Source organism: Gracilinanus agilis, chromosome 2 (genome assembly GCF_016433145.1).
Source record: "Gracilinanus agilis isolate LMUSP501 chromosome 2, AgileGrace, whole genome shotgun sequence".
Lineage (NCBI taxonomy): Eukaryota > Metazoa > Chordata > Mammalia > Didelphimorphia > Didelphidae > Gracilinanus > Gracilinanus agilis.
Window position 1 is genome coordinate 578,296,216 of NC_058131.1, and position 72,089 is coordinate 578,368,304.

Below are 72,089 nucleotides of genomic sequence, written 5' to 3' on the forward strand. Positions count from 1 at the left end.
TTCACAACTCCACCAACAGAGTATTAGTGTGCCTGTCTTGAACAAGGTAGTTCTAGTCATTCAATATACATTTATTAAGTGCTTATGATTACCAGGTACTGTGCTAAATGTCGAAGATTTGAAAAGAAGCTAAATGAAGTTTCTGGCCTCAAGGAGTTTACAATCTAATGGGAGGAACAATGTGCAAACAAATATATATCAATATCGATATTAATATCAATATAGATATAGATATAAATATAGATGTATAAAGCAGGATATAGTATGTATCATCCATGATTCTGTGAGGGGTTTAAGCTGCATCACAGAAGGGCAGTTGGAGACCTGGGGGCCACTATGAAATTCTGTGATGCAGCTTGAACCCCTCAGAATCATGGATGATACAAGTATAACTAATATGTAATTAACAGGTGTTAGAACTAAGTGGGGTAGAGAAGACTTCCAGTAAAGATGAGATTTTAATTGGTACTTAAAGAAAGCAGGAAGAGAAGAAGAGAGATAACATTTCAGGCTGGGGAACAGCCAAAGGAAATGCCTAAAGCCGAGAGATGTGCCTTATTCATGGCACATCCAGGAGACAAGTGTATGTGTCGGGGAGTAAGATGTAAGAAGACTGGAAAGGTAGGAGGGAGGTAGACTACAATGGACTTTGCATGTCAAACAGAATATTTTGTATTTGCTCCTGGAGGCAATAGGAAGCCATTAGACTTTGCTGAACAGGGGATGACATGATCAGACCTGACCTTTAGGAAAATCACCTTAGTGGCTGAATGGAGGATGGATTGGAGAGAGGAGAGATTTGAGACAGGCAGACCAACTATCTAACTATTGCATTAATCCAGGAATGAGGTGATGATGGTCTATATTAGAAGGGTGCAGTATCAGAGGAAAGAAGGGAAAATTTGAGAGGTGTTACAAAGGAGAAATTGACAAATCTTAGCAACAGACTGGATATGGGACAAGAGATAATGAAGAAAACCGGATGACTTCTAGTTTATAAGCCTTAGGGGCTGGCACAATGGTTTCCCTCTATAGTATGGGAAAGTTTTAAGGAGAAAGACAACGAGTTCTATTTGGGACATATTAGAATATCCATGAGACATCCAGTTTGAAATATCTAAAAGGCAGATGGAGATGTAAGATTGGAGGTCATCAAAGATTTTGGAGTAGGCAAGATAGATTTAAAAAACAACTGCATAGAGATGGTAATTAAGTACATGGGAGCTGATAAGAGGAAGTTGTATAGGAACAAAAGAGAAGACACTCTAGACCAGTGAGCTTGGTGTGTCAAAATTCACCAAAAAACCGAGCATAAGTCGGGTGGTGTGTCACTTACTGATTGATTGGTCATCAAGAATTGACTGTATAATCAGCACAATGTTGGATACAGTTTTGGAAGAGTAAGGATGTCTTGCCTTTAAGGAACTTATAATCATTTACTCTCTCAGAACTTTCAGCCAAATCATTAAGCAAAATTTGTGGTTTCCTGTAGTCCCCACTTATATTTGTTTTATATTCGATGCTCTATAAGCACTGATCACCCCATGTACTCATCCATACTGTCCTGTGGATTCCCAGAGATCTCTACTGGGTAATCAATTTGAGCTGAAAAAGAGCCCCCAGTGCTGACTCCCCTCCTTCAGTCTTATCCACATTTAACCTATTTGCATCTAGTTGGACAAGTGGAATAGTTTAGAAAGTGTGATATAATGTGAAGAACATTTAATTTAATATTTTAGGTCCCAAGTTTAGTTTCTGAATCTGCCAGCTGCTTTGTGATATTAAGCAAGATATCTCTCAAGTTCTCTGGATGAAGATGACCCTGATCATAGTTCCCCATACAGTTGACTTCTGGTACAAGGAAACTATTCAATGGAAGAATAATAATATTATTATTTATCCCAATTGTCTGTAATAGTGATTCTGTTCAAGTTGGAAAGATATGTGTCCAAACAAACCACAAAATCATATTTGCAAATGCAATGACCCAAGACAATTCTGAGGGATCTATGGTAAAGACACTACCCACATTCAGAGGAAGAACAGCAGGAGAGGAAACACAGAAGAAAATCAACTGCTTGAATACATGGGTTGATGAGGACATGATTGGGGATCGAAAGTACCACACCAATGCAACTATCAACAATTTGGAAATAGGTCTTGATTAATGACACATGTTAAAACCAGTGGAAATGCATATCAGCCAGGGGAGGGGAGAGGTCGGGGGTGAAGGGGAAAGTAAGAACATAAATCATGTAACCATGTTAACTTTTCTAAAATATAAATATTAATAAATGTTTAAAAATTTTTTAAAAATCATATTTGCAAGTCATCATTTGGTGTGGTCTTTGAGGACAGGAGCCATTTAGAGAGAGAGAGAGAGAGAGAGAGAGAGAGAGAGAGAGAGAGAGAGATTTGTATCTACCATAGTACCTTGCACTATGCTAAGTATGTACTAGTTATTTAAAATTATATTGAACATACATAGTCCTTTAAGGTTTGCAAAGCACTTTATCTATATGATTTTACTTGGTCTTCACAGACACTCTGGAAAGTAGGTTGTTCTTATTCCAATTTTTATAGGAAACTGAGACAGATATTGGTTATATCATTTGCTCAGGGTCACCCAACTATGAAGTGCTAGAGGCTAGATTCAAATTTTGTTTTTCCTGAATATATGACCAGCATTCTATCTACTGAGCCATCTAGCTGCCTCCTCATAAATATTGGTCGTCTAAATTACTAATATTGGAAAATTATATAGAATTCATATAAATCAGCTTATTGGCAGAAATGTCTAACCAGGTCCCATGACGAATGACTATGGCTTCACCAAAGTAGTAAAATCCTGCTAAGTCTCTGTCCTTCAGCAATTCAGCAGTCATTGACAGGCTGTGACTGCTTTAATGTGAATTATTCTGCTTTTCCTACTGCCAATATCCCTTCAGGAGACAGCTCCAGCTGTTGTAGACCTGCCCTCATCTTCTCAGACAGGATCAAACTAACATTTCCTAATTCAGTTATAACCAGAATGGGCAAATCCACCTAGACACAGTTATGGACAAACCAGTTAACTTATTTTAACAAACATTTATTTCATTCCCTCCTCTGTGTAAGGCATGGCGATAGACTCCAGGAAAGCAATGATAAGAAAAAAGAGAAAGCAGTTTGAGGCCTCATATGCTACTGGATTAACTAACGGAGGGGTAAGAGAAGGGGTCATATAAGCAGTTTTCTAAATAGTGTTCCTTTCCTAGGCATCAGGACTCAGAGAAGATGCTCTTATTCCCAGAAACATTTAGGCACAGTGTAAATCTCAAAAAACATCTTTGCATTTATCCACTCAAACAGTCAACAGCATTGACCTTGTGCCTGCTCTCTATAGAACATTGTGCTAAGCGTTTACCTTGAGGAGCCTGCCAGCTGCTTTCAGCACTCAGAGAGAAGGAATGAAAAATCTCTTATTAAATACTGTGCTAGCACCAGATTGTGTAGCAGGAGTCTAGAGACACAAATACAAAAGTTAAAAAGTCTCTGTCCACAAGGATCTTACATTCTAATTGAAGGAAGCACACAAGTGGGGAAGTAGTAGCTGAAAGACACTAGAGCATAGTATATGGGACCACAGAGGAGTAGACTGGCACATTTCTTCCAGGAACAAGGGAAAAGTTGATTGAGGGGGAATGGGATGAAAAAGTAGGCCACTCAGTAGCAAGGTAGTTGAAGAGCCTGCCAAGATAATGGTAGGGAGTAAGGAATAAAATGAACTGCATTTGGGGCCTTCCTGAAATAGTGGTCCAAAAGAGGCCATCAGAAATCAAGACAGAAAGGCGCCAGGGCAGAAGTTGTAAAGATCGAAGGAGTAAAATCTCCTGGGATTGGTCTCAGATCCAGGGAGTGATGCTGTTGAGCAAGAAGTAAGGATACAAGAAGCTCTGTATGAGAACTTATACAAGAGAAGCATATAAAGGAACCCATATGATTTATTATGGTTATATTGGACTATATGCAAGAGCTAAGAGGATGCTAAAATGATGAGAAGCAGAGAGAGCCTTCTAGAGGAAGCAAGCCATCAATAATGATTAATATACTATATTCATGAATACAACTTTGAGAAGTTGTATTGCATAATAGGAAGAGCATTGGATTGGGAGCCAAAAGACTTGAGTTTCAATCCTGGTTCTACCACTTAATTCATTTGTATGTCACTGGGCAAATTGCTTAACCTACCTTAGTCTATTCCATCATGAAATGAGAAAGTTGTGCTTACTGACGTCTGAGGTCCCCATCCAGATTGAAGTCAGTAACTCTATGAAACCAATCTATGAAATAAATACATGGAAGCTTTTTCTTTTCCATGCCCACTGAATGGCCTCCTCCTTACCTAAAGACACACACACACATACTGTGGGATCCATATTGCTGAGAGGGGTTCAAGCTGTAGCACAGAAATCCATAGTGCCCCCCCAGAACCCTAAGAGAGGGGGCAGTTAGAGGCAGTTGGAGTCCTGGTATAAAAAGGCAGGTCACCCTGCTTGCAGGGTTTGGGGTCTTGGATCCTAGTCCTGGTCCTGATCCTGTTCCTGACTCTTTGCTCTTGAACCTGAGCAGAGGGGCAATCTGTGTGGCTCTGAATTGAGCCATTTAGTCTCTGACAACCAAAGCTGTTTTACTTTTGTTAGACCTTCAACAATATCACAGTCTACCTTAGTTTAGCTATCTAGGCTTAGGAAGAAGAATATTTTGAGCATTAAAGTGGTAATCAGCCATTCAAGATACTTTTCCCCCTTGGCGGGGAGGGGCTGCTTTTGACATAGCTGTTTATATAGTCTTCCCTTACCTATCAATCCTAAGCCATTTTCCCCCTTTCCCATTCCCAGATATCATTAAACCCTTATCAACTAGGAACAGTGTCTGGATACAGATATTTTGGGGAAATACTCACAACCTCCATAAGCCAAGTTCCTCCTACTTGTGGCTCTGAAATTGATCCTAACCTCTGAGCCAGAGAATTGTTTCTAAGACTTCAAGCTTCACTTATTCTATCCTGTGGGGAAATAATTCAGAGAAAGATATCATAAGGAGTTTAGCCTTTCCCCACTTACCATCTTGGCCCAGAAGTTATCAAGCCAGATTGTCCACCATTACCAAACCGTTAACTGACTTCCAACTGCTTCCAACAGTGGGAGGGGGGAGTTGAAGGAACATTTCCACAAGCTCCAGCCCCTCACATTCAGTCAAGCCTGCCTGACACATACACACACACACAGATCATACCCTGAAACTATTATTTTGAACCCAGATTCAAGTACGAGCCCCAATTTTAGATTTAACTGTTACCTTTCCATCTATCTTCCTCTTCACCTTGCCTTAAAGCAATGAATTGACTTCCATATTAGTTTGGTTGGCTCAATGCATATTTTATTCCTCATCCTCTGGCTTTCTTCATAAAGTAGGAAAACTTGAGATTTCCTCAGAAGAGGGTTCCATGCCTGCCTCCCAATAAACCTGGATCATAAAGTATATATTTAACCAGGAGACATTTCAATATCATCTTTCTTGTTATTGTTTGTTTGTTTTTTTAAGCTTGAAGATTTCACATCAGGATCTTGATTTACTTACCATCTGCTTGGAAGTCTGTCATTGACAGGGATGATTTCTTACTCCCTCCCATTTGCTGGAGTTTGGCAGGGATCTAGTGAACTGAGTTGTGACCTTGAAAGCAAGGAGTACACAGTAACTCACAAGTGTCAATTAACCTCTTTAATTGGTTTAATTGACTGTCCCTAAATTAATCCAGCAGTCAGCAAATCCTGTAGATTTTTCAAGACTTTTTTGAAACCTACATTTCGAAAGGAATGGCCTCAGGTAGAGAATGCTAAGAAATATCTTCTTTACTGGTCTGTTCTTTAAGAATATTCCTTTGACCTGCAGTTCCTCTACTCTTGTTTCATTATGGATCAGAGAACACCTTCTTCTGGGATAGCTACAACTATCACCTATAGTCACCCAGGACCTTCCATATCCAAGCAATAAATCTTTAAAAGGCCAAAAGGTAGCTAGACACTATCTTCAGAATAAAATCTATTTCTATATCCTTATCTGGTGATTTATCTGATTTAACTGGGTTGTTTGGATTACAAGCCGATATTTTCTTTCATCTTCCCTTCCCATTGCTTGATTATTCCATCCTACATTGCTGAAGTACTGTTTCTTAGACTTTTAATCTTACTCCTAACCACAGCTAATCACTCTGATTCCTCTCTTAATTTTCTGATTTCCAGATTTTCAATTTATTTCTGACTGCCAAACCCTATAAACCCAATGTCTCTCAGTTTGCTGCCCCTAAATCTTAATATCTGGACTGTTTTCTTCACATGTTGGTGCTTGCCTAATTAGTTCTGTCCCATTGATGTTTATGCCCAAGTATAACATTGCTTCTGACGGATACTACTTGTTTGACTATGGGCAAGTCAATTATTTTCAGTATCTCAGGCAATTGTATTTCCTAGGCAAGTCACTTAACCCTGTTTGCCTCAGTTTCCTTATCTGTAAAATGAGCTGAAGAAGGAAATATCAAACCACTCCAGTATTTTTACCAAGAAAATCCCAAAAAGGATCACAAAAAGTCAGACATGACTGAAAAATGACTATACAATACTTTTAGAGAATTTGATTACCTATGCTTATAGAGGGAGTTGCCTCCCCAGGAGTTCCCTATGCTAATGAAACCTTAGATCTAGTCCAAGTACAAAATCCAGGAAGAAGACTATAGGGTCTTTCTTAGTTATGGGTGTGCTAGAAGGGAAGACAATGAGGGGAGGGACTTTTTGAAAAGTCAGAAGAAAAGGAAATTGAATGTTTTAGCTGGAAATAATATGATCCCATAAAGCAAGGAAATGAAAGAAAAGGACTCCTATTCTAAGTAAGCAGGTACCCCCTTGGCATGTTATTTAACCTCCCTGAGTCTTCTCTCTCCTTTTAATAGCACCGGAAATGTTTCAAGGTACTTTGCCAAAGATGTTCAATAACTTAAAAATAGTCTGCATGCCAAGCTAATGCTTGAAAGCTTGGAGACTGGGGGCTGGCAGGGAACAGAGAGTTAGGGGTGGGGAGTAGGGAGTGGGGTGGAGAGAAGAGAAGGGAGGTTGGACACTTTGGCTTGGATTTAAAGAACGGAAGCCTGCCTGGTATTTCTGAGCAGGAAGCCACAGAAGGATAATGCTAAATGGCCACCCAGGGTGACATGTTTGGAGACTGCTGAGACAATCGGGACAGCATCAGATGGTCTCAGCTGGTGTCTGGGCGTGTGAGGGACAGACAGATCACAGAGATCCCAGCATTCCCACCAAGATTCTGGAGGTCTTGGCCAATTCTGGGGTTGGGGTGGAGGAATTTGTCCCAGAACTAAGAAAAGGGCTATCCAACTAGCAGTGGGATTAAAGCAGAACTGGCCAGCTGTGTATAGTGCCAGGGACAATCTTCTCCACACTCATTACTAGCTCTCTCTCTCTATGACTTCAGATTTCAAGCAGGTCATTATGGTTCCTCCCTGTAAGACAAACTCTCAATCTGACTGTACTGTTCCTGAGAAGAATAAAAGAGTTATGTGCACATACACTTTTAAAGCTACGTGAATCTTTCTACCACCCCTGGATGTCAGTAGTTTGGGGACATTATAGATAGGTGTCACTACCATTTTGTTTTGTTGTCCTGCTACAGAATGCAACAAAGAAGGATTTTCATGCTACATACCGGTATCTAAATCGTAGTGAGTGAAGTAGTCATGGGCATGTGGCAGAAGGATGTTGGTCCTTGAAGCTGAACTCCTTCAAATTAGAATCCTAGAATCATAGAATTGTACAATTTGTCTAACTCAAACCCCCTTTAAAGAATGAGAAACCGAAGCCAAAAGAGAGGAAATAATTGACCCAAGGTCAAAATGGTAAATGGGAAGTTGTAAGAAAAAGAATGCTCCTGATGGTAAGGGCTTTAGCATCTCCAAGTGGCTTCAATTAACCAGGCATTCAGAAGCAGCTTAAGTTGGGCCTTAGCAGTAGTATGGCAAAAACCATAGGCTAAGTACTAGGATCTGTGTTCTAGTCCCAGTTCTAACACTAGTCATTGACGTTTACTTAGATAAATCATTCAGCCTAGCCTCTCTTGGTCCTTGTATCCTCATTTGTCAAATTAAGATCATGACCATCCTTCCTGTCTCACCAAGTTATTGAAAGGTTAAAAGGAGATAATATGAAAATACTGCTTAAATAAAATAAGATTGTTACTGTTATTATTATTAATGTAGAGAATAATATTAATAACCACTGCTTTATGCAGTAAGATAATATAAGGGTTCTGTCATGCCATTTAATGCAGATACTCTTTCTGGCAATACAGATATCCATTCACAAACAGGAAGTCAGAGCACTTTAAAAATCAGGAAGTTTATAGGTCGGAAAGAAAAATGGTTGGGATTTTGTTCTTATCTTCTTGTCACTGTGAAAAGCATACCTGGCAATGTTTCCCAGTCATCTTCAAATTGACTTATTACAAACTTCTAAGACAAAGGACCTTAATTTGGGGTCCATGAACTTGCTATTTCTAAAAATATTTCGATTATAAAATTCAATATGATTCGTTTCCTTTGTAATCAACACATTTTATTTTTTGTGTTCAAAGACATTATTCTGATAAGATGTTCATTAGGTTTCACCAGACAACCAAGGGAGTCTATGATATGGCACACAAAAAAGTTAACAACCTGTATGTGAAGTCTCTCTGTCTTTTAGTTAATTCCAAATAATATTATAGTGATCTGAAAGAATTAATGACATTGCCTTGTCTCACAATAATTTGCCTTTTGAAAAGTGATAACCAAATTTGATACATTAGTAAAGTACTTAACTTAAATGGGATGTCCAGTCCCCATAGCTCTAAAACAAAATGGTGGCCAGTAAAAGTTTTTAAATTGGCATAACATTTCTATTTTTAAAAAGAAACATTTCAGTGAGAAGAACAGTACAGCACAGTCTTGTTATATAGATTACCTGAGTTTAAACCCTGTTTTTAGAACATGTTAACTGTATGACCAGCAAATTCTCAATGCAACCCTCCAGGACTTAGTTGCCAATCAGCATTGGGGGAGGTAGGTTTCACGCTGGAAGTTCTCTAAAACAATGAAATTATTGTTCTGTTCACACTCCTCCAAAATAAGAAACAATGCCTTATAGTTTTTTAAAGGCTGAGTCTCCTATCTTACAAAGAATTTGGAACATTTTACCCAAAAATATGAGATAAAAGGAAGCTTTCATCTTCAAATCAAGAAACCTGTTTTTTGAGTCTTGCCTCCAATATGTTATATCATCACTGTCAAAGCACTAAGCTTAAATTTTTGTATTTGTAAATTAGCAATGACAAGAAGCTAGAAATACTCGAATAATTGAGTTATTCAGCTCCCAGGGTTATTGTGAAAGAATTTTGTAAACTTTAAGGGATCATAGAGGTATGAGAAATTATTATAGTCATTGTTGTTATTATTGTTATTAATGACTTTTACTCATATTATATTCCTTTACCTTATTTACAAAAGGATGCATGCTCCTAGAATGGGAACTTAGAGGTTCAAGAATATGCTATTGGAATTTCATTGAAGTTTTGATTAGTTTGGGAAAAAGAAAGAGGTAGGTAGTAATTTCTCAATGTTAGCAAATCTCAAAGGTTAAAATGTCAAATTTGATAATGTAATCAGTAAAATTTTCAAGATTATGCAACCAATATATGAATGTATTAATTATTTTCAATAGATCTACCTTTATTTGCCAAATTAACTTTATTTAAGAGTTAGCATTAAATTGTTTTTAGGATTATACTGAGTGCAGCCTGTAGTCTACAAAGCATTTATGTAAAAAGAAGTAATCAATAGAAAATTTTTCTCAACTGTGTTTTTAGAGGCTCTGAACACCTGTCCAAACTGTGAAAAATCTGATGAGCTCAGATTGACCATATTATCAATTTCCAAGCACAAAAATGCACCATAAAAAACCTTTATGTCTGTAAAGGAATTTTTATCAGTTCATCATACTCAGTATGCAAGAAGATATCTTTCACTACTACAGAAATTAAGATTTGAGTACTTTTTAAAAAGTCAATATTTATAAAAATTATTTTATTTATTTAATTAAAGATTTGCCAATTATTTATAAACCAAAAAATTGTGGTCTAAATTATCTTTTTCCCTCCCAATATTTCTCTCCTCTTTGAGAAAGTAATTAATTAGATTTCCACATTAGCCATGTTCCAGAAGACAAAAACAAAATAAAACAATAATAATAATAAAGTGAAAAATATGTTTCAGTTTGCTATCAGAGTTTATCAGTTCTTTCTGCAGATGGATAATATTTTTCATCATGCATCCTTTAAAATATTGGACCATTGTCTGGATGAGAGTAGCTAATCTTTCATAGTTGATCATCATCAAATTATTGCTGTTACTGTGCATAATGCTTTAATGGTTCTTCTCACTTCACTTTGCAACAGTTCCTATAAATCTCAGGTTTTTTGAAAGCATCCTGCTCATCATTTCTGTAACACAATATCATGTTTTGCAAATCAATTGGCCATTCCCCAATTGATAGACATCTCTTTGATTGCTAATTCTTTGCCATCTCAAAAAAACTTTTATAAATATTTTGTACAAATAGGTTCTTGTCTTAGAGGGTCAATGTTAATAATTGCCATCATGTACCTTAGGCTGCCACACCTCTGTTTTGAATACATTGTGTTCTGCTGGGAATGAAGAGTTGTCTTTGACCTTCGCTTTCCAACAGGATCCAGGATTATTATAGAAAGACACCATTTCAAATGAATATTCCATTTTGATTGTTCAGGTGTTTTTGAACAAAAGAGGGAAGAAACTAGCCAAGATGAAGTAGTAGAGTCTAGATTTACTTATTTCCTTCCCCTCCACACAACTTCACAAAGACCTAGAAAAGTACCAGTAGAAAGTAGAAAAGTCACATCAATTCATTTTTCTAGCCAAGTTCAACAGAGAGAATGATAGAGGTGTTTCAGAGTGAGAAGTGTCCAGCTAAACCCTATTTCTCTTCCTATTCCTTGCCCAAAACATAATCTCAAGCCTATGACTGCTCTGTGCCCTGATTAGTCACTCAGAGGAACCATTGCAAACCTTATTCTGGCACAGGTACCTTTTTATTCTGTACTGGATCCATGACTGAGCTCTGAAGTATGAGTGATGAAGCTACTAGCTGGCTCCTCATGATCATTATTCCTCCCTTGAACCACTTGATAATATGCTTCTGTGAGATTATGTATCATTCCTCAAAGAAATCCATGGGATCTTCTGTCTCTTCAAGTGTTGTTTGCCTTGGAATATTTGTTTGGAGTACTTATTTAGAAGAATCAGCAGAATTTATGACCCATAAGCAGAATTAATTGGCTAAATAGAAAAATTGGAATCCATGGTAAGGAGTCATTCCACAGAAATAAAAAAGAGAACAACCGATTGTGAATACCAATATAGAAAAGAAAAAGGCAATCTGGAAGAAGAGATGCAAAAAGAAATTATTAAAATAACAAATTATATACCAGCAAGATAGTGATCTCAAAGACAGAATGTGTAGAGACAGATGAAGAATCATGCATAGATCTCACAGAAGAATACAGTAAGTCTGAAAACCTGAACACCATAATGTATGAAATAAAATTAGAAAACTTCCCAGAATTTAAGGATATCAAGGAGGGAAAAAGTTATCTTTAAAAAAATAAAAATTTCTACTAGAAAAAAAAATCCTTCATATAGACTGAAAAATACAACAGAGCAATTAAATTTAACAATATTAGTTACAAATATAAATTTTGCAAGAGACCAGGAGAAATAATACACAGATAATAAAAATGAGGGGGGCAGCTGGGTAGCTCAGTGGATTGAGAGTCAGGCCTAGAGACAGGAGGTCCTAGGTTCAAATCTGGCCTCAGCCACTTCCCAGCTGTGTGACCCTGGGCAAGTCACTTGACCCCCATTGCCCACCCTTACCACTCTTCCACCTATAGGACAATACACTGAAGTTAAGGGTTTAAAAAAAAAAGAAAGAAAAAGAAAAATGAGGAAAACTATAAAAAGATTGATACCAATGGAGCGAAAACAACAATAGCAACACAATAACAACAGAAGGATTTCTTTCTAAAAGTTTCAAAGGAAATAAAGATGATAACAGAATTTAAATAGAGATACAGAAAAAAATATGAAACTATGAACTAAACTTCATTACACCCCAACTAAAAATAAATCAGTGTTTTGTTGTTTTGTTTGAGAATAATCTACAGAATGGATAAGTAATGAAAGGGAAGAAGGTTGCAGGAAGAAAGAGAGGAATATGTGAAGAACTCTAATCAATTCAATAATAAACAGTGAAGGGAAAAGTAACACTTCAGGAGGAGGAGAGGCTTCAGGAGAATGGGTGAGATGACAAAGAGATTGAAACAACAGAAAATAAAGAGGGAAGATCTCAATTTAGAGGTGGGAGGGGGTCCCATTGAAAATACGACTATGAATGAATAGATTCTGTAGTGGGAAATGAGCACCACATAGGAGAATTCTTTCAAAGTTATAAACAAATTACTACCAATATCCCAGAAATTATTCTCAAAACTGGAAAGAGAAAATAAACCTATTACTCTCCTTTTATGATACAAGTATAATCCTAATGCCTAAATTAGAGAAGTAGAATAGAAAAAACTATAGATTAATAAGTATATATTGATTTTAAAATTTTAAATAAATTCATCTAATATAAATCTACAGGAATCCTGCCTGAATATAATGGAAATTAGACCTCCTAGAAGCAGCTGACATCCAGAAGAGTATAAGAACATGCACTCAGAAAAGAAATTTCACATCAAATGGGAAATAAAATGATCATGGGTAGAACAAGGAGTAGAAATGAACTCTACAGTGAGACATTGAAAAATTTCTAACATAAACAACATTTCTATCTTCTATAGAAATTGGTATTTATAGCAGTCAGACACAACAGAAACAAAAGGTCAAGGGTTAATAACATGAAACACAAAACAGGTACTTTGGAAGCTTTACTTTTATGAAAAACACAGACAAAAGAAAGAATGAATAAAACAAGGGGAACACGAATCAAAGGATAAAAGTTTATAATATACTGAGAAGGAAGAGAATTAATAAGGTAATTGAAGAAAATGAGATTTTTTTGAAGAAAAAAGTACAGAGAGGAGCTAAGTCAGCTGGACTCTTTCAATCTTTCTCAACATTCACCTCCAAATCAAATTTTAGAGCAGAAGAGGCAACAAAAAGTTAGGGTGAGACATTTTTTCCAATCTAAGAAAACTCAGGAGGTCAGCAGGAGAAGTTTGTGACCCCCTTGTGGAAGCTTATCCACTGCCCACATAGGTGGCTTTAGAAACAGGGACTGCAGCAACAACAGCATAAATAACTTTGGGAACTCTCAGCTCAGAGATAGCAAGGGGGTGGACAATTGAGCAGAGAAACTTTACAAGGGTCTCTTTTCTGTCACTGAGAACAGGTGACACTGATTGGAAACTCTATTGCCCATATACATTCCTTGGTTGCAGTTTCATGGTGGAGAGGAACACTGAGGATTGAACAAAAAGAGAGCAAGGGGCCTGGTCTCTGTTTCAATGCAAAAAGAACACTAGTGCTTATGACTGTAGGAGAACAGAGGTTCTTCCTTAGTAAAGAGCAGAGCACAGACCAAGAGAAAAGTAATGATATGTCTCCCAGGATGACACCCTGGGGAAGCACCAAAAGATTACAGAGTCCCAGAGTCCTAGCTCTGAAAACAGAAGCACAAAAAACCCTGAAGTTTGGAATGGTGCCTCTCCACACCTAGGTGAACAGAGTCCAACTTTAACATAAAGTTCAAAGTCAAGAAATATGCAGGGAAAATGAGTAAGCAAACAAACAAAAAGGAAATCTGACCATTAAAAAAGCTACTTTGGTGGCAGGGAAGACCAAGATATAAATTCAAAAGAAGGCAGTAATGTGAAAACAGTTACAAACAAAGCCTCAAAGCCCAACAAGAATTCCTGGAAAAGTTAAAGAAAGAAATGAGTCATAGAAGAAAATGGAAAAAGGAATGAGTGATGCAAGAAAATTATGAGAAGATTAACAACTTGGTAAAAGAAGTAGCTAGGCAATACAATGCATAGAATGCCAGGACTGAAGTCAAGAAAACTCATTTCCCTAAGTTCAAATCTGACATCAAAGAAAGAGCCTAGACATCATATTTTAAGAAATTATTAAGGAAAAATGGCCCAATATCTTAGATCCAGAAGGTAAAATGCAAATTGAAAGAATCCACTGATAACCTCCTAAAAGCAATCTCCAAATAAAAACTCTCATAAATTATAAAGCCAAATTTCAGAACTCCCAAATTAAAGAGAAAATACTGCAAGTAGACAGAGAGAAATAAATCAAATATTGTAGAACCACAGTCATGATCATGCAAGATTTAGGCGCTTTCATTTTAGAGGAGTAGAGCAATTGAAACAGGATATTCCAGAAGGCAAAGAACTAGGACTTTAACCAAGAATAACCTATCCAGTAAAACATAGTATAACTCTTCAGAAGGAAAAAATTATATATAACAAAATAAAGGAAAGCATTCCTGATGAAAAGACCAGAGCTGAATAGAAATTGTAGCATTCAGACACAACACTCAAAGGAAGAATAAAAAGGTAAACATTAAAGAAAAATAATAAAGCTCTCAATAAAGCTAAAATATTTATATTTCCATATTTGAAAATGATACATGAAACTTTTAAGAACTTTACAATTATGGGAGCATTTAAAAGGAGTTTGTATAGACAGATAGCATGTATGTGAATCCATTAAGTTGGAATGATATTTGAAAAAATGAAGGGATGAAAAAAGAAGGATGCATTTGAAGAAGGGGGAAAAGGAGATATAAGATGGAGAAATTGTTCTCACCTAAAGAAGCATGCAAGAAAGAGCTTTTATAATGGTGAAGAAAATGGGTTGGAAGGGGGAATGTGGCAGACAAAACTTGAACCTAACTCTGGATTTTGTTCAAAGAGGAAAGAATATATAGACTATATCTATATACATTATTTATTTATATATACACATTCAGTTGTATATAGAAATATAACTTACCCAATAAAAACAGAGGAATATGGGGATTAAACAAAAGGGAGTGAAGTGGAAATGATAAAGAGGAAAGAAGATTAAGGGAGATGGTGATTAGAAGAAAAATGGATTTTTGAGAAGGAGCAGGGTAAAAAGAGAGAGAGAAGAAAGAAGAAAATCAGATGGAAGGAAATACACATTTAGTAATCATAACTATGAATATGAATGGGATGAACTCACCACCTGTAAAGCAGATAGCAGAAAGAATTAGACAACTGAATCCAACAATATTACATCCAGAAGTATTATTCACAAGAGAAACACAAAACAGAAGGTTAGGGTTAAAAAAGGGTTAGAGCAAAGCTAATATGCTTCAACAAACTATATAAAAGGCAGGATAACAATCACAACCTCAGACAAAGCAAAAGCAAAAAATAACCTAATTAAAAGGAATAATCAGGGAAATGGCAGTTTGCTAAAAAAGGTACCACAGATGAAATAGTATCAAAATTTTTTCTGCAAGTTTCTCTGATAAAAGCCTCATTGCTCAAATATATTCAGAATATACTACTTACGGTATGGTTCAGATGGCCGCAGAGTAGAAACAGGGCTCTTTACTATCCTCACCAAACCAAATACAGCATACCTCCAAAGGACAAAAAAAAACCAAATCCAGATGAAAGAAGGGACTCCACAATAGGGAGCAGTATTGAAGGTATGTGGGGTTTGGGCACTTCCATACTATAAGGGGAGGAAATAGCTCCCATCAAAACGTGAGCTGATCAACCCTCCCCCAACCCACCCACAGAATCAGAGTCAGAGGCTGCTCACCAGAGTTAGAGCAAGCAGGGACACAAAATCTAGCCCCTAGGCAGCTAACTGGGACCACTAGGAGCTTCCCATGAGAGCAGCAAGACTTGAGACCCCAGGAGGCTGGAGAGCTCAGACCTTGGGCACAGGAGTGGGGCTGAGAGAGGCAACAGACAGTGGAAGCAACTCAGTGCTCTGAAACTCAGGAGAAAACCCCAGGTGGAGGAGCAAGCAAATTGGAGGGCCAATTTCTGGGCTCTGAGCAGCTGACTAGGAACATGGGGGCTTGACTCTGAAAACAGCTAGCCCAGAGACCCCAGGAAGCTGGGGAGCTCAGACCTTAGGTGCAGGAGTAAGGCTGAGAAGGGCCATAGATAGCAGAGGCCTAGCAAACAGTGGAAGCTAGGAGACTCTTAAAGTAGCCTCAGGCAAAAACTGATCCTTAGCTCCATACAAAAATAGTCTGCCTACCTTACTCAGACTTCTGCTTGAGAAATCATAATGATGTCAAACAAGGCCCAAGAAATAATCACCAAAAAGACCAAGAAAAAAGCTCTAACACTTGATAACTTCTGCACAGAAAAAAAACAGAAAACAGAGGAGGACAAACAATTAAAGACAATCAAACTTTCCCCAAAAAATGAAAATTGATCACAAGCACTTGAAGAGTTCAAATCTGAGATCATGAGAAAGAGGGAAGAGATTTGGCAAGAAAATTACAGTTTAAAAGGCAGAATTTCACAATTGGAAATTGAGGTTCAGAAGTCAAATGAAAAGATAAGCAAATTGAAGACCAGAAATGACCAGCTAGAAGCCATGAAGAGCCAGATAGACCAGATTGAAAAGTAAAACCAAAAGATTATAGCCAAAATCCCATCTTTAAAGGCTAGAGTTGGGCAAGTAAAAGCCAATGATCTCACAAGGCAGCAGTAATTAATAAAGCAAAGTCAAAAGGCTGACAAAATAGAAGGAAACATGAAACATCTCAATGAGAAGATAATAGATCAAGAAAATAGGTCTAGCAGAGACAACTTGAGAATTATTGGTCTTCCAGAAAAATCAGAGACAAATAGAAATCTAGATATCAAGAAAGAAAATTCTTATCTTTAAATTGCCTTCTTCAAGGGCTTCAATAAGATCAAATTATTGTATTCCTATATGGAGAAATATTATGTGTAATTCTAAAAAATTGTACTCACTATTATAGTAATTAGAAGAATTAGTCTTACAGAGAGGTTGGAATACTAGTCTAAGATGATATGGGGGGACTTCCAGGTTAAGATGGCAGCAGAGTAAAAAGCAGCTGCTTAATTTCTCCTAACCCACACATATAGGACTCCTCAAGAGGACATAAAAACAAATCCAGACAAACAAAAGGACCCCAATAACAGGTTCAGCAAAGAAGGTACATGGGATCAGGGCATTTCCATGCTATAAGGGGGTGAAATAGCTCTCACTAAAACGAGAGCTGAGCAACCCCCCCACACACACACACCACATACAGGGTAAAAGCCAGCTCACAAGAGCTAGAGCAAGTTTAGGGCATCCATTAAGTCCTTGGCAGCTAACTGGGACCACCAGGACCTGCTCCTGAGAGCAGCAAGACTTAAGACCCCAAGAGGCTAAAGAACATAGGGACTTTGAACACAGACCTTGAGCACAGGCATGGACACAGTGTGGACCTTGGGTGAGGACTCAATGCAGAGGAGTGCATGACTGTGGAAGCAGTGCCCTGAGACTGTTAAAGGAGTTTTGGGCAGAGGAACAAGCAAGGGGACCACCAGGAGGCTTGACCCTGAGAACAACTAGACCTGAGATCTCAGGAGCCTAAAGAGTGCAGACAGACCCTGGGTATGAGGATAAACCTGAGAGGGCACGTGGCTCACAATGGCAAGCCATCCACAAGAACCCCAAAAGAGAAAGATCAAAAAGAAGAAAACTTTAACACTTGACAACTTTTACACAGAGAAAATCCAAACAGAGCAAACAGCAGAGGAGAACAAACAATCATATCCAAACTTTCCCAAAATAATGAAAACTGGTCACAAGCTATTGAAGAGTTAAAATCTGAGATGATGAGAAAGAAGGAAGAGATTTGGTGAGAGAAGTGGGAAATAGCTCAAAAGGAAATTAACAGGTTAGAAGACAGAAACTCCCAATTGGAGAAAGATGCCCCAAAATCAAACGAAATGGTGAGCAAATTAGAAACCAAAATCAGGCAAGAAAATAACAGTTTAAAAGGCAGCATTTCACAACTGGAAAGTGAGGCAAGTAAATTGAAGACCAGAAATGACCAGATTGAAAAGGAAGACCAGTCTCTAAAGACTAGAATTGAGCAATTAGTTAATGATCTCTCAAGACAGCAAGAACAAACTAAACAAAATGAAAAGACTGATAAAATAGAAGGAAACATGAAATATCTCAATGAGAAATTGACAGATCAAGAAAACAGGTCTAGAAGAGACAATTTGAGAATTGTTGGTTTCCCTGAAAAAGCAGAAATTAATAGAAATTTGGACTCCATAGTAAAATAAATTATTCAGCAAAACTGCACTGAAGTTCTACAACAAGAGGGCAATATAGACATTGAAAGGATCCATAGATCACCCTCTACACCCAGAAAAGACAAGCCCTAGAAATATAATAGCCAAATTCAAGATCTTCCAAGTAAAAGAAAAAATCTTACGAGAAGCCAGAAAGAGACAATTCAGATATCAAGGAGCACCAATCTGGATCACACAGATCTAGCAGCATCCATGCTAAAAGACCGCAAGGCTTGGAATATGATATTCAGAAAGGCAAAGGCAAGAGAACTGGGTCTACAACCAAGGATCACCTACCCATCAAAACTGAATATATACTTCCAGGGGAAAGTATGCGCATTTAAGAAGATAGAAGATTTCCAAGTATTTGCAAAGAAAAGACCAGGACTAAATTGAAAGTTCGATATCCAACCACAAAAATCAAGAGAAACATGAAAAGGTAAATAAGAAACAGAGGGGAAAGAAAGAAAACTCTTATTTTTTAAATTTGCCTCTTTAAGGGCTTCAATATGATCTAATTATTTGTATTCCTATGTGGAGAAATGTTATGTGTAATTCTCTGTAGTGAACTATATTCACTATTATACTATTCACTATTATAGTAATTAGAAGAATTATTCATAGGGAGAGGTTGGAATACTAAATGGTCTAAGATGATATGGGCAGTGGGAAAGACGGGGGTGAATAGTAGAGTACATCAAGAGAAACTTGAATGAATAAGAAAAATAGGATATTCTATTACACACAAACAGGGCATGGGAAGGGGAAGAGATGTATACTATTATAAGAAGGAGAAGATGAGAACATTAAGAGGTAATATTTAAACCTTACCCTCAGTGTAATTAACCCTAAGAGGGAAGAGTAGCTATATCCATTGGGATATAAAACTGTATCTAACCCTACTGAGAAAGTCAGAAGGGATAAACCAAGGGGAGCAGAGGAGTGGGGAGGTCAAAAAAGGGAGAAGAAAAGAAGGGGGAGGGAGGTAATTCATTAGGACTTAAAAATAAAAAGAGGGGAGTAATAAGGGAGGGGGCAGAAATGGAAGTAAATCAAGGGAGGGGACAAGGGTTACTGGCTTAAAGCAAACCACTGGTTTAAAAGGAAATAGTGTAAGAAGAAGGGATAGAACTAGGAGAGGATACCAAAATGTTGGTGAATACATAACTGATAATTATAACTCTGAATGTGAATGGGATGAACTCTCCCAAAAAATGGAAGCAAATAGCAGAGTGGATTAGAAACCAAAATCCTAGCATATGTTGTCTACAAGAAACACATATGAGGCAGATAGACATACACAGGTTTAAAGTAAAGGGCTTGAGCAAAATCTTTTGGGCTTCAAATGAGGAAAAGAAGGCAGGAGTGGTGATCATGATTTATGAGAAAGCCAAAGTAAAAATAAATATGATTAAAAAAGACAGGGAAGGTAATTACATCCTGATAAAAGGCAGTATAGACAATGAGGAAATAACAGTGCTCAAAATGTATGCACCAAATGGCATAGCATTCAAATTCCTAAAGGCGAAACTGGCAGAGCTCAAGAAGGAAATAGATAGTAAAACCATACGAGTGGGAGATCTAAATATCCCTCTTTTAGATCTAGATAAATCAAAGCAAAAAATAAATAAGAAAGAGATAAGAGAGATGAATGAAATCCTAGAAAAATTAGATTTAATAGATATGTGGAGAAAAATAAATAGGGACAAAAAATAATATACCTTCTTTTCAGCCACACATGGTACATTCACAAAAATTGACCATGTACTAGGGCAGGGGTCAGCAACCTTTTTGGCCATGAGAGCCATAAACGCCACATTTTTTAAAATGTAATTTTGTGAGAGTCGTACAGTGCTCACAGTGAACACTCCTGTAACAGTGCATGCTCCTATAACAGCACCTGAAAAAAGTGGACTTTATGGCTCCTGCAGAAAGAGCCATAAGTTGCCAACCCCTGTACTAGGGCATAGAAACATGGCAAACAAATGCAAAAAAGCAGAAATAATAAATGTAACCTTTTCAGATCATAATCCAATGAAAATAGTTATTATCAAGGGCACATGGACAGGCAAATCCAAAACTAATTGGAAATTAAATGATATGATTCTCCAAAATCAGATAGTTGAAGAACAATCACAGAAACAATAATTTCATTGAAGACAATGACATTGATGAGACATCCTATCAAAATCTGTGGGATGCAGCTAAAGCAGTACTCAGGGGGAAATTTATATCATTGAGTGCATATAACATCAAATTAGAGAGGGCAAAGATCAATGAACTGGGCATGTAAATCAAAAAACTAGAAAGGGAATAAATTAAAGATCTCCAGCGAAAAACTAAATTAGAGGTTATAAAAATCAAAGCAGAAATCAATATAATTGAAAGTAAAAGAACTATTGAATTAATAAATAAGACTAGAAGCTGGTACTTTGAAAATATAAATAAGATTGACAAAGTACTGCTCAGTCTAATTTAAAAAAGGAAAGAAGAAAACCAAATCATCAGTAACAAGGATGAAAAGGGAGACCTCACCTCTAATGAAGAGGAAATCAAGGCAATCATTAAAAACTATTTTGCCCATGCCTGCCTTTTGATCCAGCCATACCATTATTGGGTTTGTACCCCAAAGAGATAATAAATAAACAGACTTGTACGAAAATATTTATAGCTGTGCTTTTTGTGGTGGCAAAAAACTGGAAAAGGAGGGTATGGGGAATGACTTAACAAATTATGGTATATGCTGGTAATGGAATACTATTGTGCTAAAAGGAATAATAAACTGGAGGAGTTCCAGGTGAACTGGAAAGACCTCCAGGAACTGATGCAGAGTGAAAGGAGGAGAGCCAGAAGAACACTGTACACAGAGACTGATATACTATGGTAAAATCGAATACAATGGACTTCTGTGCCAGCAGCAATGCTATGACCCAGGACAATTCTGAGGGATTTATGGTAAAGAACGCTGCCCACATTCAGAGGAAGGACTGCAGGAGAGGAAACATATAAGAAAAACAACTGCTTGAATGCATGGGTCGGGGTGGACATGTTTGGGAATGTAGACTCAAAACTACCACACCAATGCAACTATCAACAATTTGGAAATAGGTCTTGATCAAGGACATATGACAAAACCAGTGGAAATGTGCCTTGGCCATGGGTGGGGGGATTTTGGTGGGTGAAGGGGAAAGTAGGAGCATGAATCATTTAACCATGTTAAAAATTAAAAATAATAAAAAATATTTTGCCCAACTATATGGCAATAAATATAGCAATCTAGGTGATATGAATATTTACAAAAATATAAATTGCCTAGATTAACAGCAGAAGAAAAAGAATATGTAAATAATCCCATCTCAGAGAAAGAAATTGAACAAGCCATCAAAGAACTTCCTAAGAAAAAAATCCCCAGGACCAGATGGATTCACAAGTGAACTCTATCAAACCTTCAAAGAACAATTAATTCCAATACTATACAAACTATTTGACATAATAAGCAGAGAAGGAGTCCTACCAAATTCCTTTTATGACATAAATATTGTTCTGATCTCAAAGCCAGGTAGATAAAAAACAGAGACAGGAAAATATAGACCAATCTCCCTAGTGAACATAGATGCAATAATCTTAAACAGAATACTATCAAAAAGACCCCAGCAAGTGATCACGAGGGTTATTTATTATGATCAGGTGGGATTTATACCAGGAATGCAAGGATGGTTCAACATTAAGAAAACCATTCACATAATTGACCATATCAACAAGCAAACCAACAAAAACCACATGATTATCTCAATAGATGCTGAAAACGCCATTGACAAAATAAAACACCCATTCCTACTGAAAACATGTGGGAGGCCAATAAGAGAAACAGAGTCTTAAATAGATGAAAATCTGAGACTCCTCTTTTGACTACTTTTGTGATCTTTGTGATTTCTTGTTGAGAGGTGTTGTAGCCTTATTGAAGAGCTTTAGCTTCCTAGCAGGCCAGCATTTAAAAGGTTAACACTCTCCACCTTTGGGCAGGTATGCAGCTGCCTGGTATATCCAAGGCCAAAACCTTAGCAGGGACAATTTAACCCTGAGAAAAATATTCCCCAACTTGGCTTTCTGATAAGAACCTAGTCAAAATTCAGCCCTGGCCTTTGTTCTGAAGCCAATGAGACCTTTTGTGTTTTAATATGACATAATTTATAACTTCTGCACATCTGCAAAATTTCGGGGGTGGTTGTGGTTCTTTGTGTGAAATGTGTCTTGAACTATATATAATAAACTCCATGCTCCTGGAGCCAGAGCTGGAAGCATGAGCTAAAAATGTTCGGTATCCATTATTTCCTTATCAACTAAACTGTCCTTATCAGATTATTAGAGATGATAAAGAGATCTTAAGGAAAAACACTAAAAAGTTTAGGAATAGAAGGGCTTTCCTAAAAATAATAAATGGTACATATCTAAAACCATCAACAAAAATCATCTGCAATGGGGATAAATTAGAAGCTTTCCCAATAAGATCAGGAATGAAACAAGGATGCCCATTGTCACCTCTATTATTTAACATTGTACTGGATACCCTAACAATAGCAAGTAGAGAAGAAAAAGAAATTGAAGGTATTAAAATAGGCAATAAGGAAACCAAGTTATCACTCTTTGCAGATGATATGATGGTCTACTTAAAAATTCCTAGAGAATCAACTAAAAAGTTAGTGGAAATAATCGACAACTTTAGCAAAGTTGCAGAATAAATAAATGCACATAAAACATCAGCATTTCTATATATTTCCAACACACTAGAGCAGCAAGAAGTAGAAAGAGAAACACCATTTAAAATCACCCTAGACAATATAAAATACTTAGGAATCTATCTACCAAAACAAACACAGGAATTATATGAACACAACTACAAAACTTTCCACACAATTAAAACTTGATCCAAATAATTGGAAAAACACGGATTGCTCATGGGTAGGACAAGCTAACATAATACAAATGACCATCCTACCCAAATTAATTTGCCTATTTAGTGCTATATCTATCAAACTACCAAAAACTTTTTTACTGAATTAGAAAAAAACTATAACAAAGTTCATTTGGAATAACAAAAGATCAAGAATATCAAGGGAAATAATGGAAAAAAATGTGAAGGAAGGTGGCCTAGCAGTACCAGATATTAAACTATACTATAAAGCCATGGTCATCAAAACATTATGGTACTGGCTAAGAGACAGAATGGAGGATCAGTGGTCCTCACTTACTTGAGGTAAGTGACTTCAACAAGAAAGTGTATGATAAACCCAAAGAGCCAAGCTTTTGGGACAAAAACCCACTATTTGACAAAAACTGCTGGGAAAATTGGAAAACAATATGGGAAAGATTGAGCCTAGATCAACATCTCATGCCCTATACCAAGATAAACTCAGAATGGGTGAATGACTTGAATATAAAGAAGGAACTATAAGTAATGAATAATTTTGATTACATTAAATTAAAAAGGTTTTGTACAAAGAAAACCAATGCTACCAAAATTAGAAGGGAAGCAACAAACTGGGAAAAAATCTTTGCAACAAAAAACTCAGACAAAGGTCTAATTACTCAAATATACAAGGAGCTAAATCAATTGTACAAAAAACCAAGGCATCCCCCAGTCAATAAATGGGCAAGGGACATGAAGAAGCAATTTTCAGATAAAGAAATCAAAACTACCAATAAATGCATTAAAAAGTGTTCTAAATCTCTAATAATTAGAGAAATGCAAAACAAAATAACTCTGAGGTATCAACTCACACCTAGCAGATTGGCTAAAATGACAAAAGGGGAGAGTAATGAATGTTGGAGGGGATGTGGCAAAATTGGAACATTAATGCATTGCTGGTGGAGTTATGAACTGATCCAAACATTCTGGATGGCAATTTGAAACTATAATCAAAGGGCTTTAGAAGACTATCTGCCTTTTGATCCAGCCATAACACTGCTTGGATTATACCCCAAAGAGATAATAAGGGAAAAGACTTATACAAAAATATTTATAGCCTCTCTCTTTGTGGTGGCAAAAAATTGGAAAATGAGAGAATGTCCTTCAATTGGGGAATGGCTGAACAAATTGTGGTATCTGTTGGTGATAAAATACTATTGTTCTAAAAGGTATAAAAAAACTGGAGGAATTCCATGTGAACTGGAATGACTTCCTAGGAATTGATGCAGAGGGAAAGGACCAGATCCAGGAGAACATTGTACACAGAGACTGATACACTGTGGTACAATTGAACATAACGGACTTCTCTACTAGCAGCAATACAAGGATCCAGAGCGTGGCTGAGGGACTTATGAGGAAGAAAACTAGCCACATTCAAAGGAAGAACTGTGGAAGGAGAAAAACAGAAGAAAAACAAATGTTTGAGCACATGAGCTGATGGGGATATTTATTGGGAATGTAGACACTAAACAATAACTGTAGTCCAACTATCAATAATATAGAATTAGATCTTGATCAATGATACATGTAAAACCCAGTGGAATTGTGCGTCAGCTAAGAGGATTAGGGGGGCTTTGGTGGAGAGGGAAAGAACATGAAATATTTAACTATGGGAAAATATTCAAATGAAAAATGAAAAAAAAATCAAATACATTCTGAATATAGAACTGAGTCAATTTTAGAAAAATAAAAGCCATTTCTCTAATTGACAAATGATCAAAGGATATAAATAAGGAGTTTTCAGAAAACTCTGAAATGCCACTGACACCTATGAGAAATGAGAGATGCTAAAGGGAATAAGGGGAAAGTAAATACACTAATGAATTGTGGTTGGATTAGTGAACCAGTCCAACCATTCTGGAGAACAATTTGGAACTAGGCCTAAAGAACTATAAAACTGTACATGCTGTTTGACCCAGCAATACCACTACTAGGTTGTATCCTAAAGAAATAAAAGAAGGGAAAGATGTAAAGAAAAATATATTTAAAAAATTTGTAGTCAAGAACCTCAAGGGGATTTTTTTAAGTAAGAAGGAAGGAGAATTACCAGATTATCATAGTACATGTAAACATTCTCAACAAAGAAGTAATTAACAAAAATTACTTAGCAATGGTAAGAAGTAAAGAGATTAATCAGTGGAATATACATATATTTTGACTCAATACCACTACTAGGCTTATTTCCTAAAATATCAAAGAAAATAGAAATGAATGCAACTATATGAAAATATTTATAGTGTGTTTTTATGGCAAAGAACTAGAAGGAGTACACATCAATTGGGTAAAAACTGAAAAATATGGCATGTGAGCATAATTAAATACTATTTTATTGTTTATAAAAGATGAAAGGAGTGCTTTAGTAGCTAGCATTTATATAGTACTTTAAAGTTTGAAAAATATTTTACATATATTATCTCATTTTATCTTCACAACAACCTGGGGAGGAAGGTTGTAATCATTATTATTTTACATATGAAGAAAGTAAGGCACATTGAATTTAAGAAGCATGCCCATGGTCACATAGCTAGGAAGTGTTTGAAACTAGATTTGAACTCAGATCTTCCTAACTCCAGGCTCAGCTATCCACTCTGCCTCATAGCTGCCAGAGAAAACTGAGAAGACTTATATGAACTTATGCAAAATGAATCAGAAGAATTACACAACAACATCAATATTTTAAAGACAAGAAAGTTTGAAAGACTTGACTCTGATCAGCATGATAACCAATAATAATTTGAAAGTAATAATGAGAAAGCATACTTGACAAGGCATGGAGGAGCTGGAGGTATAAGGGAGTAAAAAATGGAGTTTTGTTAATTGAAAAATAAAATTAAACATTTTAAGGCATTAAATTATCAAATAAAGGGAAGCTTAAAGTTTATGGGAGCTCCAAAAGAATAGTCTGTAAGTAAAAGGAGTCTTTCTGAACTCCAAAGTTGTTTTCCACTTTATATTAATAGTATAATGAAGATATTTTAGTTAACAACTACTGTAACCCCTAGAAATCGGCCAGCAGAGTGAATTGTGCAAAGGAGCAAATCACGTGTCTCTTATTCTTGACCTGAGAACTATGCACCAAAGGTGTATTGTTCTTGGATGGAAAAAGAAGTTGGCATTAAAAATTAAAATTTTGGGCATCTGTTAAAAATCTCTTTGTATTATTTTTTTCTGAATATACAAATCTTGGTCTTTAATGAACAAAGTAATGACAAATACATTCTAATGAAACTCAATGAAAGTAATCTTGCATACTAAATGAAGAAGATTGAGGTACTGATAACTCTAGCAATTTGAAAATGTCTGATTTCCAGATCTGGTTGATTTATCTGCCAAAGGTGAATGGTTATATGTCTGAAATGCTGTTTTGTCTACCCTTCTCATGCCAAGGACCTGGATGTAGGATTTATTCCAATGTAGCACCTGGGACAGCTCCCATAGAAGTGGAGAAGATAAATAGCTAGCTGAGACAAGGGCCAGACACTTGCTTATTATATGCCCCTAGCCAAGTTACTTTACCTCTCTAAGTTCCCTCACATAGAAAAAAGTGTGTGTGTGTGTGTGTGTGTGTGTGTGTGTGTGTAGTGGGGGTGTAACAAGAGCACTGACTTCACAAGATTGTTGAAAGGATCAATGAAATCAGGAGAGAAAATATATGTAAAGCATTTTATATACCTTAAAGTGCTCTGCCAATGTTAACTATTGTGATTATAATTATTATATTTGATTCCAATTTCTCAGATGCACTCATCCTTAGCCCTGCCATACTAGCCAAGCTGAGCTGATAAATATACCTCAGGACCAGTGAAGATTGGAAACATTTTCTCCTTCCTCACTTCAGGATGATGAGCCACTGGTCCAGTTTGGAACTCTTTCCTCTGGGTAAATATAATAAATAAAAGTGCTTGGATAGGTGCATTACGGAGACATACTATCAGTTAATCCCTTTCTTCTATCTCCTGTTCACTTCAAAGAAATAAGATGCTGTCCAATCAAGAACCAGGAAACTATAAATTCGTTTATGTTTGGGTGCATCTATGATCTCATAGATATGGCTATTTCCTTGATCAGTGCAGCTAACAAACTATTCTTACCTTCTCGTCCTGTCCAACTTTTGTCTGTATCCTCTTTTTGAATCCCTTCTTGGCCCTCTTTTCAGTTTTCTTTTATATAGTGTCTTCTCCATAAAAATTGATATCTTTAAGGATAGGGATTATTTCTTTTTGTGTGCATTTCATTCTGAGTGCTTAGCTCAATGTTTGCCAGATAGTGAGTGATCAACAAATGATTCTTGTTTTGTCTTTCCTTGCTGTTTTTTTTTACATTTTTTTAAACCCTTAACTTCTGTGTATTGGCTCCTAGGTAGAAGAGTGGTAAGGGTGAGCAATGGGGATCAAGTGACTTGCCCAGGGTCACACAGCTGGGAAGTGTCTGAGTTCAGATTTGAACCTAGGACCTCCTGACTCTCAATCCACTGAGCTACCCAGCTGCCCCCTTTCCTTACTGTTTAATACTGACATTCACATTTATTTTAGCTTGATTTCATCTATATAAAAAGGTTTAGCACAAAATATTATTTTCCTAGACCTTATTTATCCCTGTGGAACAGCTCTATTCCCAAGTAATTATATGAGAATATCATAAAATTATAGATCTAGAGCTAGAATGGACTTTTGGGGCTTACATTGTTCAACTCTCTCATTTTGCAGGTGTGGAAATCAAATCAGTGAGGAGTGAGATATTTTATCCAATATCACAAAGATATTAAGCATCAGGTTTTGTTTGGTTCCTACTTTAGAAGGGAGGAGGAACATAAACTCTTTACCTCAAATGTACTGTGCCTAAGTTTGCTCCTCCATTGATCCTATCAGTGGAGTCAACATGATTGTTTGAATACCTGCTAAGGGTAGTCAAATATCAGCCTTTCATGAACAATAGGAAGTGGTATGTATCTAGTATGTGACAGAGAGCTTCCTGGCAACCACTACTTAATTAAAAGTGTTTCAATGTGTATAAATGATACTGCAAAAAGGAACTTAAAAATTTTTGTTAGTAATTATGATGGTCTGAGCAAGAAAGTAAAGACAGGAATACCAAAAGTATTTTCACCAGTGCTTTGTATTGCAGGTAGGGAGTTGAACAGGAAAAAAGACAATTTTTAGAAGTGAACAGTTGGTTAAGAAGATGATGTCTGAAAATAGATTTGAATTTCTGGACCATTACTTAAAATAGAGGAATGAGGTATTCTTGGCAAGGGATTTAGTAAATCTAACAAGGGCTAGTAAAATATATTCATCAAAGGCATGCAAATCTGATCAAGAGGATTTTCATTTAAAAAATGAAGGAAAAAACCATCATTTATCTCTCTACACACATATAGATATATAGACATCTATCTATCTAGATATCTATAGGGTGAGACTTTATGTATATATATATATATGTATATGTATATATAGAGAGAGAGATATATACACACATAAATGTATGTCTGTATGTATATATGTGTGTGTGTGGAGTAGATTAGTAATCCTCAATAGATGACATACAAGAAGATAAAATCTCATGGATTCATCTTTCAATGTACAAATATACAAAGTATGAATAATAAGATTAGGTGGAGATTTGGATTCAAGTAGATGTGGACAGCTTCATGGCTATCACTGAGACATGGTAAAATTCTTATCTCCAAAATATGGTTGTGGAAGCGTATACCTTATTCAAAAGGAACAAATTAGATTAAGGTGGCAGGAAAATACCCCTGTAAATTAAGAATTCATGTGAAGTGCCCACCAGACTGGCTAAAATCACAAAAAAATTACAAAAGAAATATAGAGTGACAAATGTTGGGGTGGATATGGAAAAATGGGGGAAAATGTACTGTTAGTGGAGCTGCAAATTGATTCAGTCATTTTGGAGAGAAATTTGAAATTACATCCAGGGAGTTATAAAACTGTGTACATCTTTAGACCCAGCAGTACCATTGCTGGGTGTATTTTCCAAAGAGATCACAGAAAGAGGAAAACCTATATGTTCCAAAATATTTATAGCATCTCCCTTTGTGGTGGCAAAGAACAGGAACCTGAGGGGATGTCCATCATTTGGGGAAGGGCAGAACAAATTGTGATATATAAATGTGATAGAATACTATTGAGTCATAAGAAACAATGAACAGATTGATTTTTAAAAGCCTGCAAAGAGATAATGAACAATGAAATTAGTGGAACCAGGAGAACAATATGTACAGTCACAAAACTAATGCTGGAAGAATACATTTTGAATGTTACCTCCAAAATGTAAATATCATTTAAGATGCAGGGAGGGTAGGGAAGGGCTGGGACACTTGTGAATGGGATTTATTATGTAGATATGAAGAAAAGTAAGTTAAAATATAGGAGATTTATCATTTCATTTGTGTACTATCTTCTTTTTCTTTGTATGTGGAAATGCTTGTTTGGTTTGGTTTTTTAAACATTTGGAATAATTTTAAAAATTGAAAAAAAGAATTCATGTGAGGAAATCTATGAACCAGAAAGGGAAAAATATTTATTTAACTGAGGAGAAATAAAGGGAGAAACAAAAATGGTTTTGAGTGGGAGTTTATTATAAACCACTTGATCAGAAAGAAGAATGCATGATCAGTTGACCATGAATTATCATGTTGAATCGTCACAAATCCGTCACTTCAGAAACCATGGTCACTATGTGTCCCAGCTTTCAAGACATCTGGAGCTCTCTCTGATAAATTCTCAATTTGGCTTATTGGTAATTTTAAGTTTTCAGGACTTGAAGGAAGTGAAAACCCATTTGGTTATTTTTAATTGGATTCTGACCAATGTGGAGGAATTATTGGTTGCCAGATTGGAAATTATGGAAACACTGGGAAGGAGAAACATTAATAATAGGAAATCAAGAAAGCTTTATAAATGTCCTCTATTTTTGGACCAAGGTTTTCAAAGATCTAACAGAAAGGGATATATCGCATCCCCTGTCATAAGTTTGTACTAAGGAAATTATTACAAGAGGGATTCCATGTTCTCAAGAGTGAAATACTGTCTGAACACACACACACACACACACACACACACACATATACACACATATACACATATACCTCCACTGAGTCATAAAAATGTGATAGTTACTCAGAGACCAATGTAGCTTTTTAAAAAGTCATCAATGGCATCATGGTGTGATGTCTTGCTCATGAATTAGATTTAAATGAGGCAGAGTTATACAAAGTCATCATCTTTGATCAATGAATCAATGGCAATACTGATTTTATTAATGTTTCCAGAGCATGAGGTGGAAAGTAGGCTGCGTGTATGTATATATGTAGGTGAATCAGCGCTTCAGTCAAGAAGTTGGAGAGCATGTTGGACAATAGAATCAGCATGCATAAAAATCTCAGCAAATTAATTGAACCCAACTTTAATAAAACATCAGAAATAAACAAAAATATGCATGAGTACAAGATAAAAAGTACATCTTTAGACAGTTCCCAGATTATATGTAAAAGCTCTGAAGAGTTTAGTAGACTATAAATTGAATATAAGTTAACAGTGTGACATGATAGCCAAAAAAAGCTAATGTGATTTTAGTCTATAAAAAGCTAAAATTATAATTGATGCACAGTGTCCAGAACAAGGAAGAAGATAATCCCTCTGTATTCTGTTCTGGTCCCATTACATCTGGAGTAATGTGTTCAGTTCTGGGTACCACATTTTAGGAAAGACCTTGGGGAACTGGATCAAAGATGATGATTTTGACAGTAAAAGGGCTTGAGACCAGACAAGTTGAAAGAAATGGGAATATTTAGTCTGGAGAAGAGAAAGCTTAGCAGGACTGCTGTAGCTTCAAGTATTTGAAGAGGGATTAGATTTGTTTTTACTTGGCCCCAAAGGGCAGACATGGGGGTAACGGGTAGAAGTTTCGATGTCAGATTTCTGTTCAAGATAAGGAAAATCTTCCTAACAAATTAGAGCTATCCAAAAGTAAAATGATAGGCTCTGAGATCACTGTCATTAGAAGTCAGCAAGCTGGATAGTAGCTTGCTGGGGATGTTGCAGAGGGGATTACTATTCAAGTATGGGTTGCATTAAAAAGACCCTGAGCTTTCTTCTGACATGGAAATACTCCAATTCTGATTCTCTAATGTATGTTTTCTTCCTTTAAGTTGCCATGACCCATGGGTGACTGTTTTGGTGGAGTTGTTACAAAGAGACCAAGCTGGACTGAGGTCTGTTAAAGATTTTTAATCACAGAATTTAGCACTTCAGGGGGTGGGATTGAGGTGGAGAATAAGCATTTATATAGTCCCACTATGTTCCAGACATTTGTACTTAGTAGGTACTTGTATAAATATTATGTATTACCTAGCCTTACAAGTCTTAGCTCATTTGATCTTCAACAACCATGACAGATTTTTGTAGTTTTAATTTTAGTCATTTTCAGTCATGCCCAACTCTGTAATTTCATTTGGAGTTTTCTTGGCAAAGATACTGGAGTGGCTTACCATTTCCTTCTACAGCTCATTTTATGGATGAAGAAACTGAGGCAAACAAGGATAAGTGACTTGCCCAGGATCACACAACCTGTAAGTGTCTGAGATCAGATTTGAACACAGGAAGATGAGTCTTCCTGACTCCAGGCCCTGCACTCTATCAAAAATGCCACCTAGCTTTCCAAATAGGTGCTATTATTATCCTCTTTTTTACAGTTGAGGAAACAGGAGTAAGCAAAGGCTAAATGACTTTACCTAGTAAGTGTCTGAGGCAGGATTTGAACTGAGGCTTTTTTGACTCTTTGTCTATCACTCTATCCACTATACCACCTAAGTGCCTCTATACTAGGCTAAAATCATTAGCAGTTGAATATTGGTTAGGAATTGTTAACATGTGTAACATTTTGGTAATTGATTAGCATACATTTACAAGGAACATTTATCAGTATATTTTTCAGTTATAGATCATTTTTCACAATCTATCCTTTAATCCTTGAAATTGCTTAAAAGCAGTGAGTTCTATAAACACTAGTCATAGTTTTCTAGCTGTGGAACATGGAACCCTGTAGCTCCACAAGGCATGTCTGGAGCTTCCTTGAAAGGAAGCTTGCTTGCTGTAGACATATTTAATTCAAGCTTGTTCTATTATTCCTAGGCCCCACCCCTATAACACAGCAGGGGCTGGGAGTTCCCAGGCATCAAAACAACTCAGAAAATGAGACTCCACAGCCTCAAAGTTAGACAACCACTAATCTAAATAATTGGAACTGAAGAAAATGCATCAGAGATGGCCACTTCTTGGGAAGCAGGAAAGGCTTTCATAAATACAAACTCCTATTATATATGCTACATGTAGTAATACATACAAATTATTACATGTTATTACATAATTATTAAACACATTACATATAACATCCCTCCCAGCTAGGAGATGGATTTTATATCTGGGATTACCAAATATAAATGTGCTCCATGAAGAATTATTTGCTTTTGGAATATCAAGGTCAAGCCCAGAGATGAGCAGGGCCAATTCTATCATGGATATGGGTTGATATCTCAAAGAGTGTCTATTTTTTAAAATAATTTTTATTGAAATCTACACTTGATCACTCCTACTGTTTTGCCCTATGGTTTCTTCATAATGAAGGAACTAACGTAATTCAATTTAAATTACTGCCATTCGACTGATATTGCCCCTGACAAATCTGTTAAGTCACCTCTCAAATTAAGTGCATTTCCTCTTTTCTCATCGGTCAAGACTAATGAGGCATTTTTCTGCAAGATTATTTACCTGATGAGACAAGTGTACTCTAAGAGCTTTAGTGAGTATCATTAGTGAGTATACCAGTGAGGGGAGAGTGATGGGAGACTGAAGAGCAAATGGTAAGAGTTTTCTAAGAAAGTAATTTAAAGGCAAAGCTACTTTTAAAGATAATTTGATGGAAAAAACTTTATCATATAAACATGGTACTATGGAATGACTGTTACAATAGAGCCATAGAACATAGAGAAAGAAGGAATATTAGAGATTAACTATTCACAGGATCATGGAACTTAGAAATGGAGGGGACATTCAAGGTGATTTTCTCCAACCCTCTTGCCTTACAAGGAAATTGAACCACAGAGAAATTAAAAAGATTTGCTAGTGGTCACAGAGAAAGTAAAGAGCAGTTAGGATTGAAACCCAGGTCTCATTTCAAATCTATTGTTTTTTCCAATACGTCATGCTTTCCTTAAGTTGTTTGGCTGGGTCCGACTCTTTTTTTTTTTAATTTTTTTTTAATTTTCCCATAGTTACATATTTGGATCCAACTCTTCATGATCCCTTGGAGTTTTCTTAGCAAAAATACTGGTGTCATTTGCCATTTCATTCTCCAGTAAATTAAGGCAAATTCAGGTTAAGTGACTTGTCCAGGGTAATACAGCTAGTGAGTGTCTGAGGCTAGATTTAAATTCAGGTCTTCCTGACTCCAAGCCTAGTGCCCTATCCACTGAGCAACCTACCTGCCTCCATATTGTTTTACTAATTCCTTTTTTTTTACATACAAGGAAATTGCATCTCAGAGAGATAAATTTGTCTAAAGTTACCCAGGTATTAATGGCTAGGGCAGGACTAGAATCCAGATTAAATTCCAGTTTCATTCTATCCATTGAAGCACCCAAGGTGACTGCTTCTCAGTTTTCTTTGTTTTCACCACAAACTTTACCATAACTGAATGAGTTATTTTTCTAACAATTGTAATAGGTTTGATTCACTCTGAATTTTCTGGCTTATTCTGTCTTATGAACAATGGCACCCATCTGAAAGACTCATTTAAACTTAGGTGTACAACCCATAGCCATGAAATAATATGAAGCTATTTATATGCCATAATAAACTAATTTAATTTTAGCTTAGATAGAGCCATAAGTAACCATTTTTTGTCTTCTCAAACTTTTTAGAAAAGACAAATTCATCTGCAAAGAAGAAAAGAGCTCATCATGTATGGCCATAGGTGGTGGCAAGGGAAGAATACCTAGTAGTTTTCTATATTTCTCTTTTACCTAATTAGTCTTTCCATGTGCTAAGATCAGTTATTTTTATGCCATCCTTTGTGCAAATCTTGAGTTTCCCAGGCCTTGTTCTGGATATGACTTTCAATAATGTGGACCAATTGGAGGTCAAGATTAAAACTAAACTAATGAATTCCATCAATTGATTGGAAATGGTACACACAGAATTATGTCAAATGACTATATCCCCTCACCCCCATAAAATCAGATGGATGAGTTAAAAGGGTGATTAAAGGAGGCAGAGAAATTAAATTATTTGTTTTAAATAAAATAGACAAATAATTTCCTCTTTTCAGTGAAATAGATTGGCTCAATCCTGTCTCTGGAGATCATCCAGAGAAATGGTACATTCACTAATGCTCTTAGATAGAGTATACCTGTCTCATCAGGTAAATAATCTTACAGAAAGATGTCTCATTAGCCTTGACCGATGAGAAAGAAGGAAATGCACTTAATTTGAGAGATGACTTAATAGATTTGTCAAGAGCAATAACAGTCAGATGGCAGTGATTTAAACTGAATTAGGTTAGTTAGAACAGCTGATCTATAATATAACAAATATAGCTTAAACAGCAATAAGTAGAACATTATTAGAAACATTCTATATTTTTGATCTTGGAGAATTTGGAAGTTGTGATGTATATTTTAAAGAAGGCTAGATCTCTTCCCCCAGACCTAGAGACCCAGAGCGAAGAATGGTGACCAGTGAATGGGGGGTAGAAAAAAGGAAACAATTCTCCCCCAAAAAAGTTAATAAAAGAAAATGGAAAAATCAGTAGAGAAGCCAAATAACCCATCAAAAAAAATCAATTTAAGCAGCATGAGATAAGTCAAGAAGCCTCAATTTTTAAAAAATCAATACAATCTGAGCATCGGACAGTTCCAATGGGAAAGAAAAAGTCTATAAATAAGACTCTTGCCACTAACGGCCTGGGCTTTGCACAACATTTGAGCAAACACTGAATGATTTGATTGTTCAGAATTTGACCACAGAAACCATAGTTAAAATTCAGTCAAAAACATCCTTGGTCAAAGATTCTTAAATGCTTTTCAAATGGGGGAGGGCATTTCAGAGTTAGGGAACCAAATGTCTCAGAACCAATGCAAAATGGGTGAAATGGGTTTGAATCATCCCATCTTCACAAGGAATCCAGCAGCCCCGTACACCAGCTGGAGTTCATAAGGAACCCTGTTGTGCAAACGAGGCAAAGTGGAATTACAGTAATCGAATCCTGAAGGAAGTGACACAAGTGTAAATAACCTATTCTGAGGCGGCCTGTGATTAATGTGACAACAACTTGGCTAGGAGCCTTCAGCACTACAGGATTACCCAGCTACAGAACCAAAGTCAGGATGTTAGATTTTCTGAGACCATTTAGATCAATCAGTCCAAAGGTTCTTAATCAAATCCATAAACTTGATTTAAAAATTTTTTTCTTGTCAACTCCTTTTCAATATAATTGAAAAAACAACAAAAACAAGATAGTGCCCAGGTTTCCTGACTCCCAGTTGAGTGATGTTACCTTTGTAATTCTGGGAATTCAGTAGGGGCAATTAGATTGTAAGTTCCTTTATTGCTGGGAGGATGTCCTTTCTTTTCAACCCCCTGAGTACTATTTCCTCACCTGTAAAATGAAGTGTTTAGGCTTGATGAAATCTAAGGGACTTTCTAGCCATAGATCTATGTTATATCAGTGAAATCACAGGCTTGGTCATTCCTATTCTTCCTCTCCTCCCCTCCAAAATATGTTCAATGCCTGGCATAATACACATAAGCAATGCTAAATATATATATATATTTATATTTCATATATATATAAATTTAATTAAAATAGTTATTTATAGAAAGCCATATAACTGGTAAGAGAACCATATCTCTCAACTCCTGGTTTTATGCTCATATATCCACTCATATATTTACATGAATGTATATACATAGGCAAATAAAATACTAGGAAAAAAGAAATTCAGGTTCACCAGTCGGTCTTGTCCAACATCACATAAGTAAAATTCAAACCTGTCGTTCTTACTCCAAGACCTAGCCCTCTTGCCATGACATCCTGTTGCCTCTATAAACTTCCTCTCAATGAATTCCCCTGTAAATGCAGAGAGATAATTATTCTGTAGTTCGTACACCTAGATAGTTGATTGAGGCTATAGAAGTTAAGCAGATAGGGTCACTTGATCTACATGTGTCAGAAATGACTCATAAATATAAGGTTTCCTAACACAGAATCCAACCTTCTATCTACTACATCAGGGTTCCTAACTATTTTCAATTCCTAGACTCCTTGATTTTCCATAAACCTTTTTGTACCCTATTGAATATGAAAGGAAAAAAATTCTAGAGTTTACCATGTATCTACATAAGTAATATATATATATATGTATATATATATATATATACATATATATATATATAATGAATTAAAGAGATTAGTTTCAATAGGACAAAATAGTCATTTACAAAATATCCCCCATCTCCCAATGACAAGTTACTTGTACTGCCTGGGTATACCTGGACCCCCGACCCACACCTCCTGTACTATTCCATGAAGCAATGGGAAGGAGGCAGTATGATACAATGGAAATAGCACTGACTTTGGAGTCAGAAGATCTGGATTCAGATCTCACCTTTTATTCTTACTCTGTATGACAATGGAAAAATCATTTAACTTCCCTTTGTCCCAATTTCCTTAACTTTTTAAAATTAAATTTATTTAATTAATTAAATTTGAATCTTTTCCCACAGTTACATAATTCATGTTCTTTTCTTCCCCTCCTCCAACGCCCATCCAATAGCCAACACGCAATACTACTGAGTTTTACATGTATCATTGATCTAGACCTATTTCCATATTATTACTATTTGCACTAGAGTGATCATTTAGAGTCTATATCCCCAATCATATCCCCATCAAACCATGTGATCAAGCAGTTCTTTTTCTTCTGTGTTTCTACTCCTACAGTTCTTACTCTGGAGGTGGATAATGTTCTTCCTCATAAATCACTCAGAATTGTCCTGGATCATTGCATTGCTGCTAGTAGAGAAATCTTTTACATTCGATTGTGCCACATTGTATTCATCTCTGTGTTCAATGTTCTCCTGGTTCTGCTCCTTTTACTCTGCATCAATTCCTGGAGGTCATTCCAGTTCACATGGAATTCCTCCAGTTCATTATTCCTTTGAGCACAGTAGTATTCCATCACCAACATATACCACAATTTGTTCAGCCATTCCCCAATCGAAGAGCATCCCTTCATTTTCCAATTTTTTGCCACCACAAAGAGCACAGCTATAAATATTTCCATACAAGTCTTTTTCCTTATTTTCTCTTTGGTGTACAATCCCCAGCAGTGGTATGGCTGGATCAAAGGACAGACAGTCTTTTAAATCCCTTTAGGCAGTGTTCCAAATTGCCTTTCAGAAGGGTTGGATCAATTCACAACTCCACCAGCAATGCATTAATGTCCCAATTTTGCTACATCCCCTCCAACATTTATTACTTTCCTTTACTGTCATATTAGCCAATCTGCAAGGTGTGAGGTGGTACCTCAGAGTTGTTTTGTTTTGCATTTCTCTAATTACAAGAGATTTAGAACACTTTTTTAATGCGTTTATTGATAGTTTTGATTTTTTTATCTGAAAATTGCCTATTCATGTCCCTTGTCCATTTGTCAATTGGGGAATGGCTTGATTTTTTTTTTGTACAATTGGTTTAGCTCCTTATATATTTGAGTAATTAGACCTTTGTCAGAGGTTTTTGTTATAAAGATTTTTTTCTCAATTTGTTGCTTCCCTTCTTATTTTGGTTGCATTGGTTTGTTTGTAGAAAACCTTTTTAATTTAATGTAATCAAAATTATTCATTTTACATTTTGTAATATTCTCTATCTCTTGCTTGATCTTAAAATCTTTCTTTTCCCATAGATCTGACAGGTATTCTATTCTATGTTCACCTAATTTACTTTAGTTTCCTTCTTTATATTTATTTAAGTCATTCACCTTGTCTGAATTTCTCTTGGTGTAGGCTTTGAGATGTTGATCTAAACCTAATCTGTCGTATTTTGTTTTCCAGTTTTCCCAGCAGTTTTTGTCAAATAGTGTATTTTTGTCCCAAAAGCTGGGCTCTTTGGATTTATCATACACTTTCTTGTTGAAGTCACTTACCTCAAGTAAGTGAGGACCACTGATCCTCCATTCTGACTCTTAGCCAGTACCATAATGTTTTGATGACCATGGCTTTATAGTATAGTTTAATATCTGGTACTGCTAGGCCACCTTCCTTCACATTTTTTTTTCATTATTTCCCTTGATATTCTTGACCTTTTGTTCTTCCAAATGAACTTTGTTATAGTTTTTTTCTAATTCAGTAAAAAGTTTTTTGGTAGTTTGATAGGTGTGGAACTAAATAAGTAAATTAATTTGGGTAGGATGGTCATTTGTATTATGTTAGCTTGTCCTACCCATGAGCAATCCATGTTTTTCCAATTGTTTGGATCAAGTTTTAATTGTGTGGAAAGTTTTGTAGTTGTGTTCGTATAATTCCTGTGTTTGTTTTGGTAGATAGATTCCTAAGTATTTTATATTGTCTAGGGTGATTTTAAATGGTATTTCTTTTTCTAACTCTTGCTGCTGCAATGTGTTGGAAATATATAGAAATGCTGATGATTTACGTGCATTTATTTTGTATCCTGCAACTTTACTAAAGTTGTTGATTATTTCTACAAACTTCTTAGTTGATTCTCTAGGATTTTTTAAGTAGACCATCATATCATCTGCAAAGAGTGATAGTCTCCTCATTGCCTATTTTAATATCTTCAATTTCTTTTTCTTCTCTAATTGCTACTGTTAGTGTTTCTAGTACAATGTTAAATAATAGAGGTGACTATGGGCATCCTTGTTTCACTCCTGACCTTATTGGGAAGGCTTCTAATTTATCTCCATTGCAGATCATATTTGCAAATGGCTTTAAATATATACTGTTTATTATTTTCAGGAAAGGCTCTTTCATTCCTATACTTTCTAGTGTTTTCAATAGGAATGAGTCAATTTTTTCAAAGGCTTTGTCTGCATCTGTTGAGATAATCATGTGACTTCTGTTGATTTGGTTGTTGTTATGGTCAATTATGTGGATGGTTTTCCTAATATTAAACCATCCTTGCATTCCTGGTATAAATCCCACCTGATCATAGTGAATAATCCTCATGATCACTTTCTGGAGTCTTTTTGCTAATAATCTATTTAAGATTTTTGCATCTATGTTCATTAAGGAGATTGGTCTGTAGTTTTCTTTCTTTGTTTTTTGGTCTCCCTGGCTTTGGAATCAGTACCATATTTGTGTCATTCCTTAATTCTTAATTAAAGAAATTAGACTAGATGCCTTGTGAGGTCCTTTCCAGTGCTATATCTCGAGCCTAGGAAATTATAGCTTCCACAAAAGCCCAACCAAGAACAGAAACTGTTCATGTTCTCAAGGAGTTTGCTTTATGTGACATATATATTTTTTGTTGTGATCCCAGTTAGGGTTTTTGTGGCAAAGATACTGGAGTGATTTGCATTTCCTTCTCCAGTCCATTTTTTATAGATGAGGAAACTGAGGCAAATAGGGTTAAGTTACTTGCCCCAAGGCACATAGCTAGTAAGTGTCTGAGGCCAGATTTGAGCTCAGGTCTTCCTGATTTCAGGTTATATACATAGCTCTAGTTAAAAATAATAGACAACATTTTTATAGCTCTGTAAGCTTTTCAAAGCATTTTGCAGGTGTACACAAATTAGAGAAGGGAAATTGGAGATGGAGTGAAGTGGGTGGGGGAAAGATGACTAGAGCAATACCAATTTAGCAAATGATAACACCTAAAGAGACCAAGGGGTTCCAAAAGGTGATAGCAAAAGAGAACATTACATGAATGGAGAGTATCTTGGAAAGCTTGCAGGTCAGAGCAGGGATATCTGATATCAGAAACAGCATGTAGGCTAATTTAGAACATAGAAAACACGCAGGGGAATTGTCATTCAGTTGTTTCAGTTATGTCCAACTCTTTATGACCCCAATTAGGGTTTTCTTGGCAAAAATACTGGGCTGATTTGCCATTTTCTTCTCCAAAACAGAGGAGTAATGTGAAGTAAGTCTGAAAAGATAAGCTGAGGCCAAATCGTGAAGGGCTTTAGGTTTTTTAACGTGCTAAACAAAAAAAGTTTGTATTTTATTCTCATTGAATCTTCATCTCTCCCAGCCTCAGTTTCCTCTGTAAAATAGGCAGTTTGGGTCAGAAGATCACTAAGGTCTTTTCATTATTGAGTTTTCAATGATTTTCTCTCTTTGGTTCTTAGCTGAGAAAAAGCAATGCTCTTTTAGAGCTTGAGGTTACTGAGTGAGCTAAAGCTACAGGGCCCAGCACAAAAATTCAATCATTTGGATGGGAAATGAGATGCAGCTCAAAACCTCAGAGGAGCTAGAAGAGTCCCATAGGTGGAGAGTGAATGGAATTAATTATAGCCAGTTTGAAGAATCAAGGAAATGTTATTAAAAGAATTTTAACCAGCTGGCTTCAGTAAAACCCTATATCTCATTCACCTGAGTGATGGACAGCACTGTGTAAGACTTGGGTCCTCTGCCTTCTTTTTTATGAAGCATTTATAGTTGGTGTCCTTAAGAACTGGGAAAAAACTAGTCACTTTTAGCAATGGACGTAGTTTGAGGAGATTTTTGTTGTTGATCCTTAAAAAAATTGCAAATTCTGATTTCCATGTGGCTTAGGAAATGTGGAATATAAACCACCTTTTCCACCACTCTTTCTTACTTCATTCCCTGTCAAAACTTAGTTTACTTCTGCCCCATTTGGGTGGTCTTTTAGAGCTCTCCTCTCTTCCTAGTGATAGCAGATTCCATTCAAATTAAATAATTCCTGCTAATAGGTGAGCTAATAATGGGTCATTCTTCCCCGATAACACAGGACCTTGACTAGGGAATTCTGATAATGACAGGAGTTTTAGTTCCAGGGATATGTAGATATTCTTGATCAGAAGGCACTCAAAACTATATTAGCCCACTAAAAAATTAGGCCTTTAAGCAGCAATAGAGATTAAGCAGATGATCACTGACCTAGAGCTGAAGGGTTTCCTATTGTATACTTCAATCCTCTCATCTTACAGATGAGGAAAAAAGCTCAGAAAGATTCAATGAATCTCAGTCACTTAACTATGAAGTGTCAGAGATGGGATCTGAATTCAGGTCTTCCTGGCCCCAAGTCAAGTCCAAAACTCTCCTTACCATTCCATACTGCCTCTCTAAAAGTCGGCAAGATTAAATGACACCCTTGGCTAGGTACCTACCTATTCCATTGTCCAAAAACTCGCTTCCTGAGTAAAGAGTAAACATCTTTGTTTTAGCACAAAACACAAGGGACCCCCAGACAGAAGACAGTGCAAGGAAAGTAGCTGCTATGAGTACCCTGAAGGAGAACTAGATCATGTAAGATGAGACATCCTCCAGAAGCTACAGAATATGAAAAAAACCCCAGGTCATTCATCCTCGACATGAACTGGTTGCCTTGTGATTAAGCAAATAGCTATAAATTGCTCCCAGAACAGAATATGAGGAACTATTTCTAGAATGTATAAAATTATAAATAAGAAGAAGACAAGGGATTGTGGGAAAACTTATATGAATGAATGCAAAAGGAAGAAAGAACAACCAGGAAAACATTGTAAACAATGATTGCAACAATAAATAGAAAAAGAACAAGAACAAAATTTCAGCTATATATTATAGGCGGCTAGGTGGCACAGGGGATAGAGCTCTGTGAATGGAGTCATAAAGACTTCATGAGTTCAAATAGGTCCTCAAATACTAGCTGTGTGAACTTGGGTAAATCATTTATCCCTGTGGGCCTAAGTTTTCTCATCTGTAAAATGAGCTGAAGAAAGAAAGGACAATCCACTCCAGTACTTTTGCGAAGAAAATCACAAAAGGGGTCACAAACAGTAAGACACAACTGAAACAACTAAACAACACTGTAATTAAAAGGATCAACTTTGGCCTTGAACAAGAGATATGAGAATATATCTCACTCCCTTCTTTGCAGATGCCAGAGACAAGGGGACAATTAGAATACTAATACTATCAATGTAATTGATAGCATATGCAGTTCTTATTTTTTATTCTGTATTATAAGGCATAGATTTCTAAGCAGGGGAGAAGGAGGGATATTTTAGGAAATTAGGGTGAAGTAAAAACAAAAGATGTCACTAACTTTTTTTTAAATAGCATGCTCAATTTGCAAAATATTAAATGACTAAGGACATAGTCTAGTAATCATATGTTTTTATATGTTCATGATAGCATGGCAAAATTTTAATTATAGATTCTCCAATTCTCCCAATACCTCTTGTATGGGGTGGCTGGACATCCAAAAGGCTTCTTATTAATCCTCCAAATTCCTTCCTTCGCTAATATCAGAGTGAGGAATCTGAGAGTAGGTTTTGATAGGGGTCAGAGATACAATCCAGATAGGGACAGGTTACTTTCCAATAGAATGTAAACTTAAGTTTAAGAGCCAAGACATGAATATTTTATCTTATATCATGCTCCAACCCCTTCTCTCCCACTTCACTATAGTGCTTGAACACAAAGTGCAATCTTAATAAGTTCTGGATGAATGAACGACTACTGGGAATAAGGAAGGGTATGCCAAGCAAGTGATAAAAAGAACTATGAAGCCAAAGGCTAACCCACTTGTCCAATTCATAATTTTTTCCATGGCCCAGCACTTCTTCCAGTTATAGCCCCCGTCTTGGGATTGCATTGCTAATGACCTACATCACTTTGAAAACAAGGGTTAATAATTTTGGTATTTGTAATGAATCTCTTTTCCTTGGCTTCTGTTATTTAGCACATTTTAGAAAAGAAAGGAAATGTAAACATTTCCATTCCACATCTAATACAATTAGAAGGTCATTACACATGCTGTAGCAAAAAACAGCTGTTCCAAAGATCCCTATTAGATTTTTAACAGAGTTTTATTTGTTCTGGGGGGGGAAAGCACCCTTTAAATTATGATTTAATGAGACTGTAAAATGTTAAACACCAAGTGGTTACTTATTAGAGCCGTATGGAGCTTGGCAGTTTGGGTTCATAAGTGGTAAGCTGAATGTTTTCCTCCTCTTCTACAGTCTACCTCTTCTTCCCTCCTGACTCGGTCCAGGTTTTTAGAAACAAACCATTTCTCTTTAAGCAGATGCAAACTCTGGATTCCTGAGGTCCAGCCAGCTTTCAGATCACTCAACTCCATGTAGAATCAATTTAAATTATCATAATTTGCTCCTGAAATCACAAATGCCCTTCCCATCATCTCTAAGGAAGTAAAATCTCTCTCTCTGCCTCTTGTGTGTGTTTCTGTGTCTATCTCTGTGTCTCTGTCTCTCTCCTCCCTTTATCTCTCCCTTTTCTTTCCACCCCTCTACTTCTTTATCTCCTCCTCCCCAGAGTCTTTGTCTCTCTTTATCGTTCTTGGCTCTCTGTCTTTTTGTTCTCTCCATCTCTTTGTGCTGTTTCTCTCTCTTTTTTGTCTCTCCTATCTTGTTTCTTCTCTTTTCCCATTCTTTCTTTCCCTGTCCCTTCCCCCTAGTAGGAGAAGTCTGACAGAATTGTTCCCAAATTCGGAGTCCTAAATTAATGTCTCAAAGTTTGAGCACCTTGCATTTTTCTCTTGGATTATGCAATATTTTCACAGTTCTGGCTGCTGAGGGGAAAGATGAGGGACAAGATGGAACTCTTGACTGATGATTTACCAGTGATTTATTGCATACACATATATTCACAGGGTACAAGGCTGAGCAGTTAATGCACCAACATTTACAGTGATTGCCATATAATATGAGAGTTGGACTGTAGGAAAATGTAACCCAAGGTTTCATAAGTAGGTTGTTTAAATGCAAAATAATTATTAAGCACTCTTTCTTAGCATTCACCCTGAGATAAGTAGCCCTTAAGAAAAAGTCTAGTACAAAATGACATTTTAAAAAAATCACCTTTCATATCAATGGCATCCCAAGGTGTTTTACATAGTAATTGGATCGTAGTAGAGTAAGCATTTAAGGAAATGGATCTGCTCTTGGGGACTAAGCAGTCATTTATTGTTAAACTTGAACTTCATTTCATTGAATGTAGATACTTATGTCAAAACCTCCTATAATCTTTGTCAGGACAACAACAGTAATGGAAACTTAGAATTATAGAATAATAGACCTGAGAAAGGCTTTATTAGAAATTAAGTCCACTTCTGCTCTCACTCCACTCCCCACCCCTAGCTATAACATGGAGAAATAGCTGTGATCTAATTAATGGAAAGAGCTTTGAACTTTGGTTCAAGTCTTCATTTGGCTTCTTACCATGGGTTACCATTGCTTAATCTCCCTGGACCTCAGTTTCCTTACTTGTAAAACAATATTTGCCCTACCTATCTTGAGCCTTCTCATTTCTAATCTTGACTATTAAAATAGACTTTTAATTGGTCTTTCTGTCTCCAATCTCTTCCCTTTCCAATCTATCTCCCACACAGTGGCCTAGATGGTATTTCTGAAGCATGGCTGGGCAAGTCACTGCCCTATTTAACAACTATCAATGACTCCCTGTTGCTTCAAGAATTAAATTCAAATTAATCCATTTGACTTTTAAAGCACTTCACAACCAACTTATCTATCCAGTTGCATTATATATTATTTCATAATTTGCACCCTATGGCCAAAGCAAAGTGGCCACCTTGCTATCCTTTCCATGTGACTTTCAGATATGCTATCTCCTTGCCTTTTCTTAGACAACCTCTTGTCCCTAGAAGGTATTTCTTTCTCACTTCCCTCTCTCTCAGAATTCCTAACTTTCTTTAAAGTTCAGATCAACTACAGCCTCCTATATGATTTATTTCCCAATTTTCCAGCAACTGCTGGCTTGTATTTACTAAAATACATACAAAATATTTTTCCCAATATAATGTAAGCACCTTGAGGTGAGGAGCTGATTTATTTTTATCTTTCCATCTCCATTACATAGCCTAGTACCTGTTACATTTTTGTTGTCATTTTTCAGTCAATTTTTAGTCATCCCTCACTGTGACTCCACTTGGAGTTTTCTTGGCAGAGATATTGGAGCAGTTTGCCATTTTTTTCCCTATCTCATTTGACAGATGAAGAACTGAGGCAAACATGGTTAAATATCTTGTCTGAGGTCATATAGCTAGTAAGTGTCTGAAGTCAAATTTAAACTCAGTTTCTCCTGACTCCAGGACCAGCACTTTACTATGTTATTAAGAGCCCCATCTCTTGCATAGTAGGTACCTAATAAAACTTGATTGATTGATTGATTATGTATCTTACCTTTTTTTCATAATCACAAACTAAAGTATTAATGGGATCCTTTGACTCTCTTCTCACCCTGGCATGTTCTTCCTTTTTGAGGCCATGCTTTTCTATCAAAACTTTGTTACCATGATTTGGTTGCCTTCTCCTGAAGACCTTGAGATTCCCTCTCTTCCAATGGTGAATTTCTCCCAGAACTTCTATTTTGAAGATGGGCCTAGAACAGTCATTCTTCATCCTCAACAGTTTGTCTCCATGACCTAGCACAGGAACTGCTCCCCTACCACCACTATCTCCTGATTTTCATCTTCCTTTTATCTATTTTTCCACCACTAGAATGTAGGTTCCTCGAAGGCAAGGACTATCTTTCTTTTTTGCTTGTATCCCCAATACTTAGCACAGTGCCTGGAACATATTAAGAACTTAATAAATGCTCATTGAAATTTTACAAATGATGATACTGAGGCCCAGAGAGGTTAAATAACTTACCTAAGGTCCCACAGCTATTAGACATCAGAGACTGGGTTAAAAGAATTTCCAGAATCCCAATCTATTTGCCATTATATCATGCTACTATAACCTCTTTCTGTTTGGCTGAACATAGTCAATATAGCTTTAAATCATTTATTGGATTATCATTGTTATGTTTTACAATTACAAGTTATAATTAGGCAAATATGACTCATCCAACTTCACATGCCCAATTCTTAACAGCCCAACTGCGTGTCAAGACACAAATCAGAATGCAATTAGATACTGACTTGATGCTAAATAGAAAGTTCATAATTTATTATCTCTCTTTCATAGAAGATCATAGTGGTAAAATGGATTGATCTCATTGTCTTTAATGGGAGAATGGAGACAGGGTTGGTGTCAAACATAAAGAAGATTAATATAGATATTAATTTGACATGTTTGCCAAGGACCCTCTTAAATTACAATGGATTGATGTTCAAATTTTACCCATTAAAGCCAAGCAAGAGATATTGTTTGATTTGTTTGAACACTTAAAAGTTCTGCATTTTCTCTATATGTGTAAATGGTCTTTATTTTCTGTATATACTAAATGTCTTCCATAGGAGGATTACTACAGTGACTTAAATGTGGTTTGGCAGTAACCCTGAAAAGATTATGGAGTCAGACCACCAGCTTAGACAATTGTTAAGAACCTGAAGTAGTAAGAGATTAGGGCTTGCAATATTAAGATCAAGCCAGGTGGAAACAGAGAATCTCACCTTTAGAGGGTTGTCTAGCAGGTGGGGCATATGTGTATGTATCGTGTGTGTCTTGTGTATATATTGAGAGACACATACCCATGAGTCTATGTATATCTATATGTATACAGAGGAACAAGCATTTTTATAATGCCTGCTCCACAGCAGGAACTGTGCTAAGGACTCGATAAATGTTATTTCATTTGATCCTTACAACTACTCTGTGAGATAGATGCCATTATTATTCCCTTTTTATGGTTGAAGAAATTCTGGAAACTCAGGAAAATTTTTTCAGATGAAATTCTCTCTAGACACACTGCCAAACTAATAGAATCCTTGTGAGAATCCAAAAAGATAATAAGCAGGATATACTTATAAAAGACAAAGAGCTAATAATAATAGCATGTATAAAACATTTTAAGATTGCAAAGCACTTTACCTATATAATTTCATTTGATCCTCACAATAACCTATCATTATCCCCATTTTATAGATGATGAAACTGAGGCAGGGAAAGATTAAGTGATTTGCCCAGGATCATAGAGCTAATAAGTACCTGAGGTCAGATTAGATACAGGACTTCCTGACTTTAGGACTTAGCCACTGTTATATCTTTCTTTGAAAAGGAAAGTTAAGAGTAGCCATAAAGACTTGTAATGTAGACATTAATATAAAACAGGTATGAGTCCTATGAATCCCCCTCCCATTTTGGTAACAATGGAGTCAGAGAGGCATAAGAAGTAAAATTTATTTAAAATCATAAAATTATCATTTTATCCAGAAATGATTTATTTTATACTATTCCTAATATGCCATCTTTTTCTAATGACCAAAAAATTTATAAATTCATAAAAGCACAAATGAAACAAAAAAGTCACAGGAAAATTTTATAAGATGGCTAAGAAAATGGCTAAAGATAAACCCAGTTCTCCTTTGTCACAGAAAAAAGTAAAATATGTGCCAAGTAGCATAAAAAAATAACAAAAAGATAGGAAATGGGAGAAATACTTATTAAGAAAACACCCCATAGAAAACTGAAAAGAGAAATTGAACAAATAAGTTTGCAAAAAAGACCTTACAATGAAATGAAGCCATACTATGAGTTTTTAAAAAGCACAGTGACAGTTACAACCTGATTACTAGAAATAAGACTGGAATAACTTCAAGAAGTCTCCGAGTATGTAAGGTTAATAAATGATTTTCTAAAAAAAGGACAACATTTATGATCATTTTAAAAGATTTTGAGAAGGAAACTGATTGCTTAAGGGGAAAAGGTAGATAATTTTAGTAAAGACGTAGCCACTCAGAAAAATAAATAGAATGCCAAAATACAGAGATCTCAATAATAATATTAGTCAATAGTCAAAACCTAGCAAAATTTAGAGAACTTCTAAGATCTCTACAAACTAATGTAACTGATTATGCTAGAACATATCATTGAACAGAGAGATGATGTGAAAATTATTCATTTCCTGAACAATAATGTTGAAACAAAAATTCAGAGTACTATATATCAGAGAATCATAAAAGAAAATCTCCTAGAGGTTTTAGAATTGGAAAAAACCAGATCATTTGATTATACAGGACAGACTTAGAAAAACCACAATTTTAACTCAACAAGAAAGATGGATACCAAGTTTCAGATATTCAGCATTAAACAAAAAAAAAACTTAAAAAGGTATAATGAATAAAAAAAAAGAAAGGGGAGGGAAGATGATCCAAATATCATAATATTATTCCTGTCACAAGAAATTAAATAAGACTATAAAAAGAAATTATAAAAAGCATTATTAATTTATGTCCCCCAAATAAATTAATACATTGAAAATTTGAACTTAAATCTCAATGGGAAAAAAATGTAGATTTTCAGAGGGAAGGAGGAGTTTGAATCTCTCCCACTTAGGTCTATGGTAGCAGAATATTTGACATAAATATTCATCAAACAAAAGAAGCCCATAAAAAGCAAAAGTTAACATTAGTTAGTATTTACATGTTTCAAAGACAAGACAAGTTTCCTGTCTTTTAAGTCTCAGCTTGTCTGACAGTCATTGAGTAAAAATTGAGAACAATTATGGGCAATGTCTATGAAAGGGAAAGGGATCAGATATAAATATCCTAGAAGACAGAAGGTGTAGCGAGGTAGAAATGAATCAATATTTCCTGGAATGTAGTATCACAGTTGAATGTCATTTAGACAAAAAGGTAGAGAAATGTATGTAGGAGGGGGAGGTAAGGGGAAATCTGGAAACACTCTTATCTTCTCTGTGTAAAGAAGGAGGTTGTTAGGTTCATTTGTTTTAGAAGTCTCGTTTTCCACATGGTTCATTTAGAAAACGGAGAACATTTATAGGCAAAACCCATGAAGACTGATCAAATAGAAGTAGCCTAGAGGAAAGTAGGATTGGGGAGGAGGATAAATTTAATAAAACCATAGGATTATCAATAAAATATTTTCCTATTTGATCCAGTCATCCCATTATTGGATATAGTTCTCCAGGATGAAAGAAGCAGAAAGGCCCAGTGTATATCAAAATATTTGTATTGGTGACTATTGGGTTAACAACAACAAAGAAAATTGGAAATAAAGCATCTATCCATTAACTGGGCAATGGCTGAACAAATTATGCTGTAAAAATGTAATGGACTAAAAATAAGAAACAGTGCATATAGGGAATTAGGAGAAAAATGAGAAAATGTGTAAGAACTAGTGCTGAATGAAGTGTACAAAACCAAGATAATGATACACATAATGACTATGATAATATAAATGGAAAGAACACTCACAGGAAGCCAAACTTTGAATCATTTTAATGATCAGTCCTGGTGCTTAGAGAACAGATGATGTTACATAGACAGTCAGATATATCAATGTGTTGGTTGACTTTGCTTAACTATCTTGTAAGAAAGGGCTTGTGATAAGAAATATAGTTTAACTCTCAAATAACTACAATATAAAACAAAAATTATAAACAAAACTTAATTTTTAAAGACAGTAGTATCATTGACTTGTTATGGGAAGAGACTTTGGAGATGGTCAGCTTACTCCTTCACCCCGTGAAAGATGGAGAATGAGAAGCAGAAGGGTAGGGTGATTCTAGGGAAGTACTGTTTATTCTACTGTGCCCTGTTGCATCCTATCTAAATTAATGATTTTTAAATGGATAACCTAAATTGAAGGTCTAGCAAACAAAACAGAAAGAAAATCTATAGATGAAGTCTCTGAAGAAGTCTAAAAGGAAGCAAGAAGTGCAGAGAGAAATAAGCTAAATATTTTTAAAAGATTTTAACAAAGGTCATTCAAAAAAGGAAATGTAGATGATTTATCTATATTCTCACTTAAATTGGACAATGGCTATATTAGGAGAAAAATAATTTAAAAAGCATAATCAGAGAATCCAGGTTTGGGATCGGAAGTAGGATAAGAGTATCTATGAGGAGAAACTGAGATTAGGTACTTTTATTAAAACAAACCACAGTCAACTAACTCTGATTTTTTTAAGAGCAAAGCCATGTGTTTGGAACAGTAAATATTGAAAAGAGAAAATTTAAAATGAAAACTATTTATACATATATTAATGTTATTTTGATTGAGAAAAAATATTAATTTTAACCTTGCATATAATGGGCTAAACCTTCCCATAAAAAGAAAAAATACCTGTCTGAATTAGAAATAAAAAAAATGACATATGGATAGAAGCATGCTTAAAACATAAGGACCAATACAACTAAAATTATGGAATGGAAAAAAATGCTTATGGTTCAGGCAAATAGAAAATGATCATTTAAAGTATGATTTTTAAAAAATAAATAATGAATAAAATAGAAATTGTCAGGAAAGACAGAGTGAAAAGTAAAGGCACTTTTAAAAAAGTATACTTAAAGATTCCTTACATAAAGGAATAATAGATTTATTAAATATATGTCTCTTAAGTGGCAGAGTCCAATGAAAATTAAACTGTTCCCCATCTCTTAGAGTGCAGTAGTATTCTATCATAATCATAAGTCACAATTTGTCTAGCCTTTCCTCAAGTGACTGGCATCCCTTCAATTTTCAGTTCTTTGCCACCGCAAAGAGAGCAGCTCTATATATTTTAGAACTTATAGAGTTTTTCCTCTTTTTCCTTGATCACCTTCAGAAATAAATCTAATACTGATATTTCTATTACAAAAGTTACTATTGATTACTATTATAAAAGATATATGCAGATTTATAACTCTTTAAAAATAATTCCAGATTGTTCTCCAAAATGGTTAGATCAGTTCACAGTTCCACCAACAATGTATTCCTTTTGTCTCCATTTTCCCACATCCTCTACAACACTTTTCATTTTTCTCTTCTATCATTTTTAGCCAATATGATAGGTGTGGGATGAGATCTCAGAGTTGTTTTCATTTGCATTTCTCTAATCAATAATGATCTCGAGTACCTTTACATATAGTTATATACAGCTTAGAGCTCTTTATCTAAAATGTCTGTTCATATCTTTTGATCATTTATCAATTGAGGCGTGGCTTGTGTTCTTATATTTGACAAATTTCTGAGTATTTGAGATCAGGGAACTCTGTCTGAGAAATGGCCTATAAATTTTTTCCCCAGCTTACTGCTTTCCTTCCAATCTTTGCTACATTAGCTTTGCTTGTACAGAACTTTTAAAATTTGATGCATTCAAAATTATCCATTTTGCATCTCATAATACTTTGTCTCTTGTTTATTCCTAAATTCTTCTCCTAGCCCTATGTCCACAAGTAATATGTTCCCTGTTCTTCTAATTTGTTTCTGATATCTCACTGTATGTCCAGATCATATATACATTTTGATCTTAACTTGGCAAATGGTGTAAGATACTGGTCTATAGGGGGTAGCTAGATGGCTGACTGGATTGAGAGCAAGGCCTAAGGAAGAGGGAGGTCCAAGGTTTACATCTTGCCTCAGATACTTCCTAGCTGTGTGACCCTGGGCAAGTCATTTAACCCCCATTGCCTAGCCCTTACCACTCTTCTGCCTTAGAACCAATACACAGTATTGATTCTAAGATGGAAGGTAAAGTTTTTTAAAAAAAAAGATATTTGTCTATATCTAATTTCTGCCAAACTGCTTTCCAATTTTCCCAAATAGTGAATTCTTATTCAAAAAATTTGGATCTTTTCTTTCGTCAAACACAAGTTTATCTTTTACAGCTGTTTATTGTATCACTGTTCTGACCCATATATCTATTTTTCTTTTCCTTAACTAGTGCCAGATAGTTTAGAAAATTACTGCTTTATAATGTAATTAAAAATATAATACTTTATTTCCTTTACATTTTGTTATAATTATGGGAGGTCTTTTGTATCTATTTGAGGTGGTAGAAATGGTGTACAGAGAGGAATAAGATGGCACTTCTCCTTTATAACAATTGCCCAGGCAGGATCCTCAGGTCAAAAGAGGTTTATCCTTTAGGACCCACCTGGGGTTAATTAATTGATATATCGATTTGGGCTCTTCAGCTAGGATAACGACAATATTCTGACTGCGTTGTCTACCTTCCCAAAACAAGCTTTGAAACTGATTTAGGAAGGTACTTTAAACTTTATATTAAACAGGAAGGATAAGGGTAAAGGACTGTGTTATAGGAAACCCTACTTTAATTGTTACTAATGAAATTCTCAACTGCTGGCAAATGAAGAATCAATGTAGCTTCCCTCTGGTTCAGCCTGGCCAGGACTAAACCAGAGTAGGTAAACTGCTGGGAAATCTTCAGCTTCTTCTTCTGTAGATCTTCAGCCTTACAGCTGAGTTCTATCCAACATTCTATCCAACTGACTTATTTGTCAATCAAAGGTGAACTGCAAGCTCCCAGAGATTCAATATAACAATTTTCATTAATTCATTTTATATTCTTAACCTTTCATTTTTCCAAATGAATTTTGTTCTTATTTTTCTAGTTCAGTAGAATGTTTTTGGTATTTTAATTGATAAGTCATTGACTGAGTAGATTAGTTTAGGTAGCATTGTCATCTTAATTATGTTAGCTCTGCCCACCCATGAACAATTAATATTTCTCTGATAATTTAAATCTGACTTTATTTGTTTAAAATATGTTTTATAATTATGTTCATGTCAATTCTGGGTTTGTTTTGGCAATTACACTCTTAGGTTTTTTATTTTATCTATGGTTATTTTAAATGGGTTAACTTTTACTATCTTTTCTTGTAGGAAATTTTTGGTGATATGTAGAAATGCTCATGATTTATATAGGTTTGTTTTATATCGTGCTACTCTGCTAAAATTATTTATAATTTCAACAAATTTTCAATAGAATCTCTAGGATTTTCTAAATATAATAGCATATTTTCTGTAAAAAATAGTAATACTACATCTTTGCCTGTTTGGATTTCTTCAATTTCTTTTTCTTCTCTTATTGCTATTTGTAGCATTTCTAACACAATACTAAATAACAAATAAAAATAATGGACATCTTTGTTTCATTCCTGATCTTATAAGAAAGGTTTCTAATGTATCTCCATTACATATAATATTTGCTGATGGTTTTAGGTATGTACTTATTTTTCTAAGGAATTTATACCTATACTTTCCAATGTTTTTAACAGTAACAAATGTGGCATTTTGTCAAAAGCTTTATTTTTATTTTTATTTTATTTTATCTTTAAATTTTATTTATTTAATTAATTAATTTAGAATATTTTTCCATGGTTATATGATTCATGTTTTTCCCTCCCCTCCTGCCTCCCTCATCCCATAGCCAATGAGCAATTCCACTAGGTTTTACATATATCATTGATCAAGACCTATTTCCATGTTATTAATATTTGCAATAGTGATTGTTTAGAGTTTACATCCCCAATCATATCCCCATCAAACCATACCAAAAGTTTGTCTGCATTTATTCATGTAATCATACAATTTTATTATGTTTTTGATGTAACTATGTTAATAGTTTAACTTCTATTAAACCATCACTGCATACCTCATATAAATCCTATTGGTCATAATGTGTAATCTTTGTAATATATTGTTGTAGATTTTAGCTAATATTTTATTTAGGATTTTTGCATCTAGGTTCATTAATGAAATCAATCTGTAATTTGGTTTTGCTCTTCTTGGTTTGGGTAACAGCACCAAATTTGTTTCATAAAATGAATTTGGCAAGATTCCTTCTTTACCAATTGATCTAAATAATTTATTTAACATAGGAATTTGATGATCTTTATTTGTTTGGTAAAATTCACCTGTAAATCCATCTGGCCCCAATACTTTTTTTCTTGGGAAATTTATTTATGTCTTGTCCAATTTCTTTTCCTAAAATAGGTTTGTTTAGATATTTTATTTCTTATTTTCCATCTTAGAATTAATACTACAAATTCGTTATAAGGCAGAAGAGCAGTAATGACTCGGGCAATGGATGTTAAGTAACTTGCCTGGGGATCACACAGCTAGGAAGTGCCTGAGGTCAAATTTGAACCCAGGACCTCCCATCTCTAAGGGAGATACACTGAGCCACCTATCTACCCTCTGTCTCCCACTTTAAAATGTCTTTTTTATAAGCACTATCTTTTTAGGTTTGGAGTTTTGATCTATTCTGTTATCCATTTGCCTTTTATGAGTGAATTCATCTCATTCCTCTTCAAAGTTATAATTATTAATTGGGCATTTCCCTCTATTCTGTTTTTCATCACTGTTTTTCCTTCATTGTCTCTCTTTATTTTATTCTTCCTCAGAAATCTAATTTTCTTCAAACCACTACCTCCCAGATCCCCACTCCTTCTTCAGTCTCACCCTTATTTTCCTCCTCTACCCTTCTAATGTTTCCTCCCTTGTCTTACTCACATAGTTGTTAATATATTTATCCTTGTAAGGGAATCTCCATTATACCTCTCTTACATTCATGTTTCTTACTATAAATGACCTCTATTATTCCTTCCTTCATTTTATGCCCTTGCCCTCTTTTTTTCTTAATCCATATGTCATTTCAGAATTCTCCCTCTTACTCTTAATCTTTATTGCCTTCCTATCTCCTTATGAGTTAAGAAAAAATTTACCCTTCTATCTGTATGTATTATTCCCTTTTTTACTCAGGTCCTAGCATCGCTAGTCCTCCATCCCCTCCTTCCTTTCATTGTAACATTTTTTTCTTTCATGATTCTTTTATGTGAGATAATTATTCCAATTTATTCTTCCTCTTATACTTTTATTTTATTTTTGACTCATTCCATTATATTCAACTCAACCTCAAAGCAAGCCACCCAATTAATGACACAATTCTTAAGATTTAAATATAACATTTTCTCATTTAAGAAATAAACAGTTTGACCTTATTAAAACCTTTATAATTGTTCATTCTTATTATCTTCTTGTGTTTCTTTTCATTTTTATAGAACAAAATTTTCATTCAGCTCTGAATTTTTTCTTCAGGAATATTTCCCTTTAATTTTATTAAGTGACTACTTTTTTCTTGCATGATAATAGTCAACTTTGCTGGTTAGGTTATTCTTGGTTGTAAACCCAGCTCCTTTGCTTTTCAAAATAACATATGCCAACAAAAAGGAGAAGGACCTATATGCACAGAAATATTTAAAGCAGTTATCTTTAGAGGTGCCCATATTTGGAAAGTGAGGCGATATCCATAAATTAGAGAATGGCTGAGTAATTTATAGTACATTTTTGTAATGGAATACTATTGTGCTATAAAAAATGACAAACAGGAGGAACTCAGAAAAACCTGGAAATACTTAAAAAACTGAAGCAGAGTGAAATAAGCAGAACCAGAAGAACATTGTACTGTGACAGAAATACTTTACAAGGAAAACTATGAATAATAGTTATTCTTAGCAATACAATGATACAAAACAATCCCAAAGGACTCATGATAAAATGACATCTACTTCCAGAGGGAAAAAAAATACTGAGTCTGAATGTAGACCAAAGCAAACTTTTTTCTCTTTATTAATTTTTTTCTATTTCAGTTTCTTTCCACAAAAGTATCAATATGTTTAAAGTTTTTTACATGATTGCACATGTAAAATGTACATGAAATTGTTTACTATATCAAGGGACTGGTAGATGGCATGAGGGAAAGAATTCAAGACTCAATATTATTTGAAAAATGTTGAAAACTTTTTACATGTAATTGGGAAAAATAAAATAAATGAAGAGAAGGAAAATATAATTTCAAAAACAAAAACAAAATATTGTATCACATGCCCTTTGTTGTTTTAAGCAGATGCTGCTAAACCTTATTATCCTGATTATGCCTACACAGTATTTAACCTGTTTCTTTCTAGTTGTTTGTAGCATTTTCTCCTTAACATGGAAGTTACAAAACCTATCTATAATGTTCCTGTGCGTTTTCCTGTTGGGATCTATGATATCTTTAAAATTGTACTTTATCTTCTGGTTCCAAAACATCAGAACACTTTTCTTCAATAATTTCTTGAAGTACAGTGTTTAAACTCTCTTCTTTTTATCATACCTTTCAGGTATTCCAAGAATTCTTATATTGCCTCTTCTCTATCTTTTTTCTAAGTCAGTTGCTTTTGTAAAGAGATTTTTCATATTCTCTTCTATTTTTTCATTTTTACTTAGTTCAATTATTTCTTATTGTCTTGGCCAATTCTAATTTTTAAAGGATTATTTTCTTTGGTGAGTTTTTGGTTCTCTTTTTTTTATCAGGTTGACTTTTCACTGCTTTTTTCAAAACCCTCACTTTTTTTCAACCTTTCTCATTTTTGACATTTTAATATTTTTTTAAAGCTCTTCCAAGGACTCTTTTCAGGCGTATGTCCATTTTACATTTTTCTTCGAGGGTTTGGAAGTGGATGCTTTAATTTCACTGTATTCCGAATTTGATCCCTGATTGTCTTTGCTTCCAAAGATGCTACCTAGGGTTGAGTTCTTTCTCTTTTGCTTACTCTTTTTTTAATTTTTAATTTTAGTGGCCTATTTCTTAATTTTAAAATTTATATTAGTGTCAGATTCTTCTCTATGTATAATGGATAATGTCTCAAGATTTAGTTGTGCTGTTGTTTTTGTCATTATTCCCTGAGCTCTCTGGAGGTCTTTGACTCCTTGTTTCTTCTAATTTCAATATTATTCAATTTCAATATTCAATATCAATCAATAAAATCAATATTATAGGGTTTCCAGCCATGCTATGTCTTTCAACACTTTTACCTACTGCAGTTTTTACAGAGGCTGGAGCCACAATCAGTTGGTTGAAGATTCTGAAACTGAGGCTATGGCCTATATAGCTTATTATGGAAGAGTCCTAGATGGATGTTAGATTGTACAATCCACCTAGGAACTCCCTAGGGTCAGTGAAGCACAAAAACTCTTAATTTAGAGAAATATAGTTTATTTTAAAAAGGAAAGAAAGAAACTGGTAGCACTATCCAAACTAACTACACCCAACTTCTGAGTCTCCTGCTTAAGGAGAGTCTTCATTTTCTTCTATGGGCCCTACTTAATCCTCCCTATCTAAGAACTCCTTCCCAGTCCTCTCCCCCACAATTCTATCTGACTTGATCTAAACTTACTACCAATAATTAATAATAAATAAAGGATGAAAACCCTGTTTATGACTGCTGTATTAAGTAGCCAAAGTTATAGATGAAAAGCTTTGGATTACCTTAACCAATTGGAATTCTGGCAGCTAGACCACTGGCAGATGAAACCTGGACTCAGGGAAATTGTTTCCCTTCAAGTAAATCCTCTTCCTGGATGCCAAGGACTTCCCTACAAAATCCGACCCTCTAGGGAGAATCTCTCAGAGGAAAAACTCTCCTTCAGTTTGATGGGAATTGTAGGCAGGGAGACAACACCTTTCTCCAGCTTGGTCAAAATCCAAGAAGGAAGTAAAGTTCGGTTATTTTCAGTTATAGACCTACAATTCCTTTCTACCCAGAATCCTTTCCCAGGGTTTATCTCAAAATTCCCTTCTTTCAACTAACCCTAGAAAAACAGATTATCCCTAACTTATTCCTATGATAGTTGCCTCTAGGCAATGTGTATTAAGTTGTTACTATTAGGTAGAGCCCTCCTAGCTTCTTCCCAAGTTGTCTTACTTTGGACAATTGTTTCTCCCTGATTCTGACCTATTTTTTCTGTGAACTAGGGATCAATTAATCTCTCTCTGAGAACTTTACCAAATTCATCTTATGAGACAAATAAGGCTGTAATTGTCAAATCAGGAAATGATAATTCACAGAAAGGAAATTACAGTCCAACAACATTAGTGAATATTAAAGGGAGCTTTTAAAATAAAATATTAAAAAGGAAAATGCACCTATATATCCAAAAGTATTTGTTCTGATTGAGTTGCATTATATTAGGATATGTAGTCAGATAGGAAGCCAAATAGGTTAGACTATTAGAACACCTCTCCATTGCCTGCTGTGTTGTAATCCCCTTTGATATAGGCATTACTGAGTAGTCTACTAGTTAGGCTTGGAACTGACTAAGATCAAGAGGGGGAAGCAAGTTGGCTCAGTGAATTAAGAATTAGACCTAGAAATGGAAGGTCCTAGGTTCAAGTCAGGCCTCAGAAATTGGACTTATGTAATACTATGATCTTAAAATAATTAAGTATGGAAGTAATACTAAAGGCAAAGGAACAGCATATAGTGAGTGTAAGTAGTGTGTTACCAAAGATGGCTTATAAATGAGAAATAGCATGAATTAACTAGAGAAACTAATGATAAGGAAAAGAGATGGGCTAGTTATGTAGCAAGATGATGAATAATAGATGACTTAAGTGTTACAGTCATACCTCCAACATATATTAAAACCTAGAGAATGGTCTCCATCTCTGAAGGTTTTGGCCACTGACATAGACAAGCAATACATGGTATGAGTACATATAGAAGACCTGCCCCCTTTATGTAGGTGATTGGGGATGTAGACTCGAAACAACCACACCAATGTAACTATCAATAATATGGAAATAAGTCTTGATTGATGACACATGTTAAAACCAGTGGAAATGTGCGTTGGATACGGGGGTGGGGTGAAAGGGGGTTAAAGGAAAAGTAAAAACATGAATCATGTAACCATGGAAAGTTTTTCTAAAAAAAATAAAATATTTAAATAAAAAAAAAGAAGACCTGCCCCTTTTATGTAGGGAGATCACTTCTTCATCATAATAGTCATCTGTAGTAGTGGGTCTTATTTTAGGCAAATCTAAAACATAAAAATCTGAAGTTCAGGAAATACTGATTCAGAAATGAAATTAAAGTTCTTTTTATAAAATGACTTGTCCTAGGATTCTTTTGAATATACAGATTTCATAATCCATTTAACATGATTTGATGACTGTCCTCCTTACCCCCTAGTTCAGTTATAAGAAGTTGAGGGTTTTTTTAAAGTATCTTTTGACAATAGATAGATAGATAGATAGATAGATAGATAGATAGATAGATAGATCTTGCAATGAGCGTACTGAAGTTTTTAATTTCTTGTTTATGAACTGGCTAGTATCCTCTGGTTGTCAGCTTATGATGATTGACAATTCAGTTGGCCAGCAGAAGACTTTAGCATAATAGATCTATATTTTCTTTCTTTCCTCTGTTGGTATAACATACCCTCCCAAAAGGTCTATGGTTGCCCAGTATTACAATACTTCACAGAGTGTGAGCCAGATTCAATACAACCAGTCCTTCATAGTCTTACAGTAATTACCATCTCTCTAACTACATTATAATAATGGGGTAAAAGGAACAAATTTTCCACCTGAGCACCTAGGCATCCCCAATCAGGGCAATGCCCCAAATGGCTCAGTGTGTTTATGACTCTGATCAAACTCTAACACAGATTATAGTGGAGTTGGATTCACCAAACTTGCCAGCTTTTTCAGAACTTCTCAAAGAATTTTTAAATTGAGGTTTCATTTGGCAAATAGCAAGAAGATACTTTATTTCTTCTGAAGAGACTTTCTCTTACTAAAATCCCCTGTGACTTTTATAGATTTCATTTATAAGCCAAAATAGTCCAAATGACAAGCTGCTAATGTACTAAGACATTACCATTAAATCTGACTCGTTAAAAATATTTTCTCTCCTCTTTTTTTTCTTATTATATTTTCTGTTGATCAATCTGCATGAATCCCTCTAGGGTATCATTTTAAAAGATAGGTTAAAAGCATGAGGCTAGAGCCTTAGGATATATTTGTACATGAGTTGTTGAAATGTGGTGGATGGGGATGGAGGTGAATTTCATGTTTTTCTTTCTCACAGTGTCTATAGTCTTTTAATAATGGACCCATTTATAAACGTGAGGTATGAAATTCATCTGCATATGCACCACCCTTAACTCAAAAAACAGCACATTTCACACCAGTAACTTCTTCCTGTATCAGGCAATGGGGTGAGAGGAGGTTTTGACAAAAATGGTATGTATTACATAACACTCCCATCTTCTTACAGATGCATGAGCAACTTTAAAATAGAAATGTGAAAGCGGTACATTGTCTACAGAAACAAACTATTTGGGGGAGAATAGTAAATTTCCTAGCTCTAACAAATAAAATGCTAATGAATAAGCATAGGGGCAGGGGCTTGGGTAAAATCAGTTTTGATATTCCTGAATTAAATAGCCATTCTTAATAAGAAAATTAGACTATTGTATAAGGCTTTAAAGTTTGCAAAGTATTTTGCATATGTTAACACATTGGTTTCAGGATGACTTTATAAAGTAGATAAAACAACAAGTATTGTTATCCCATATTTACAAATGAAGAAAGTCTGAGAGGTTAGTGAATTGCCCATTGTCACACAACTAGTTAAGTCTTAAAAGTGGGATATAAATTTAGCTTTTTTTTTTTCACTCTATCTGCTGTAAAATACTGTCTCTCCTTCAGGTCATGGCACTTCAGGTCACATTTTTTAAGATCATAGTGCAAGGTTTCCTCTTTGCTATCTTTCCAGCTCAAAATAAGTGCCCCATATCTGCTTTTTAGGAAGAAAATCTCTATGGAATCCACAAGTTTCGATCTACTTACCATTGTCCCTAAAGATGCTAATGACAGAGAGAAAAAGATGAATGACTCATTATAACCAATACCCTTTACTGGAATTAAACATCTCAAAGCATGTCCTTATCTCCCAGAGTTCTTAAACACACTCTATCATCTACTATGGATATATTTTGTATGTATCTGGTTATTTGCAAGTGGTTTCTCCTGTTAGAATGTACTTGACTTGAGGACAAGAATTTTCTTTGTAATCCCAGCACTTAACATAATTCATAGCATATCCTAAACAATTAATGAGTATCTGCTGACTGATTAATTTCTCTAGACAGGCTTACTTTCCCTTATTTTCTTTTTCATTTTTCCACAAAATTTTATAAATATACAGTGTTTCTTTTCTGAATTTGCCTTTGTCTAAATTGTCCCCATTTTATGGACTTATGTGCTAGAAGGGAATTTACAGGTCATCTGGGCTAACTCCTTCCTTTTATACACCAGGCAACAGAGAGCCTGAGAGTAGAAATTATTTCCCCAAGGCCACACAGGTCACTACTATCAGAGTATGAATTCAAATTCAAATCCTCTGACTCAAAATCTAGAATTCTGTACCACATCTCCTCCATTTCCCCCAAGAATTTCATTTCTCATTCTCTCCACCTTTCCAAGCTTGATCAGTTTTTAAGCTATGGCTTAAATCTCACATGCTTACCAATAATTCTTAAGACTGCTCTAATTTATTCTAATGACCTCTTCTATTGTTGTTGTTAATATCTAAATAATAACTAATGTTTATAGAGTTCTTTAAGGTTTACAAAGCACTTCATAAATCCTCACAATAGCTTCGTGAGGTAGGTGGTATTTTTAATTTCTCTATTTTACTATGAGTTAAGTGCTATTATTATCTCCCTTTTATAGAGAAAGAAGTAAGGCAAATAAGAATTAAATGTGTTGCCCAAGGTCACGCAGCTAGCAAGTTTTCGAGGCTGAATTTAAGCTCACGTCTTTCTAGCTCCAAGTTCGACACTTTAATTACTGCATCACCTAGCTACCTTACCTAATCTTGAACCTAATCAAAATAAATTTTGCTTTCTTTCTCTTTCTGCAATTACTTAAGCTAAGCCAAAATCAACTGTATACTTTTATTTCAATATTAAGATATTTAATAATATCTTAATGTTGCTCACTGTGCTTCTTTGGCAAAGACTATCTATTTCCTCTTCTTGAGACCTAAAGCAACATTGAGATTCTAGAAATACACTTTTGACAACACTGGACAGCAGCCAATCCAGCAGGTCTCTGCCCCAGGATAGCTACTGCAATCAGCTTCCTAACTTTTTGTCTCCATCATAAAGACTTTTCCTGGAAGTCTCATGCAGGGATTTCAATTTATCTCATCCCAGTAGGTGAAAGGCAAAGAAGAACCTCTCTAGAATGTGTGACTCATGGTAGTAGAGGGATGCTTATCCCAACATTTAAACCTCTAGTCTTTGGCACCCAGATGTAAATGAATAAACCACCCAGAAAGATCAGTCACTCATCTGTACTAGCAGCAATGCAATGACCCAAGACAATTCAGAGGGATTTATGGAAAGGAACACTATCCACATTCAGAGGAAGAACTACAGGAGTAGAAACACAGAAGAAAAGCAGCTGCGTGGACACTTGAGTTGATGAGAACATGATTGGGGATGTAGACCTGAAAAGACCACACCCATGTAACTATCAATAGTGTGTAAATAAGTCTTGACTGACCACACCAGTGGAAATGTGAATTAGCTACAGGGTGGGGGGTAGGGGGAGTCAGGGGATGAGGTGGAGGTGAAGGGGGTGAAGGGTAAAGTAAAAACATGACTTATGTAACCAGGGAAATTTTTTTCTAAAAATAAAAAATTATTAAAAAAAAAAAAAAAGAAAGATCTATCAACGGGAGAAGCAATCAGAAAATATATTGAATAGGCTTCTCTTTACAGTTTAATTATCAAAGCCAGTCCTTTGATGTGCATAAGATGTTTGACCCTCATTTAAGACCCTAGTGCCTACTAGTCAATGAAAATGCATTGAACTTCATTCAAAAACATCAAGCTATATTATCATTTCCTCTGAGTGAAATCAAATGAAGTCAAGGTATATAAGACTTCTGCGAAGGAAGAAATATGACCCTTCAAAAAAAAGAAGCATAATTAGAAACATGAATTTTCTAACTATTTTTCTTTGTTCACCAATTCATCCAATATTCATTTATTGAGTTCCCATATGTTTGAGGTACTGTTTTAGAGACTGTGGAGGATGCACTGGTGAATAGGACCAAGGAACTTAGCTATTTTTTCCCATTGTATAAATTAGCCACTATTTAATAACTTGTACATGTACTATGTATATGTATTTTTCAAAGCATTTTTCTCACTTGAGACTCAAAAAAATTGAGCCAAGTAAACTTGGTATTAATATCATAACATAGACCAGAACACATAGGTGGCACAGTGGATAGAGTATTGGGCCTGGAGTCAAGAAAATCTGAAATCAAATCCTACCAGAGATACTAGCTGTATAACCCTGAGCAAGCCACTTACCCTCTGTTTGCCTCAGTTTCCTCAACTATAAGTGGATATCATAATATTTCTAATCTGACAGGGCTGTTGTGAAGATGAATTGAGATAAAGTTTTACCTGATACACAGTAGGCATTAAAATGCATATTTGCCTCCTCCCATATATTAGGAAGATAAGACTTAAAGAAATTTCACATAGCACCTTTCTTTTTAAACATTCTAATACACTTGCCATGTAATGTATGCTTAATTATAGTGTCATTTCAGTCATATCTGACTCTTTGTGACTCCATTTGGGTTTTTCTTGGCAGAAATACTGGAGTGGTTTGCCATTTTCTTCTCCATCTCATTCCAGGAAACCTGAGGCAACTAGGGTTAAGTGACTTGCCCAAGGTCACGTAACTAGTGAATGTCTGAAGTCAGATTTGAAACCAGTCTTCCTGATTCCAGTCCCAGCATTCTAACCAGTTAACCACCTAGCTACCCATTTGGGGTGTTAAAATTGCTTATTTTTATTTTATTCCCCTAATGTACTATAAACTCTTCGAGGACACATTTATAGTGTTTCCTTTTCACTGAGAAGCACCAAGGCAAAAGAAAGATTTTAGGATAGGCCCTCAGTAATGAGCACAATGCTGCTGCAGACAATAATTACTTGATAAATATTTGTTGATAGAATGAATGAGGTTATATGACTTGCCCAATGCCATAAAACTAATGTGCTCTCCTGAGACAATTTGGCACTCTTCCTCCCAGACTACTATCTCTTTAGTCATAATGGCTTTATTGTCCACCTACTGTTTCAATAGAATATTAATTGGAACCAGAACAAAAGTATAAGGGCATTGTAGAGTGACTGACAGGGGGAACTGGCAGATTCTCTTTATAAGAAGATTTCCCCAATTCCAATTTATCCTTCAAATATCTTACAGATTAACCTTATAGTAATATAGTAATGATCATATTACTGCCTTGCTCAACAAATATCAATGGTTTTCTATTGCCTACTAAATTCAGTTCAAATTCCTTTCCCCAGGTATTCAAGGCTCTCTCTCAAGGATTACATGGTACTCCCCAAATATATTTTATTCTTCCTCTCTTTTGTGTCATTGTTCTTACTGCCCCTTTCCTTACAGTGCCTTTCTCCAATGTCAATCCTTCCCATATTTCATTCATGGCCCATATCAAATGCCACCTCTTTATTCACACAACCAGATGTGACTTCTTTCTCTGAGCATATTGTTCACATCTCTCTTAGGATTTTTCTACTCTCTCACATATATATTTTTCTCATTCTCTAAGCTCTTTGAAGTTATTAGCTATTGCTATTAGTTATCATTCCTCAAGGATGAGAACTATACCTTCTTTTCTTTGCCACCTAGCACAGTAGTCTGTATATAATAAATGATGAATAAGTGATTATAGAATTAATTGACTGATGAAAAAATAATTACTAATTCTTGGAAGATGGTGGTGTAGAAGCAGCAAGGCTACACACCTACCTAAAGCCCTTCACCACAAATCAAGGACAAAGAGCTCTGAGGGAACAGAAAACCAAATCTGACAACAGAACAGAGCTGGGGAATCCTCCAGCTGAACCCAACTTAAAAGGTACCCAGAAAAAAAAGAGAAAAAAGCCTGAATTCTTGAACTGTCCAGTTGGAAGGGAAAGAAATGAGGAAGATCCCAGATCCCCTCCTCCACCTAATGTACTGAGTCTCCAGTGGATCCTGAAATCTCTGGGTGGGCTGGGACTCTAGTCTGAGGGAGTGCCTCACTGGCACAGCTATGCCGAACTCAAGGCTCTGATCATGGATAGCAGGGAGGCTGCTGGGGGAGAAACCCAAAGAGGGTGAACATATGCTCCATCTTGTGCTGCTCCCCACCTTTTCTCTTGAGGTTTTGACCTCAGGGCACTTTGAGCTGTTCATATCAACCCCACCTGGCTTAATCCTATCAATACAGCTATATAAATATATAAAACTACAGGTAGAAAAGTACATAATATTAAGAAAAATTGGAGAACAAACAAAATGGAGTAAATTTATATTTCAAAAAGAAGTGTAAGGGGTAAAACAGGGGAGAGGACCAATACAATGGAAGGGTAAAGAGGCTGGAGAAAGGAAATACTTAATTCTTAAATGTATTGAAATTAACTTAAAGAGGGAAGAGCACTAAGATCCACTGGGGCAGAGAATCTATTGGCTCCCTATAGAAAAGTAGAAGGGTAAGAAATGGACTGGTGGGGAGGGAAGCAATTCTAGGGAGGGAGGGGAGGGCTAGCTTAAAAAGACCCTAAAGAACCATAAGAGGGGAATTAGAAGGGAGGGGGAGAAAGGGAAATACAATAAGGGAGGGGATTAGGGGAACTGATTAAAAACAAAACACTGGTATAAAAGGAAAGAGTGAAAGAAGAAAGGGCAGGACAAGGAGAGGGAATCAAAATTTCTGAGAACTCACAGTCGATAATTATAACTCTGAATGCAAATGGGATGAACTCGCCCATAAAAAAGAAGCAAATAGCAGAGTGGATTAGAAACCAAAATCCGACCATGTGTTGTCTATAAGAAACACACATGGGACAGGTAGACATGCATAGAGTAAAAAGAAAAGGCTGGAGCAAAACCTATTGGGCTTCAAGTGAGAAAAAGAAGGGAGAAGTTGCAATCATGATTTCTGACAAATCCAAAGTAAAAATAGATCTGGTTAAAAGAGATAGGGAAGGTAATTATATCCTGGTAAAAGGCAGTATAAACAATGAAGAAATAACAGTATTCAACATGTATACACCAAATGGTATAGCTTCCAAATTTCTAAAGGAGAAACTGGCAGAGCTCAAGGAGGAAATATTTAATAAAACTATACTAGTAAGAGACCTGAACCTTCCCCTATCAGATCTAGATAAATCAAAACAAAAAATATATAAGAAAAAGGTAAGAGAGGTAAATGAAATCTTGGATAAATCAGAGTTAATAGATATATGGAAAAAAAGAATACATCTTCTTTTCAGCAGCACAGTCACAAAGACTGACCATGTACTAGGGCATAGAAATATGGCAAATGCAAAAAAGCAGAAATAATAAATGCAACCTTATCAGATCATAATTCAATAAAAATAGTTATTACCAAGGATACACAGAGAGGCAAACCAAAAACCAAATGGAAATTAAATAATATGATTCTCCAAAATAAGTTAGTTAAAGAAAAAATCATAGAAACAATAATTTCATTGAAGAGAATGACAACAATGAGACCTCTTACCAAAACCTATGGGATGCAGCCAAAGCAGTACTAAGGGGGAAATTTATATCCTTGAGTGCATATATTAACAAATTAGGGAGGGCTGAAGTCAATAAATTGGGCATGCAACTTAAAAAACTAGAAACTGAACAAATTAAAAATCCCCAAATGAAAACAAAATTAGAAATACTAAAAATCAAGGGAGAAATTAATAAAAGTAAAAGTAAAAGAACTATTGAATTAATAAATAAGACTAGAAGCTGGTATTTTGAAAAAACAGATAAAATAGACAAAGTACTGGTAAATCTATTTAAAAAAAGGAAAGAAGAAAACAAAATCATCAGAATGAAAGATGAAAAGGGAGACCTCACCTCTAATGAAGAGGAAATCAAGACAATTATTAAAAACTATTTTGCCCAATTATATGGCAATAAATATAGCAATCTAGGTGATAGGGATGAATATTTACAAAAATATAAATTGCCTAGATTAACAGCAGAAGAAATAGAATACCTAAATAATCCCATATCAGAAAAAGAAATTGAACAAGCCATCAAAGAATTCCCTAAGAAAAAATAGCCAGGGCCTGATGGATTCACAAGTGAATTCTATCAAATATTTAAAGAACAAATATTCCCAATACTACACAAATTATTTAACATAATAAGCAAGAAGTTCTACCAAATTCTTTTTATGACACTAATATGGTACTGATTCCAAAGCCAGGAAGACAAAAAAAAAAAAACAGAGAAAGAAAACTATAGATCAATCTCCCTAATGAAAATATATGGACAAATCTTAAAAAAAATACTAGAAAAAAGACTCCAGCAAGTGATCATGAGGGTTATTCATCATGATCAGGTGGGATTTATATCAGGAATGCAAAAATGGTTCAACATTAGGGAAACCATCCACATAATTGACCACATCAAGAAGCTAATGAACAAAAATCACATGATTATCTCAATAGATGCTTAAAAAGCCTTTGACAAAATACAACACTCATTCCTATTGAAAACACTAGAAAGTTTTGGAATAGAAGGACCTTTCCTAAAAATAATAAACAGTATATATCTAAAATCATCAACAAATATCATCTACAATGAGGATAAATTAGAAGTCTTCCCAATAAAATCAGGAGTGAAATAAGGATGCCCATTGTTTCCTCTATTATTTAACATTGTACGAGAAACACTAAGAGTAGCAATTAAAGAAGAAAAAGAAATTGAAGGTATTAAAATAGGCAATGAGGAGGTCAAGCTATCACTCTTTGTAGATGATATGATGGTCTACTTAAAAAATCCTAGAGAATCAACTAAGAAGTTTGTAGAAATAATCAACAACTTTAGTAAAGTTGCAGGATACAAAATAAATGCACATAAATCATCAGCATTTCTATATATTTCCAACACATATCAGCAGCAAGAGTTAGAAAGAGAAACACCATTTAAAATCACCCTAGACAATATAAAATACTTAGGAATCTATCTACCAAAACAAACACAGGAATTACACCAAAACAACTAAAAAACACTATCCAAACAATTAGAACTAGATTTAAACAATTGGAAAAACATTGATTGCTCATGGGTAGGATGAGCTAACATAATAAAAATGGCCATTCTATCCAAATTAATTTATTCATTTAGTGCCATGCCTATCAAACTACCAAAAAACTTTTTTACTGAATTAGAAAAAAACTATAACTAAGTGTTGTGTGGAGATGCAAAGCATAGAATCCCTGCAAAGGTACAGGGACAGTCTCACCCAGAATTCCAGGGGACACCCCTGGAGAACTTTGGGTGAGGGGGCAGTTGAGAAGGTTTTGAGAAAGTTACTTTGTGGAGGTTGAAGTGAGCAGACACCCTGCCTACTACTCCACATTTGGGGGTTCACTTGAGAAGCCATAGTGGCATAGCTAGTGTGGTTACTATTTAAGGATTAGCCTGTTTAGCAGGGTTAGTTTATATCAACTTCATTACAACAAATATTTAGTAGATTTTCATCAATAGCAAGAGAGCCAGGTTTAGTTAAATGTCTCATCCCCTCCTGTGAGGGGAGAAGGGCTGCTTCAATCTCACAGTTCAGGGTCACCTTTCATTATCCTAAAACCCTCATTAACCTCTCTAGTTTACCTTGTTATTTCCTAATATAACCTATACCTTCAAATCTGTGCCTGGGAAATTATTTGGGGGAATACTCATAACTCAGTCTGAACATCTAATTTGAATCCTGTCTGCTGCCAGTTTAAGAAGATCATCTCAGTCCACAACAGTTATAGCTAGCTTCTACTTACTCTTCTAACTGACCTGTGAGGAATATAAATTAAAGAAAAGGAACATCATTGGGGTTTCAGCCATAACAGAAATTTACCAGGATCTGATCCTGTCTTCATTACCAACTGAAACCAGCAATTGTTTAGGGGGGAGGGGTTTGAGAGCCAAGAGTATTTAGCCCCCTCCTTTCCTCACTGAAGGCTGTCAATCTGTGGCTCTTGACTTGAAGCTCTAAAATTGGCCCTGACACATTATCTGCTTCTCCAAATTATCTATTATTATCATCATAACACTAAGATCATTTGGAAGAACAAAAGATTAAGAATATCAAGGGAAATAATGAAAAACAAATGTGAAGGAAGGTGGCCTAGCTGTACCATATATTAAACTGTACTATAAAGCAGTGGTTTTCAAAACAATATGGTACTGGCCAAGAGACAGAAGGGTGGGTCAGTGGAATAGACTTGGGGTAAGTGACATTAGCAAGACAGTGTATGATAAACCCAAAGAGCCCAAATTTTGGGACAAAAATCCACCATTTGACAAAAACTATTGGGAAAATTGGAAAACAATATGGGAGAGATTAAGTTTAGATCAACATCTCATACCCTACACCAAGATAAATTCAAAATGGATGAATGACTTGAATATAAAGAGGGAAACTATAAATAAGCTAAGTGAACACAGAATAGTATACTTGTCAGATCTCTGGGAAAGGAAAGATTTTAAAACCCAGCAAGAGTTAGAAAAAATTACAAAATGTAAAATAAATAATTTTGATTACATTAAATTTAAAAGGATTTGTACAAACAAAAACAATGCAACCAAAATCAGAAGGGAAACAACAAACTGGGGAAAAATCTTTATAATAAAAAACTCTGACAGAGGTCTGATTACTCAAATATACAAGGAGCTAAATCAATTGTATAAAAAAATTAAGCCATTCCCTAATTGATAAATGGTAAAGGGACATGAATAGGCAATTTTTAGAAAAAAAATCAAAACTACCAATAAGCACATGAGAAAATGTTCTAAATCTCTAGTAATTAAAGAAATGCAAATCAAAACAACTCTGAGATACCACCTTACACCTAGCAGATTGGCTAAAATGATAGTAGGGGAGAGTAATAAATGTTGGAGGGGATGTGGCAAAATTGGGACATTAATGCATTGCTGGTGGAGTTGTGAACTGATCCAACCATTCTGGATGGCAATTTGGAACTATGCCCAAAGAGCATTAAAATATTGCCTGTCCTTTGATCCAGCCATACCATTGTTGGGTTTGTACCCTAAAGAGATCAGAGGGGAAAAGACTTGTACAAAAATATTTACAGCTGTGCTCTTTGTGGTGGCAAAAAACTGGAAAACAAGGGTTTGCCCTTCAATTGGGGAATGGCTGAACAAATTGTGATATATGCTGGTGATGGAATACTACTATGCTCAAAGGAATAATAAGCTGGAGGAATTCCATGTGAACTGGAATGACCTCCAGGAACTGATGTAAAGGGAAAGGAGCAGAGCCAGAAGAACATTGTTCACAGAGGCTAATACACTGTGGTACAATAAAAAGTAATGGACTTCTGTACTAATGGCAATGCAATGATCCAGGACATTTCTGAGGGACCTATGGAAAAGAACACTATCCACATTCAAAGGAAGAATTACAGGAATGGAAACACAGAAAAAAACAATTGCTTGAACACATGGTTTGATGGGGATATGATTGGGGATGTAGACTCTAAAAGATCACCCCAGTGCAACTATCAATAATATGGAAATTGGTCTTGATCAATGACACATGTTAAAACCAGTGGAAATGCACGTCAGCTATGGGGTGGGTGGTGTTTTGGGGGTGGTGGAGGGGAGAGTAAGAACATGAATCATGTAACCATGGAAAGATTTTCTACAAAAGGCAAAAGAAGAAAAATAATAATTATCAATTATGATGTTTATCAAGTTCAATGTGCAATAGATCCAGATCTAAGGTAGAAGACAGACCCATCATGTTAAAATGGATACTTAATTTTTTAAAATTGGCTGATGCCTTTCTCTGTAGTTGTGTCAGTCACTTTCTTCTATAACACTCCTTGCCCTTCCTACCACCTTAGGCTTCCATGATGGCAAAGTAAAATTCTTAAGCAAAATCAAATGACATAACAATTGAAGTCTGATATTGTTTATAAGATTCTCTACCCCTGGTGCCTCTACCTCTAGAAAGAAAGGAAAATGATGCATTTCCTTATCTCTTCTCTGGGTCCAAGATCAGTTATTATAATTTCTTCATTTAATTTTGATCATCCTGAGATCATAGACATAGTGCTGGAAGGAAATTTGGAGGCCATCCTGTTCAACCCCTCCATGTGGAAACTAAGGATCAGTCGAGGTCAGGTGAATTTCCCAATGTCTTACAAGTTGAGAGATTGACTGTGGTGTGCCCTATTCTTGAGTGAATTTGCTGAATTTTTTTTGCATTTGAAGACCATTCAGACCTCTTCCAATGCTTTGAATGTTTTCACATTTCTTATGAATACTAAGGTAAGACTCTACCTGAATAGTACTTTTTCTGAAAACAGAATAAGCATAACAAAGTTACCAAAAGTTAACCCTTGTGGGATATCCAGGTGTTGTTAATCAGTGATGGATAAGAATAATTATATAGTAAAGGAAATAATGGCTGTGGCATTCGAGAACTTCAATTAATATCTTCATTCTGCAACTTGATATATAGGAGCCTCAACAAATGACAATCACCCTAGATCTTAGTTTCTAATGTGTAAAATTAGAGAGTAGATTTAGATAGTTTTACATTTTACATTTCCCTTTCAGTGCTAAATATATAATACTAAGGTCCTACAATTGTCAACAATAAATGTAGGGATTATAATGATCATTCATGAACCTGTAGGATAGACCAGGGTATGGGATTATACAACCTCTAAAATAAATTCCAGCTCTAAATTATGCAT